At 44.5% G+C, this 71,648-nt stretch overlaps 4 protein-coding genes and 3 pseudogenes across 5 annotated transcripts; 4 read left to right on the forward strand and 3 right to left on the reverse strand.

Annotated features, from left to right (window-relative positions):
• The first annotated feature begins 3,013 nt into the window (after positions 1-3,013).
• Positions 3,014-4,364, forward strand: LOC136551593 (uncharacterized). The gene has a single exon (XM_066543141.1). The coding sequence runs from the start codon at positions 3,127-3,129 to the stop codon at positions 3,820-3,822; it is 696 nt and encodes a 231-aa protein (XP_066399238.1). The 5' UTR covers positions 3,014-3,126; the 3' UTR covers positions 3,823-4,364.
• Positions 4,365-29,815: 25,451 nt separating this feature from the next.
• LOC136548577 (uncharacterized) lies at positions 29,816-31,857 on the forward strand. Its single transcript, XM_066540055.1, has 4 exons — positions 29,816-30,972; positions 31,136-31,308; positions 31,405-31,421; positions 31,738-31,857. Exons 1-4 carry the CDS (start codon positions 29,816-29,818, stop codon positions 31,855-31,857), a joined length of 1,467 nt encoding a protein of 488 aa, XP_066396152.1.
• A 3,155-nt stretch (positions 31,858-35,012) lies between these two features.
• On the forward strand, positions 35,013-36,299 carry LOC136551594 (uncharacterized; annotated as a pseudogene).
• A 12-nt stretch (positions 36,300-36,311) lies between these two features.
• Positions 36,312-38,779, reverse strand: LOC136548578 (L10-interacting MYB domain-containing protein-like). Its single transcript, XM_066540056.1, has 3 exons — positions 38,610-38,779; positions 37,257-37,642; positions 36,312-37,164 (listed from the first exon to the last, which is right to left on the reverse strand). Exons 1-3 carry the CDS (start codon positions 38,777-38,779, stop codon positions 36,566-36,568), a joined length of 1,155 nt encoding a protein of 384 aa, XP_066396153.1. The 3' UTR covers positions 36,312-36,565.
• Positions 38,780-58,056: 19,277 nt separating this feature from the next.
• Positions 58,057-58,612, forward strand: LOC136551595 (uncharacterized; annotated as a pseudogene).
• A 725-nt stretch (positions 58,613-59,337) lies between these two features.
• Positions 59,338-62,529, reverse strand: LOC136551596 (uncharacterized; annotated as a pseudogene).
• A 3,696-nt stretch (positions 62,530-66,225) lies between these two features.
• LOC136551597 (pathogenesis-related genes transcriptional activator PTI6-like) lies at positions 66,226-69,399 on the reverse strand. Of its 2 annotated transcripts, XM_066543143.1 has the most exons (5): positions 69,137-69,399; positions 68,617-68,795; positions 67,924-68,037; positions 67,569-67,770; positions 66,226-67,451 (listed from the first exon to the last, which is right to left on the reverse strand). In XM_066543143.1, the coding sequence occupies exon 5, from the start codon at positions 67,412-67,414 to the stop codon at positions 66,566-66,568; it is 849 nt and encodes a 282-aa protein (XP_066399240.1). In that variant the 5' UTR covers positions 67,415-67,451; positions 67,569-67,770; positions 67,924-68,037; positions 68,617-68,795; positions 69,137-69,399; the 3' UTR covers positions 66,226-66,565. The 2 variants fall into 2 exon arrangements, with proteins under 2 accessions (XP_066399240.1, XP_066399241.1); XM_066543144.1 differs by lacking the exon at positions 67,924-68,037.
• Between the last annotated feature and the right edge of the window lie 2,249 nt (positions 69,400-71,648).

Here is a 71,648-nt window from a genome sequence, read left to right on the forward strand (position 1 = left end):
CAGGGGTTGGGCGCCCACAACTTAGGCTTAAGACCCGACACGATACATGGCCAAGTTGGCCCAAATAGGTGATGCAGCACCTTGCCGTGGTCACACAGAATGATCCACGGACCTTCTGGAGCTGGGACCAGATCCAAAACGACGGCATCGTCGTCCCCTTTCCAACGCATCCAAGAACGGCCCGTTTCGATGTCGTATGAGGAAGTTATGACCGAAACAGTAACGACGTGTCTGCTGAATCCGAGGACGACGTGGCAGCTGAGTTGGAAACGAATTGCAACTTGGGGAAGACCATGGCGTCGGTGTGTCCAGCGTGGCGATGTCCTCATCATCCTCCCCTTCTCGAATTGGAGTCGTCCTCGACTCCATCTTGGCGATGTCCTCATCAATATATGTTAAATATACTATTAGTCATTCATATAAAACGATCACCTTTATTTAAGATTTCAAGCTTAAATTCCAACTCACTACCTAAAAATGAGCCTAAGTCTCTTAGTCTTTCACGAGAGCACGAAGAAAACATTACATCCATAATGTCCCACACAAATGCGCTGAAACACATCGACATCCTTCACAAAAGTAGGTATAACCGTACTTCTTCGGGGGTGTTTGGGACTGCTCCACAAACTCCACTGTGGAGCAGCTCCACAAAAAGCTAAAGTTTATGGAGCACCTCTTTAGGTGCTCTCACAACTCCACATTTTTTCCTTGAACAGAGTGTGTGGAGCTGAAACCATTTGGCTAAAAAACGTAGAGCGGAGTTGAAAAACGCGGAGCGAAGCAGTCCCAAACACCCCCTTATTATTCATTCCATTAAGAATTACTATACATATATACAATGAATAGACATTTGTCATGTTCGGTTTACTCTATATTCGGCTTGTTTGGCTTGTTTTTTCAGCCGAAACAGTATTTTTCTCTCACTTAGTCAGAATAGTGTTTTTCAGCCAGTTTCAGCTAAAAGTCAGACCAGCGAACGGGGCCATTCTTATTAGTTCCATTTGATACACATCCCGTGGTCAGAAAAGTTGAGTTACAGCTTACACTTCAAGAGGCAAAAGCAGTAAGAGAACCATGGATGCAAATTTTATGGTGTCCATTGTTCATTTCCCTCCCTTTATAACATCTTCTTGTGATTTTGTGAATAAAAACACCTGACAATGAGCTGAGGCTTGCTTTACGCGACAAGCAATCTTGACTTTCATGGTTTTGTACAAACAGAGAAGGAAAGAAATGGAGAGGCATAGCAATGTCTCAGCTTTCCCTATATATTTATGTATGGCCACAACTTGTTTTTTGGATTTGCTTGCATGATATGATCATACAGTTAATATGCAGGCAAGATAGTCAATCATAACTCCGCAAGCAATAACACATATTTCTTCATGCTGAACTAAAATTTAACGGTACAATATTAAATTAGAAAAAAAAATATAAATGTACATTGTGCCTACGACACAAGGACGGATTTAATGGAGCAACAAGGGGCTCAAGCTCCTCCGACGATCTGTAGTCTATCACTCCGTTCGCTTGTTGGTTTCAGTCAGATTAATTCAATCAATCAATAGTATTTCCTCTCACAACAAACCAGCACCAGCCAACCTAGAAACCAACCAGCGAACACGTCGTATAAAGCCCCCTTGAGCCCCATGGAACTTTGATAAATGAAAGAGAGGAAGAAAAGACTAGAGGTGCTACTTGGAAACTTAAACTACCGTGAGACCCAGGACCTTTTTCTAGGGTCTAGAGTCCATGGAAATGTCATTTGAATAAGCCACGTAATTCTAGGATCAAGAGTCCAAATTAGACATGAAGGTTGAAGATGAATCCTCCCCTCTTCCACCCACCTACGGGCCGTGTTCGTTTGTGTCAAAACCAAGGCGATTGAGGGGATTAAATCCCCTACAAGTCAAAATCATCTCCAATCCCCTCCAACGCTCTCGATCCCCGTGGTTTAGAGATGAAACAAACAAGGCTTAAATTTTCTGTGTCTGCCACTAGTACAGCACATAGGCTTTGCTGTCACCAAGCTCTTGCATTGCTACCACACAATCAATTAGTTTGCCCAGATCATTTTGGAGATATTGTGAAAATTAAAGAACAAATTCAAAGCTTCTCCTTATATCTCAATGGATCACATTTGTCTAGAGGTCGTGTAATCAATCTAGAGGACTCGGTTGAAACAAAACACGTTTAACTTCACATCCACGTCGAACGCAAAAGCAAAATAAAAGTCGTTCTTTTTGTGGAAGCAGAAGAAGCAGTACTCCTTCCATCCGATGCTATCTAACCAACGTGGCTGTTGTTCGGATAAAGCCACTCTACTAACAAGAGGAAATCAAACGAAAATCGACCGCAAAACACAGGCCCTCGACCCATTGCAGAGAGACGTGATGAGGCGACAAGGGATCCGCTGAGCACCGGTCGCGGACGCCCGGTGCGTCTCCACCGCAGGATCCCCCACGGCCGGCCGTCCCCACGCGACGCTGACTCACCCGCGTACTGTAGCTCCAAGGCTCCTTCCAACCTCCGCCGGGCGGGGCCCACGCGGCGGCGTAACCGCCGGGCAAGCGCCAGTGCGCCTCCGGGTCCCACCCGTCAGCCTCACGTGCCCTCGGGGCTGCTGCTGAGTCACCGCGCCCAGCGCGTCGCTTGCCCCGAGAAACGCCATCTCTGTCGCCGTCCGGGCCCAGCGCACCAGCTCCGTTTCATACCCAAACAGGCATGCGTGGGCCCAAGTGTTTCCTCGGACCCACATGCCATGCACCTCCAACGCGCGCTTTCTCGTGCCCGCCGGCCCACGCTGTCACCGTGGGTACGCTGCGGCTGATGGCGAAACGACGCTGCCGTTCCGTCCCACCCGCGCCTACTGGCTCCGCCGCCTGCGACTTTTTCTTCTGGAACCCCGAGCCTTGGGTCACTGACACCGTGCCCCCACGGTGGGCATAACGGGAATTTTGAAACGCCCGCCTAGCCCTTAAAGCGACGCCGCCGCCTCGCTCGCTTCCTTCCCCATTTCCTCGCATCGCATCCGTCCTCTTGCTTCACACGAGCGACGCGATTGTTCTTTTTTTTTAAAAAAAAATCTTTCGGGGGGTTGTTTGTTGGTCTGGTCTCGGCGAAGGGATGGAGACGGCGGCCGCGGCGATGCTGGAGGCCGGGGTGGGGCGGTTCTCGCGGGCGCCGGCGATGGCCGCGGCGCTGCTGGCGGAGATGTGGGCGCCGCTGGCCGTGGCGCTGGCGGCGCTGGCCACGCTGCCCAGCCTGCTGCGCCGCCTGCAGGTCATCGTGCTGCGCCTCCGCTCCCGCGGGAAGGAGGTCATCCAGTCGCACATCGGGACCTACTACTCGTCCTGCGACGAAGACGACGACGACGAGGATGGCGACCAAGACGAGAGCTCCGACGACGAGGCGGACGCCAGCTCCTCCGGCGACGAGGAGGAGGATCTGAAGCGGATCGGGTTCTACGAGGGCGCCGCGGACGGCGTTTTCCCCTGGGGCGGCGCCGTGGTCCGGACCTGGCAGGGCCTGCCGCGCCGCATCTCCGGCTGCGCCTCGGGTATCGGAGGTGTCGGCGGCGCCACCGCAAGCGGAGGAGCGTTCCCCGCCGCTGTCAGGCTGTGGGGCGCCAGCACGGCCAGCGGCGGCGAGCCGTGGTGGGCCGCCGCCTGCAGCGCCGATGAAGGCGGCTGCCGCCGCGACGGCGCGGCCGCGGAGGCGGAGGTGGACCATGTCGTCGTCGGGTGGCGGCGCGAGCACGCGTCGCAGCGGCAGCGGCAGTGGCACCGGCGGCGTGCCGTTCCCCTCGCTCACACGGGCTAGTGGAACGGAACGGAACGGCAACGGCCAACGACGGGGTGGGTGTCCGATGTGAATATGCCATAGGGCCACCAGCTGGAGATGCCGATTCCGTGGTGGGGGCCCACCTGTAAGCGAGGGGGGGGGGGGGGAAGGACAGGCCGATGAATAAGGCGAAGGATTTATTAGCGTGGGGGACTTGGTTAGGCGCCGCGCCGGATTGGTTGGGGACAACATTATTTTTTTAGTAGGAAAAAAAGAAGAAGAAAAATGGGAGGAGGCACTGCATGTCGTTGTACTACTACGGATCTGGGGCGGGTGTTCTCACGCATGATGCAGCTGCACATCTTTTTACCTGTGGTGAACTGGTGATGATGTTTGCACATTGCAAGCATGCAATTTGTCAGCCCGTTCGTTTCATCATAAACAATCGTGGATTATTTATAGGCTGGTTTGATATAAAAGAAAAATATTGTTTTAGCTTATAATCTATGATCGTATATGAACGAGCGAACGGGCTCTGTACCGCCATTCTTTGATCAATAAACAGAAGGAAAATGGTGAAATCGGCGAGCTCCGTTCGTTTCGTAGAAATTTAGCATATGCTAAAATACTACGAGATAAAAACATTTGAAGTGCAGTGCAGCAGAACAGGTCTAGCCGCTCCAGGTTGGGGTATCGGAAATCCTATGAAAATCTCTGCAGTCATTATTGTCTATCAACGAGACTAGTACGATTGACATGCTTGTGGGTCTGTCTCTGTTGCTGTTGGTGATTGATACCAGAAACAAGCGGTGCGTGTGCGCGCGAACACGTAGCCGCGGTTGCCGATTGACAGTCAGCCCCAAATAGTACTCCGTACCTCGGATGCAGGCAGCAGCACATTGTGTCGACTAATAAACAACGGCGACACCTCGGGGTCGTGTCTCGTGTCGCACGACGGCGTGCGCGTGCGCGCGTTTTCATTTTACCAAGATCCACACGTTACGTTCCCGGGACATCGTCTGTCTACACACGTTTCTCATTGCTTCCGGTCGTACGCGCGCGAGAACAGGAAGATTTCAGCACGCAGGTGCAGGTCCGTGTCGGAGCTCACGTCCAGCAAACCATTCTTCCCTCTCCCGACGTCCTTTCTTTCCTCGCCTAAGCTGACTCGAGGGAGTAATTCCACTCGATCTCGTAGGGTCTCGATTAGCCTGAATACATAAACACATATGGCTTAGCGACGACATGATTGAAATTAATGATTACAGATGAAGCTGCCTTAGAGCTTAAGATGTCCTCGAGCCAGCCGCAGCTGCAAACTGGCATATGCTTTCGTCAATATTACGGTGACGATGAGAAGACGATGCCTGCAGCTGCGGAAAATGCATGGACATCCCAAACGGTTCAGGTCCACGAACGACACGCACGGGATAAGGTTGAGGGTTCGTCGACACATCTCAATCAAATCACCGATTACGTGTGTGTTTTATTTGTCTTATGATGACAGAAATTATACACTTTCTTATTTTGGTTCTCACTTAAGGAACTAGTACTAGGGTACCGTTTAATTCCCTCCCAAAATACCAAATTTTTTAAGATTTTCCGTCACATCGAGTCAACCGAATCTTTAGACGCATGCATGAAGTATTAAATATAAATAAAAAATAAAACTAATTACACGGTTTAGACGAAATCCACGAGACGAATCTTTTAAGCCTAATTAGACTATGATTGGACACTAATTGTCAAATAACAACGAAAACTGCTACAGTGTCATTTTGCCAAATTTTTCGGCATCTAAACAGACCCTAGGATACTAATTTCAGTTGGGTTGGGACAATTTTCTATCAATAATGATTAGATCGGAGGGTCCGGCCGGACAAACCGACAAACCTGCTCGTGCCGCTCGCACGGCAACACTCACGCCACTCGCCCACATCACAAAAAAAAACATCGACCCGCACTGAGCACCGTACCTGCCGCCGTAGCCTCAGGCGACACCGTCACTCCCACCCCCCGCCAGTCGACGCCGCTGGCTCCGCACCGCCCGCGTCTCCGCCCCAGACTCCCCTTCCCCCCTCTCTCCCTCTCCCGACATGGCCCAACGTGCACTGCACATGCTCGCCCTGGCAGTGCCCCAGCCGTGCAGTGCAGCCCCTCGGCAGGGTGGCCGCTCGCCCGCATCATGCGCCGCGTGCCTCCACCCCACTCTACCTTGCTGCTGCTTCCACCAGATCCACCGCACGATGAGAGATTCGATGGTGGTGAGGAGTGCGACGCTGGCTGTAAGGGCTGCGTGTCGAGCCCACAATACCAGCAGCCAGGAAGGGGTCCCCGCTAGCCTTGTAGTAAGCGGAGTTCATCTGGTCGATGGTGGCGACGGCGCAGCTGCCTCCGGTGAACTCCACACGCCGTCAAGTCTCCATTTCGTAAGCAGCAAGGAGGATGTTGCGATGTGCTGAAAAGCGCGTGTTGCAAGCGTATGTTTCAAGTGTTTTGGATGTTTGAATGTTTCAGAGATATGTTGCAATTGTTTCACATGAATGTTGCAAAAGTATATGAGAATGTTACAATTGTTGTACACGTATATTGCAAAGGTCTGTTCTCAACATTTCATTTGTGTATTGGACGTATTGTTACAAATGTGTTTATCTGGATGTTGCATACGTTTCACACATATGCTGCAAGTGTTTTATCTGGATATTGCTTTATGTTTGTAATGATTTTCAAGTGTTTTTCATATGTTTTTGGAAGTATTTTAGAAGCATGTTTCATTGTCCTTAGATGTATTGTGCAAGTGTTGCATCTGAAAGTTCTAAAAATAAATCGCTTGTTGCACATATTGCAATCCATGTGAGAAGTGAAAGGGACGTGAGCGGTCCTCGTCTAGGCGCAGGGCGGGGCATGCTATTTTTTTTATGTGAGCATAGACGTTCAGACACGAGCCTCGGGCTAGACGTACAGACGCTAGTCGCCCTAGTTTTTTACAGGAGAGCACCGCGGAAAACTTAAAGGCCCATGGCGTGTCTACTAGTAGGGATGAAAACGGATCGGATACGAACGGATATCACCGATATTATATTTGTTTTTATATTTCTGTCCGGATTCGGATTCGAATACGGATAGTGTCAACTATGTCGGATAGGATACGATTGGATATTGACATCATAAATATGCGATTTGAGTATTCGGATACAGATACGGTATCGGATGTTGGATATCCGGACTCGGATACGGACAGATCTCAACCCCTCTAAACAGTTTCGGTTTCGAATACGGTCGGAAAATATCCGTACCATTTTTATCCCTAGTCTTTAGTAGCGAAACTGGCACAACAATCCTGACAGGACGGCGACCTCTCCACTTCCGCGGAAGGAAGATGCCTAAACTAATAAGCTACTGCAATAATCATCATGTACATACTAATACATACAGCTAATTTAAGCACGCTGTTCATCGTCTCTGACTGCTGGTAGCCTAGCACGCGGTGTTAGCGGTTTTAGACATCTGCAAACACAAGCTTATTCTGCGTAACACATGCATCCTATCTCACTCGCGCTGGTGAGGTCGGCCTGACCTCCTGCACTCTAACCGGATCTTCATCCTTTGCACTCTAACATGCATCCTATACTGAACAATCCAGACCACTCAAAGCGGGGAAGGTAGAACCATGCATCCCCTATCTCACTCGCACTGGTGAGGTCGGCGCGGATCCCACCAATAATATTTTTTTATGGAAAAAATTTCACCTCTTACCCATATTTGGAAAGTAATCATCAACGCAACAGCCATAGCATGCAAGCACCGCCTGGGTGACATCAGCGGTGACCTAGTCTTAAAAAAATAAAATATTTATTTTAAAATACTATAACTTCTGAATGGTGTATCCATTTTAAATTCCGTTTATACCGGTGTGTTCTACGCGATGAGACGAACAAAACTAGACCTCAGTTACATATGATTTGAAGAATTTCATTCTAGTATAACATATAGCTTAGAACAACGACAACAGCAAAGTCTTTAAGTCCCAAACAAATTGAGATAGGCTAGAGTTGAAACCCAGCAAAAGCCATCAAGGTTCAGGCACATAAATAGCTATTTTTCATGCACTCCTATCTAAGGCTAAGTCATTGGGTATAACATATAACTTAGAACATATAACTTATATCTATAACTTATGCAGAAAACTTAAAAACACAAGAGTTATGAAACACAACTTATTTACAAAAAAAAAATATTAAACACAAATAAATGAATTAACTTATAACTTATGCCAAAACTTACAAACACAAAAGTTATTAACACACAAATGAACGAATTAACTTATAAACAAAAAAAAGTTATGAAATACAACTTATGTACAGAAGTTATCAAACACAACTTATATACACAAGTTATTCTAGACAATTTATGTACATAAGTTATTATGACAAGTTATTCTATATAACTTGTACATACATTATATATAAGTTATAAGTTAGGACATATAATTTGCTATTAGAAAAAAAAATACTTTGAAACATATACAACTGGGGGGTTTGCATCGTCACGTAGAATACATCGGTGCAGATGGAATTAAAAACAGATACACCATTCAGAAATTATAACTAAGTTAAAGTAAATGTTTTGCTTTTTTACTAGGTAGCGTGCTCGTGCGTTGCTATGGGATAACTAACAGTTTATACTAAAAACATACGGATCGCACGATAAGATAACAATACTGTTAAATTAAATACCAACGTTAAAGTGACATTTAATTCAAAAGGCAAAGTTTATGAATTTAACACAGTCACGGAGTGCGCGGCGTCATAGGCTCACAAACTCTAGAGCTTTCAGAGATTGGGTCGAATCCAACCTAGAGCCTTGGAACCCTACATCTTTTCTTGGACGGGCTTCACTTCAGATGCGCCAGTAGCAATATCAATGATCTCCAGTCGATGGACTAAGTCGTATGGATCCCCATACAATGGCCCAGACATGTAGATTTTGTTCTCCTTGTACTTGGATACACTTGTTCCACAGAAGCTTTTATTAAAATGTTTAGACACGAACAGTGTCTGATCACCGATGTCCCTCACCCTGGACCACTCCGGCGAACGGTCGTGGAGGTTGCACTTATAGATTGCGCTGCTGTAGGTGAAGCTCTGTGTCTCGTGGAACGTGCTCACCATGGCACCCACGAATGTGCAACTCACTGTTTGATTCTAGGTAGCTGCGGTGGTAGAGCCCCGCAGGTGGCGATAGCGATGGCAGCAGTGTCGCGGTTAGAGTAGCGCTGACGGCGTTGCTGCTGCAGACGAAGATTTCTCCAGTATAGTCGATCGCCAAGAACTTATCTTGACAGTGAACGATGGACCCCACAGAGAACTCCAGTTTGGTGTCGAGCAGCGTCGATGCGCTGTCGACTCCAACTAGGTAGAACGCGACCTCCGTGGAGCATCCAGGCATGGCTATGGCCACGCACGCACGGCCGGCGGCGTTAGGCGGCGCCGAGAGCACGATCTCACGGAAGAACATGTCCCTCATGCCTTCTAGCTTGATGGCTCTGTCTGCGGCATCCGTGTCCCCATAGCCGTTGGTGGGATGGAGGACCCACCGACCGTGTACCCTAGACATGCGTTCCGATGAGGACGTCGCCGCGACGTGTTCGCCTACTAGCGGGAGCTCAACGCGGGGGGCACGGGCACCGGCGAATGGATTCAGCAGCGTCACGGACATCGCCTCGTCCATGAGCGCCAGTCACCCACACGAGGAGCCTCACGCCACCTTGCCGTGCACGTCAGGCAGCGTCTTGGACAATACCTTCTTCTCCGGGACGCAGTAGAAGCCGACGTGGTCTGAGTCGGTGTCGAACGGGAGCAGCAAGAGCGGCCCGAAGGTCGCGAACGGGACGGCGGGGCGCCATGGGGAGCAAGCGGATCGGAAGGACGCCGCGTCGTGGCCTGACACGAGACGCTTCCTGATGGACTCGAGAAGATCCTCTGGCAGGCCGGATCTCCAGTCCGAGAGAGGTAGGGACCTTCTCTTGGGATTAGGAGGCTGAGCCATGGAAGACAGATAACATCAACTATGGTTCACGCAAGAAACAACAAGCGAGGACGATGGAACACGTGAGCGTGAAACCAAATGAAAAGAAGGAAAAAGCTGTCCCTTTTGCAAATGCAAAGAGGAGAAATAATTAAATATGTTCTCAAAAATGCAAAAATATTCCTTTTGTCTTAATTCCTTTTCATTCTGTGTTAATTCTCTTTCATTTTGCTTATTGCCATGTATGTTGGTGCATGCAAACATGCAATGTGTATATGGATAGCATAATAATTTTCTACTTCCTATTTTGCCGTAATTCCTTTATCACATAACAGGCAATATTCAATCAAGGAGATGTCGTGGGATTGTAGACGTGGACAGACGGACGAACCAAAACAAATGTCGTACCAAAAAAATATCTACACTTTATTATTTTTAGTTGTAGGAGATAATGCGTCAGGCGTCAGCGGAAAAGGTAAACTTTCCAAAAGAAAAGAAACTTGCAGAATTTTTTTATACTAAAAATAGGAAATCACGTAAAGCTCAATCGTTCGCTGGGATAGGATAACGTCAGAATGGAACTGGGGGTCGGCGCTGGGTGGACCGTGGAACCATGCATCCTATCTCACCACATGGAAAACCAGCGCGCGGCTGCAGGCTGCTGGCACATCACGCAGGGCCGCCTGGCACTTGGAAAAAAAAATACGACAAGGACTCATTAAATTAATGTTTGTAATACAATGAAATGATTAAAATATATAGTACTTTCTCCGTAGTGGCATACAAGCGATTTTCAACAAAATAAAAAGTGTCGCAAAAAACCACCTTACTACTCCCTCCGTCCTAAAATAATATTGATATATATGTTTTTTTTTGTCAGTCAAACTTTCTTAAATTTGACTAGATTTATAGAAAATATTAGCAATATTTCTAACTCCAAATAAATGTGTTATGAAAATAGATTCAAAGATCTATAAATACTAATATCTTTTGTATATTTAGTCAAAATTAAAAAGGTTTGACTACTCGAGAAATGAGAATGACACATATTTTTGGACAGAGGGAGTACTCACTAATTAGGATACTCGTGGCACTTTTAGTTCAAAGAAAACAATCCTCTAACTCAACATCAAACCTGTTGTCAACTTGTCGTGCGAAAAAGATCCTACAAAAGGCGTGAGATGTCGGGCGATGAGGTTTCTGGTGATGGGGTGAGAAAGATGAAACCACATCGACTGGGGGAATAGAAAGTGACAATGGCCCTCGAAGCTTCATTTTATACTCATGGGTTCTTGCACCAAATATATAGGCCTTCAACACTTCATTCCAAATAGTTTTAAAAAAACTTCATTCTAATAGACGGTTATTGTATATATATTTTGGCTGAAAGCAGTGCTGTTCCGGCTGGCAGAAATATAAAAGAATTGCTTAAAAAACAATGCAACCATCGATTTCTCTATCCGAGGAAGTAAACCAAAGCTTCTAAATATTGGCCCCGTTTGGTAAGTAGAATTTTGGCTGAAACTAGCTGAAAACACTATTCTGACTGAATTATTGTGATAGAAAAATAATGTTCTGACTGAAAAAAGAAGTCGAACAAGTCGAATATGGAGTAAGCTGAACGGAGCCATTATAGCCAGCAGAAAGCATATAGGCCCCTAGTTGGGTTCCGGTGATTAATGACAATACGTGATTACTATGACTAACGTGTGTTTTGCAGAGGCAATTAAGTTAGGTCATGGTAATGGAGATCGATTGGGCTATTATGGTGGTCATGCCCCTATGATGAAAATCGTTTCGGTTTTCAAAGAATGGACTAGTTCTAAGTGTTGATTGGAGTGGAAGAGACACTTAGAGTAGTTTAGGACTTTATTTTTCCTTTGACCGTACTATTAAAGGGGGTATGGACGGGTAGCTTGACCTAGGTGAGTCTAGTGAGTTAGGTGTTGTGCACACTTGCTAAATCTAGCACTACGTAGCTCCTAAAAAGCTTTTAGATCCATTGGAGCAAACTTCATTGACATATGATCAAGAGTTGGAAGTGAATGGAGGGTCAAATACTGACTGGACGCTGACTCTGGGTGACCGGACACTGGCGTAGAGTCCGATCAGTTCATTTGATCAAGGTGAAATCGTCTGGTGTGACCGGACACTGAGAGGAGAAGTGACCGGATGCTGAGTTTCAGCGTTCGGTCGACTCCAGTAAGGTTTCAGAGAGGGAAAATCACGACCGGACGTGTCCGGTCATATTTTAAACACTGGAGTTCGAGAAGAACTGACCAGAGTGTCCGGTCACCCCGCAGAAGTACATAACGGTTCGTTTTTCAGCCATGGTTATAAATACTTCCTCCATTCGTGTGTGGGGTACTTTTGCTCATTTCAATAGTTGAGAAACACCTTTGAGAATGTCAAGAAGAGCAAGGTCCTAGTGAGGTGATTGAGATTTGAGAATTCCGAAGAGAGCCCTTATTAGTGAGATCAGAGTAGCAAAGTGTGCATCCACCCTTCTCATTAGGTTTGTCATGGTCAAATGAGAGTTCGTGCTTGTTACTCTTGGTGATCGCCATCACCTAGATGGCTTGGTGGTGATTGGGAGTTTGGTGATCATCCGACGGAGTTTGTGGATGACCCAACTTAAATTATGAGCGGTTGTGGGTGATTCACCGTGACGGAGTATTAAAGAATCAACCCATAGAGAGCACTTGATCCTTGCACGAATCAAGGGGAAGCTACACCCTTGCGTGGGTGCTCCAACGAGGCCTAGTAGGGAGTGGCGACTCTCTGATACCTTGGCAAAATATCGCTGTGTTCCTCCTTCTTTTTTTACTTTGAGCATTTACTTTGAGCAATTTAATTCTTGTCATTTATATTCATATAATTGCCATGCTAGAGTAGGATTGAAATATAGGTTGCTAAACTTTTATACGGTAGATAAATAGAAACACTTTCTAGGCACAAGGGGTTAATTAGGCTAACCATAGGACTTAATTATTGCAAAAAAATTTAGAATTAGCCCAATTCACCCCCCTCTTGGGCATCTTGATCCTTTCAATTGGTATTGAAGCCTCGTGCTCACGTATTTAGGCTTAACCGTCTAGAGAAAGATGTCTCACGGGGATGGACCTCCTCCTATCTTTGAGGGGGATAATTTTTTATATTGAAAAATCTGTATGGAGGCGTATCTAGAAGCTCTAGATGTTGGAATACTTAGAGCCGCCTCACAAGGCTTTCCAAAACCTCGGGATGCTATACACCTACAAGGCAATGATGTGAATTATGAAAAATAGAATGCAAAGGCTCGAAACACCATCTTTAGAGGCCTTTACAAAGATGTGTTCAACCGGGTGAGGAACCACAAAGACACCCATGCACTATGGTTGGACATTTGTGCGCTCCATGAGGGAACAAAGAGTGAGCATGAGGAACGCTATCATCTTGTCATGAAAAAACTTAACTCTTTTGAGATGTTTCCTAAAGAATGTGCTAATAAAATATATTCACGCTCGAATGCTTTTGTAGAGGAAGTCAATAGGCTTGGACTCACTCAAATGCAACCATCCGATGTTGTAAGAAAGATCTTGAGTGTCCTCCTCATTGACAAATATAGGCATATTATGACCGTGCTTCATCAAGGTGATCTTTCCACCGCTATAAATCTTGGGAAAGATAAATGCTCATGAGATGTATATGCATATCACATCTCAAGATGGCTCATCCTCTACAAAGAAGAAAGAAAAAAAATTTAGCATTCAAAGCTAGCCAAGAGAAGGGCAAAGCAAGGCTTGAGTATGAGAGCTCAAGTGATGATGAAATTGATGATGCAAGTCTTGCTCTCATGGTGAAAAGAACCACCAAGATGCTAAAGAAGCTCAACAAGAGTAGCATCAAGTTCGATGGCAAGAAGAAGTTCTTCACAAGCTCTAGAAGGAAGCCAATCTCAGAGATGGATTGCTACAATTGTGGAGAACTTGGTTATCTAGCATATCAATGTACAAAGCCCAAGAAAGACAAGTACAAGAACAAGTACAAGGGCAAGAAAGATGACTCAAGCAATGAAGAAGAAGATGAGAAGAAGAAAAACAAGCCATACAAGAAGAGGGATGGCAAGAAGGACTTCCACAAGAAGAAGAAGAGTGGAAAGGCATACATCGTCAGTGATTGGCTCATAGACATTGATTCATCAAGTTGCTCATCCAATGATGATAGTAATAATAAGAAAGTGGCCATCATTGTTATCGACTCTTCATCATCTTCACCGCCACCACCGCCATCGTCCCCTACACACCTATGCCTTATGGCCAAGGGTGATCGCAAGGTATCAAATGATGATAGTAGTGGTGATGAACATGCTAGCAATGATGATAGCGATAGTGATGATGATGAATATGAATCACCTTCTTATGATGATCTTGTTAAATTGCTAAATCAATACACTAAGATCATTAGAAATAGTAGAGCTAAGAATGAAAAACTAGAGGTTAAGAATGATTCACTTTTAGCAAAATGTGATATAGCCAAAAATGCTATCATCCAAACTCAAGGAGCTCAAATCTTCTAAGAAAGAGCTTAAAGATAAACATGATAAACTTGAGAGGATGCACAAAGAGCTCATCACTAGCCACAACAAGCTAAAAAAAGAATATACCACTCTTAAGATTAATCATGATAATCTTGTCATTGCTCAAGAATTTCTATCCAATGAGCCACATGATGCTACTAACAATGTTGTTAAGATTGATATAGCTACATCATGTGATGATTTGATCATTGAGAGCATTGAGCAAAGTTCTAGTAGCAAGGGCAAGCAAGTGGTTGAGGCTGATGATTATGATGAGTTTGTCAAGCTCAAGAATGACAATGAAAAGCTCAAGAAAGATCTTGAAGAGCTCAATACCACCAACACCATAGTGTTTGAAACTAGTGATCATGATGGTGACTTGATTCTTGAGAATGAGAAGCTCAAAGAAGAGAACAAGAAGCTCAAGCAAGAGAAAAATAATGATGCTCTCAAGGAAGAGAACAAGAAGCTCAAGTTGAAGAAAGAGCATCTCAAAATTGGATTGAGCAAGTTCACAAAAGGCAAGCATCTTCAAAGTGAGCTACTAATAAACTCCATCATGAAGATGGATAGAAGTAGCATTGGGTACATGGCAAACAAAGAGAAGAAGGCTCAAGCTCAACAACAACAAAAGCCAAAGCCAAAGAAGTGTTTTGAGTGTGGATAAGAAGGCCACTTTGCCCATGAGTGCCAAACTCCACCACCACAACCCTTGCCCAAGTATGCTAGACCTTTTGCCTTCAATGCACATTATATGCTTAGAAAGGATTCTAGTGGAAAGATGAAAGTCATGTTCTTAGAACCTCTAAACAAGAATAGGCCTAAAAAAATTTGGGTTGCAAAGTCACTTGTTGAGAAGGTGAAGGGCCCTCAACAAGTTTGGGTTTCTAAAGCTTGATCTCTTATGTGTAGGTAAACTACAAGACCAGTGAAAGTCATTGGGTTATTGATAGTGGTTGCACACAACATATGACCGGTGATCCTCGTATGTTCATCGCACTAGATGAAGAAGTAGATGGACAAGAAAGAATCACATTTAGAGATAATTCTAAGGGCAATATCAAAGGATTAGGCAAAGTGGCAATATCAAATGATCATTCAATCTCAAATGTGATCTATGTTGCTTCATTGAGCTTCAACTTGCTATCCGTTGGACAATTGTGTGATCTTGGCTTCCAATGCTTGTTCACCAAGAAGGAAGTTGTTGTATCTAAGAAGGATGATGATCAAGTGATATTCAAAGGATTTAGATACAACAACCTATACTTAGTGGATTTCACCTCCGAAGATGCTAACTTGAAAATATGCATATTCACCAAAATAACACTTGGATGGCTATGGCATAGAAGACTTGCTCATGTTGGGATGAGCTCACTCAAGAAGCTAATGAAGAATGATTTGGTGAGAGGGTTGAAGGATGTGAAGTTTGAAAAGGACAAGCTTTGTAGTGCATGTCAAACCGGCAAGCAAGTTGCAAATACTCATCCAACAAAAGCTTTCATGTCAACCATAAGAGTGCTAGAACTTCTTCACATGGACTTATTTGGACCAACAACATATAAGAGTTTGGGAGGAAATATTTATTGTCTTGTGATTGTTGATGACTATTCAAGATACACATGGGTATTCTTCCTTCATGACAAATCTAAAGTTGTATCTTGCTTTAAGAAGTTTGCTAAGAGAGCACAAAATGAATTTGAAGTGAAGCTCAAGAAGATTAGAAGTGACAACGGCAAAGAATTTGATAACACAAATATAAAAGCCTATCGTGATGAAGTTGGGATCAAGCATGAGGTCTCCGCAACATATACTCCTCAACAAAATGGTGTAGTTAAGAGAAAGAACCGAACATTGATCACTCTTGCAAGAACAATGCTAGATGAGTACAACACCCCCAAAACTCTATGGGTGGAAGCTATCAACACCACATGCTATGCATCCAATAGTCTATTCCTTCAAAAGTTCCTTGGCAAGAAACCTTATGAGTTGCTCAATGGGAAGAAGCCGGACGTCTCATTCTTTAGGGTGTTTGGTTGTAAATGCTACATCTATAAGAAGCGACAACACCTAGGGAAGTTTCAAAGATGTCGTGATATTGGTTTTCTTGTTGGTTACTCATCAAATCCAAAGCATATAGAGTATTTAATCATGCCACCAGCTTGATTGAAGAAACATATAATGTGGAATTTGATGAATCTAACAGCTCCCAAGGAGCACATGAGAATCTTGATGATGTAGGTGATGAACCATTGAGGGAGGCTATGAAGAATATTCTGGTTGCAGATATCAAGCCTAAAGATGATGAAGATGATGTACAAGTAATTGATCCACCTTCTTCATCAAATGTGCCACAAGATGATGATAAAGATGGGAGAGTAGAAAATGAAGACACTCATGTCTCCCATAATCAAATGGTGGTATAAGCACAAGATATTGATGCTCCACAACCTTCTCCTCAAGTGGTCAATAGAAGAAACACACCTCTACTACAAGACCATCCACAAGATCTTATCATAGGGAGTCCATCAAAGGGTGTAATGACTCGCTCATAAAAACTTGCTTTATTTATTGCACATCACACTTTTGTCTCTTGTTTTGAGCCTACTAAGGTAGAAGAAGCTCTTCAAGATCCAGATTGAATAAATACTATGCATGAAGAGTTGAACAACTTCACCCGCAATGAAGTTTAGACTCTTGAAGAGCGACCAAAAGTGCAAGAGTCATTGGAACAAAGTGGGTGTTTCGCAACAAGCAAGATGATCAAGGTGTTGTTGTGAGGAATAAGGCAAGACTAGTTGCAAAGGGATTTTCTCAAGTTGAAGGTTTGGATTTTAGAGAAACCTTTGCACCGGTTGCAAGACTAAAAGCCATTCGTATCCTCCTTACATATGCATCACATCATGACATCAAACTATATCAAATGGATGTGAAAAGTGTATTTTTAAATGGCTTTATTAATGAACTAGTCTATGTTGATCAACCTCTCGGGTTTGAAGACCCTAGATATCCTAATCATGTTTATAGGTTGTCCAAGGTGCTATATGGGTTCAAGCAAGCCCCAAGAGCTTGGTATGAGCATCTTTGGGATTTTCTCATTGAGAAGGGTTTCACTATTGGGAACGTCGACACCACACTATTCACCAAGAAGCTTGATGGGCACATCTTCATTTGTCAAGTGTATGTTGACGATATCATCTTTGAATTATCAAATGAAGATTTTTGCAAAGAGTTTGGTGAATTGATGTCGAAGGAGTTTGAGATGTCAATGATTGGAGAGCTTATATTCTTTCTTGGTTTTCAAGTCAAGCAAATAAGAGAAGGAATTTTCATCTCTCAAGAGAAATATACAAATGATCTTCTCAAGAGATTCAAGATAGATGAATGTAAGCCAATCAAGACACCAATGCCAACTAATGGACATCTCGACCTAGATGAGGGAGGTAACACAGTTGATCAAACTCTCTACTGCTCTATAATTGGTAGCTAGTTATATTTAACCGCATCTAGGCCCGACATCATATTTAGTGTGTGTATGTGTGCTAGATTTCAAGTTAATCCTAAGGAAACTCATTTAATTGCTGTTAAAAGAATCCTTAGGTATCTTAAACACACACCAAGCATTGGCCTTTGGTATCCCAAAGGAGCTATATTTGAATTAGTTGGCTATTCCGATTCGGATTATGTCGTTTGCAAAGTGGATAGAAAAGGCACATCCGGAGGGTGCCATTTGCTTGGTAGATCACTTGTGTCTTGGTCCTCCAAAAAACAAAATAGTGTGGCCTTATCCACCGTCGAAGCGAAATACATTGCCGCGGGTGCTTGCTGTGCACAAATTCTTTATATGAAACAAACTTTGCTAGATTATGGTGCAGTTCTAGAAAAATACCTCTTTTGTGCGATAATGAAAGTGCGGTAAAACTTGTAAATAATCCGATTCAACACTCACGCACCAAGCACATTGATATCCATCATTACTTTCTTAGAGGTCATGTTGCAAAGAATGATATTTCATTAGAAGGTGTAAGGACTGAGGATTAATTGGCGGATATCTTCACTAAACAACTAAATGAGGCGACTTTTTGTCGATTGCGAAGTGAGCTCAATGTTCTTGATTTTAGTAACTTCACTAAAAAATAAGCTTGTGTTGTCCCTTGCATTGCATTGTAATATACAACATGTTTACTCTTTATGGTAATGCATATAGGGCTTGTCTAACATGGTTAAGATAACCACCGAAAAGCGTGTGAAGAAGCTTAACCTTGGATCAAACTTGACAAGCAACTAGATTTACTTTCAAGTATTGCATTGCATATGCATGAATGTTGCTTTGTCGTTTATCTTAAATTGCCCTCTTATTGCTTATTTTCTTAAAAAGAATTATAGCCTAAGGCAAAATATTTTGAAAATTTTGAGGGTTTGAGAGAGGTCACTTACATCAGTCCCAATTGGTGTTTATTTGGATCTTACTGAAGTTGGGACTTGATTGGGAACAGGCAACACGAAGGACTTTGAAGATTTGCTGGAAAATGGGTGACCGGACGCTGTACTGGACTCTGATGTCCAGCGTCCAGTCAGTTTATAGGAGGTGAACTACTACCGAGAAGGAGTGACCAGACGCTGAAACAGTGCTTTCCCAGCGTCCGGTCGATCGAAGATGAAGAAGACTGCTTGCACCGAACTCTGGCTGCGTTCGGTCAGGAGTCGCCGGACACGTCCGGTCAGTAGGAAACATGCGGTTTCAAGACTTCTTCTTCGTTTCCTTTTCTGTCTCATCAGGGGCCACACATATAATCCAACCGCCGTGACCTAAGGCCGCATCCGTGACGTCTTCGCCGTCCTGAGCCACCACACCACGCCCTAGCCATCACATCTTCTCCAGCACCCTACTCCCATGCCAGTGCTGCCCGTGCACGCGCCTCCCCACGTCAGCACCGCCGCACCCTACCAATGCCACCGAATAGCATGCCAACGTAGCTCCTATGTCATCGCCGCGCCTGTGCCCTAGCACTGCCCGCTGCCACCCACAACAATCTCGTGCCACCATGTTCTGCTCCAGCGCCGCCACCGCGCCAATCGCCACCAAGCTCGTGCCCTAGCGCCGCCACTAGTGCCTCACCAGAATCCCTATCATCTTCACAAGCATCTCCAGTGCCCACTTTGGATCTCCATGGCCGATCCACGCCGACCAGCGTACCCTAACCCTAGGATTCCTGATGGTTCCCCGCGTGTCATTCCTCTGCTTTATGGTTCACCGGTTCGTCAGGTAGCAAGCCCTCATTTCCAATTTTGTATCCATTTCTTGCTTTCTTAGGGTTTCGTATCTCTAGATATATTGTATTTATTTGTATATCCTATCTATTCTATTGTGCAGCGAGTCGGTGCCGTTGTGGTCCCATTGGCAGTTGTCAGTTAACTCGAGGGCCAAGCTCGCGAGTATGGATCGAGGCCAAGCCTCAGAAGTGACAGTTGGTTGTTGATCTTTGTCAGCGATAGTTATTCTTTTTAGATCCATCAGATAGCTCATGTCAAGAATGTTGGAGGTGGTCTCGGTGATGAGGATCTAAGGCCTCCACCTCACTAGCCTATAGATGCAAAAGGCAAGGCGACAAAGAAGCTAGCATCGAGGAAGCGCAAGTACCCTAATATAGATACAGCGAGAGCAGCCGCAGAGTGCGCAGAGATAGGAGGTGCTTGGAGTGGTGTTGTCATTGCAGATCAACTCTATCCATCTACGAGGGCTGCACTTGAGCAGGTTGAGCGCCGTCATGGTGGTCCAGCTAGGACTATCATGGTTGGAGGATGGCGTGTTTCTATTGATGAGAGTTAGTCTCAGGGGAAGTCACAGTAGCAGCCACAGCCAGCAGAGCAGACTCAAGAGGGAGAGCAAGCTGAGGAGATAGAGCAGACACCTTAGCCATAGCTTCACCACTCTGTTTGTACCTGTGCTCTAGTCACACCGAGATCAGAGACAGAGTAGAGGGGTTCTCGCCCACCGCCTAGACCACAGGGTCCGCCTCCAGTGACTCACTTGCATTTGAGGGCTGCCACGGCCAAGTAGGTTTAGCAGCTCATATTTGTGGACTTTGAGCAGTGGTTCCCGCTGAGGCAGGATGAGCGTGCTTCAGAGGGTTTCTACACACCTCTGTAGGAAGATTTTTATAATGCATATCTTAACAGTGGGGTAGTATTTAGATCTTAGAGGGTGTGCAACATTGAGACCATTGTAGCAGCAGCTGGAGAGCATATTCGCCCTTACCTAGCTTACCTGCCAAGGCTGACAGATCTACTTGGATGGATAGGCTTATATGTTCCATCTTAGGTCCGTCAGTTTTATGCTACACTCTGGATTAACCCGTAGCACAGATTTATACACTTTGCATTTAGAGGCAGAGATTACAGGCTGACGAGCACTAGGGTCAGAGAGATACTCAAACTTTAGGAGCAGCCCATCCGGCTACATGAGGTTTGCTATGGATAGACAATGCCTCCCAAACGCCCTCACGGTGGTCTTGTGCCCTCTACAGATCTAGTCCATCATTGCTTTATAGAGTCATTCAGTGAGGGGTCGACTAGGATGCCTAGTGATCTCACTCCTACAGCCATAGTGTTGGATGCTATTATGAGGAGGACACTACTTCCAAGGATGGGGTATCGCGAGGGCTTGACTCGCATATAGTTATGGTTGCTGAACTCTCTGATGCAGTAGACAGTGTTTGACATTTGGGATCTCCTTCTATCAGAGATAGAGGATACCATTGCAGAAGGGTTTAGGGGTCATAGGCAGCTGTCATATGCTCACCGGATTACATTCCTAATCCATAGGACAGTTACTATGAGGCCACCAGAGATGCTGGCAGAGTATAGTGGTGCTACTACAGAGTTCCCTGCATACAACATGACTCAGATAATCTATCATATTGCAGTGAGGACACCCAGCCAGTCGAGCCGATTTCCAGAGGTGCCAGAGACTGTAGCTCAGCAGGATGAGACCATTAGGAGCATAGCAGCTATAGAGGAGGAGGAGCTTGATGCTCAGTAGGAGGGGATTGTCGTGAGTGACCCCAGTGATGGCTTAGATGATGACTACTAGCCTATTCCTCATATGCCTCCACGTCGACATGACCATGAGGCCGGTAGTTCTAGTTCAGCTCCACCTACACCGCAGATAGACCCCGCTCTACTTGCCATACTTGAGCGGATGAGACAGGATCAGGCTCGCCAAGCTTAGGAGACAGCTACCATATTTGCACAGTTTTAGACTAGGCAGGATGAGTTCCAGCGACAGCAGCAGGCAATCCAGCAGCAGCAACAGGCTATACAGCAGCAGCAGCAGGCCATGCATCAGTAGTAGCTCCTCATGCAGCAGTAGCTCCTTGGATTTATGCAGCAAGTAGTGATAGCTATTAGGGCTCCACCGCCACAGCCTTCGCTCCAGCTAGGTCAGCCTGCCACCACTTCTATGACTTTAGCTTTATAGCCTAGTGGGCTTTAGAGTCAGGGACAACCACCAGCACAGTTTGCTTCACTTACAGAGCAGGTGTCCTAGTGGTTTACCTCGCCCATGCTAGCTCCGCAGTTCACACCTCTTTAGACGGGCTTCACACTGGCTCAGACTTCCTCGCTGCTAGTGCGAGATACCTTAGTCTCCAAGAGCCTTGGAGTGACTTTTAGTGAGTTGACAGGGTAGCCTACTCCACCATATTTGCATGTCCCTGGTCCTTCTATAGTTGCACCTATTACTAGGACTACCGAGATGCTCCCTTCTTCTGTTGCATCATCAGAGCCACCTGCTTCAGTGATACCTTCACAATCTACGGCCACTCTAGTTCCTGATCTGACCCAGACTGCTTCAGCATTGCTTCTAGCTACATAGGGTCAGACAGCTTAGAGCTCAGGGTCAGATGATGATGGCACATAGTTCTAGATCGCTCCTCGTACCTCAGCGCCCGACTCATCCGCTGCAGCCCCACCGACAGACCCTTAGATTTTGGTGTTTGATGCCAAAGGGGAGAGAGATCGAGTATGTTAGACTTAGGGGGAGTGACTTAGGGGAGCTTAGTTTATCTATTATATTTGGTTTTTATGTGTGATACACTATTATGCATTCATGTGTGTTTACTTTCATGCATCAAACTATACTTATGTGATAGTGATATCTACGTGATCGTGATATTTGACATGTGTGCTCTCTACTTTGAATCTTTTATATGTCATATCACTAGTGTTATGCTCATTTGCTTTGCTTCCGCATTTTACTCCGATGCAAATGAGCTTTATTACTTGTACTCATGCTTATTTCATATTTTTTGAGTACATCATGTTGGCTTGGGTCATATAAGCTTGCCTAACTCTTTTGTTCTTATTGTCAAAAGCTTATATGAACCAAGCATGTTAAAAACCTCAACTCTTTCACATACTCAAGGTGGTATTGTCATCCATCACCAAAAAGGGGAGATTGAAAGCATCTAGGCCCCTCGTTGGGTTTTAGTGATTAATGACAATACATGATTACTATGACTAACATGTGTTTTGTAGAGGCAAATAAGTTAGGTCATGGTAATGGAGATCGATTGGGCTATCATGGTGGTCATGCCCCTACGATGGAAATCGTTTTGGTTTTCAAAGAATGAACGACAAGGTTAAGGATGGACTAGTTCTAAGTGTCGATTGGAGTGGAAGAGACACTTAAAGTAGTTTAGGACTTTGTTTTTCCTTTGGTCGTACTATTAAGGGGGTATGGATGAGTAGCTTGACCTAGGTGAGTCTAGTGAGTTAGGTGTGGTGCACACTTGCTAAATCTAGCACTACGTAGCTCCTAAAAAGCCCTTAGATCTATTGGAGCAAACTTAATTCACATATGATCGAGAGTTGGAAGTGAATGGAGGGTCAAATACTGACCGGACGCTGGCGCAGAGTCCAGTCAGTTCATTTGATCAAGGTGAAATCGTCTGGTGCGACCGGACGCTGAGAGGTGAAGTGACCGGACGCTGAGTCCCAGTGTTCGGTCGACTCCAGTAAGATTCCAGAGAGGGAAAATCACGACCGGACGCGTTCGGTCAGTGTTGACTAGACGTTGTCCAGCGTCCGGTCACATTTTAAACACTGGAGTTCAGGGAGAACTGACCGGAGCATCTGGTCAACATGACCGGAGAGTCCGGTCGATATGATCGGAGCGTCCGGTCACCCCACAGAAGCACATAATGGTTCGTTTTTCAGCCATTGTTATAAATATTTCCTCCATTTGTGTCTGGGGTACTTTTGCTCATTCCAACAGCTGAGAAACACCTTTGAGAGTGTTAAGAAGAGCAAAGTCCTAGTGAGGTGATTGAGATTTGATAATCCCAAAGAGAGCCCTCATTAGTGAGATCAAGAGTAGCAAAGTGTGCATCCACCCTTCTCATTAGGCTTGTCATGGTCAAGTGAGAGTTCATGCTTATTACTCTTGGTGATCGCCATCACCTAGATGGCTTGGTGGTGATTGGGTGTTTGGTGATCATCCAACGGAGCTTGTGGATGACCCAACTCAAGTTGTGAGCGGATGTGGGTGATTCACCATGACGGAGTATCAAAGAATCAACCCATAGAGTGCACTTGATCCTTGCGTAGATCAAGGGGGAGCTACACCCTTGCGCAGGTGCTCCAATGAGGACTAATGGGGAGTGGCAACTCTCCGATACCTCGGTAAAACATCACTGTGTTTCTCCTTCTCTCTTTACTTTGAGCATTTACTTTGAGCAATTCAATTCTTGTCATTTACAAAAAGTCTAGACGAGGACTGGGTAGAATTTAAAGAAAAGGCAGGGGTCCTTTTGAAAGAAACCAGGGATGATAGGTTGAGATCCAAATAATTATAAGGGCCTTTTTACAAAAATGTCAGGCGAAAGGGTGCGGGCTAACTCGGGCCGTTGAATCGAAGATGGATGATCCAAATTAAAAGAGAGGAGGGAGAGAGGAGAACCGGCCGGTCAAAACATTACTAGATGCGGCAGACTCCATTACCGGCGGTGAGTAACTCACCGATGAGCATAGGAAACGGCCTATAGGCCACAAGAGAACAAACTGGAAGCACGGGGAGAAAGAGAAGGAGATGGCGAACTCACCTAGGGGGTTATCTTTAGCGTTGGAGACTCGAAAGGAGCGTGGTGCATGGCTCGGCGGTTGGTAATGGCGGTGGCACTAGGGTTACGGTGAAGTGGTGTCTTGGTGAGGCGGCTGCAGCTCTCGAGCAGGATAGGGAGGCGGCGCACGGTGCGGCTCGATATTTATGGCCAGGAGAATGCGTGGGAGGCAAGGCAATGCAAAGGAGGAGGAGGCACGGACACGGACTCACCGACGACACGGCGGAGTCCGGGCTGCATACGCAAGGTAGAGGAAACAGCTGATAGGTCGGGTCCACCTGTCGGCGCGAGAGGGAGCGGATCTCGGACGTCAGACACACAGAGGAGAGAGAAGGCGTGCGTCCACGCGGATTGCGGCTAAGCTGGGTCGAGCCACGGCTTGGGCCGCCTGGAGCAAGAGCAGGCGACACGGCCTGCGCGACTGCTAGGCTGCGAGGAGGGAGAGGAGCAGGCCTGGGCCTTCGGGCCAAAAGAGAGGGAGAGAGTGTTTTCCTATTTCAAAACCAATTTCAAATATAAACCAAATCGAATTTGAATATGTTTTAAAATACACTTTTTAATTCAAATAAAAATGAGCAATTTTGGTAAGTTTTTTAAAGATAAATTTTTATAACTTTTTAAATACTTTTACTTTCTAATTTTCTTTTCTTTTATTTCAAAGCCATTTTCAAATTTATTTTCAAAAGCGATTTGAATTCATTTTGATTTTTTGATTCACCCACTCATTGCAATACATCAAATGCACCGGCATGTATGCACATCCATGTTGCTACTTCATGATAAATTTTAAATTAATAAAATTTTTTATTTTCCTATGTTTTCATGAGCACATAAATTCTAAATTAAACCATTTTAGCTCTATTTTCAAAAATTTAAATTTTAGCTGCTACACCTAGCACATCACCTAGGCACCAACAGGTCCTGACGGTGACATCTCCACGGATGGAAGATGCTTAAACTAATTGCACGGCAATTAACTATTCGATCAGTCATGCTGTTCATTTATGTACGCCAGTAGCGCAACACGATAATCAATCTCCTTCTTTTTTTCCGATTCTTATGATAACATCAGAAAACGTATCCAAATAAGTACTCCCCTGTAATATAGTATATTCTAGGAATTGTAAAACAAATTAAAACAGAACATAAAAGACGTATGTACCCTCAGACGTTATCATCAACACGATTAATGGTGATTTGTTGATAAATAAAAAATATCTAATGTAAAATTGGTTTTTCTCTTCTAAAATGCATTATAGTTGATGATAAATTATGAAATCTAGAATGCACTATATTACAGGGACGAAGTACACTTGAAACTCCTTAGTATGTCTCCATTCTCATGAAATGAAAAGAAAAAAAAAAGAAGTGTCATGATCATACAAAGGGCGGCTCAACTGAAGTCTGGAATCATAGTAGCAGTTTACCAGATATATAGTCACAACAATTTATTTTATTTTAGGCACAATAACTATTTTGGTCCCTCAACTATTACTCGAGTCTCAATTTCGTCCATAAACTTTTAAAACAGCCGTTTAGGTCCTCAAACTTTAATTTTAAACCCAATTTTATCCTACAACTATGAAAATGATCGTTTCAGTCCTCAAATTTTGCACTTTGAGCTCAATTTCATCCATAAACTATCAAAGTGCATTTAACTTTTATTTTCAACTCAATTTTGTCTATTCAAAAAGAAAACTTTATATTTTAGACACAATTTCATCCATAAATTATCAAAATTATAGATCTGCTATTGTTTCAATATATCCAAAAATAAATAGTGTTCGATGCAAGTGTAATTACTCCCACAAATATCATTTATATATAAATGGTACCATTACAAGGTAACACTAAAAATAATATCTTGAAATTATTAATGACCACGAAAGTGTTTTTGGATGAATATTATTTTTCTATCTCCAATCGCCGGTGGTGTTGAAACTAACCAGGTGCAACAATGCAGCTTTTCACGTAGAACATAGACAAAGGTGGGTTGAAAATAAAAGCTTAAAGCACAAAATACACTTTAATAGTTTTTAAATGAAATTGAGGCCAAAATGCAAAGCTTGAGGACTAAAACGATCATCTTCACTGTTCTAGGATGAGATTGAGCCTAAAAGTATCCAGGTACTAAACTAAGTCTCGAATAATAGTTGAGGGACCAAAATAGTTATTCTGCCTTTATTTTATCTTCGCTTCATGCGTAAAGAAACGAAGAAAACAAGGTACATATTTCGCGTCCAATAGATTTCCAGCTGCAACGGCCATTTGTGTTCCTAAGAAGAAGAAAGTGGTCTTTATGGAATGAACAATGAAGTGCAGCAGCAGATGGCCTCAGCTTGCAAGACAAACATATTCCCATTGCAGAGCGACTCATCGTCGTCAGATCTGCTTGCTTAGTCTTGTCACGGAATTAACAAAAGGCCGACTTAACTGAGCAGGGAAGGTGGGGCTGACATGTGGGCCAGCTCAAGCTTCAGAGGGACCCGCTAGTATTAGGCTTTATTTAGTTTCTCCTCCTAAAATTTACTACTTATCCCATCAAATATTTGGACATATATATAAAGTATTAAATATAGACTAAAAAAATAATTAATTGCACACATTTGCGACTAATTTACGAATCTTTAAGCATAATTACTCCAAAATTTGACAATGTGGTGCTACAGTAACATATTTGCTAATAATGGATTAATTAGGCTTAATAAATTCGTCTCGTGGACGAATTCTGTAATTTATTTTTTTTATTAATATCCGAATACCCTGTACGACACATCCACATGACACTCGATGGGACACCCCAAAACTTTATACCATAGATTTAAACAAGACCTTAGTAGTTATTGACAGACTGACAGGCAGCTGCTGCTGTTTGGTCTGTGTAGTGTAGGAAAAGGAAGGGTATTGTCAATAATGTAAAAAGGTTGAATAGTCGGGCGGGTACCTGAAAAATCAGCAATTTTATTTTTATATGATACCTAAATTTCTAGTCGCTAATCAAATCTAAATAGCAGCACAACCTATTTCATGCATTTATTTCGTTTTGGGGGCATATACCTAAATTTGTAGTCGCTATTCAAATCTAAACAGCAGTGTTTCATGCATTTATTTCGTTTTTGGGGCATACCTAAATTTGTAGTCGCTGTTCAAATCTAAATAGCAGCATAATCTGTTTCATACATTTATTTCATTTTGGGGGCATCCACTTGTGCAAAGCTTTTTCGTATAAACGCAACTGGACATGCTGGGTGTCATTCCCACAGAGCTCGGTTTCCTCCATTCCAATCCAAGTGCTGCACGGAGATGTAGGTGACATTCTTACAACGAAAAGGCATGGCAGCGTCACGCCTTACCCCCAACAATTTTAGGTCTCGTTAGAGTGCAGAATTTTTTTTCCTATTTTTTTTACTGAAAATTGGTTTCTGTAAAATTCCTACTTCACATCCTGAAAGATCCTCGTACGCATTACGGACACAGAAGAGCAGCTGATCCATCCAGTAGAAGTAGATAATCTTGGGTGCATCATACTAGCACAAAACATGCCTTGATGCAGCGGATCGGAGCAGAAAAAAGAAATAGCGACAGGGACAATAACTAGCACAGATTGCTTAAGCACTACGGTCTCTTCATTTAGCTCTTTTTTAATAATTTAATAAAAAAGCAGTGCTGTTTAGTTGAAAACCAGCAGCTTTTAGTTGAGTCGGTTTTGTATATACTCCAAGGCCAGACAGGGCATGCAGAGCCAGACAGGGCATGCAGGGAAAACAAAAGAAGAAAAAAGTGCACGGTGGGCCCCATTCCGTGTCAGCAACTGGTTGCCTAGCGCCACAACAGGTCCTGACGGGTGACGGCAACATCTCCAAGGATGGAAGATGCTTGAACACCACCACTATTCGATCAATCATGATGTTCATTTAGTTATTGTACTCTACACCAATAGCGCAACACTATAATCAAGGGTTAATTCGAATGCTGCCATTGTAACTCTTCGAGTTTAGAAATATACCATTGCAATTCGTGATATTGTAAATATGTCATTGTAATTCCCGTGAAACGTGATTCATGCCATTAAGTACGTTTGCAACGACCTGTGGCCCACCTTGCAGGCGTACGTATACGGAAACATTTTTCATATGGCCGCCTCATCCGACTTACATGAGGAGTTAAGGTCGCTCGCGGCTCGCTTTGCTTTCTTTCTCGGTCTTTCTCTCGTCTCTTCTCTCCCCGTCCCCGAACCCTAACCTAGCAACCAGAGTCGGCGGCGGCGCAGGCAAGTCGGCTCGACGGCGGCGGCGGCGTAGGCTGTGCAGGCTCGACGGAGGCTGTGCAACCTGTGCAAGCGGCGATTCGTGCCTGGAGCAGGTGGTGGTGGTGAAGGAGATTTGATTCCCCAAGTCTGCACATCGATTTGAGCAAGATGATAGACTTCCCCGCGATCGGCGAGCCGTGTGGGAGCAGTTCGTCGGCCATGGCTGGCAACAAGGTCAGGTAATCTCTTAACTCTTGCAAAATCTTCCCTCAGTATGACTAGAGTAGTTGGGGATCAGGGGCGGATCTACCAATCTCTGTATTTGTAAGTACATGAACATACGAAGAAGACGAGGGCCGTGCGAGGTACCGCTGCTAGGCTATTGGGTAGCATCTACGCTTTGCGAGATGAGAGAGGCAGCTAGTAGCTGATGTTTTAAGCTTTGATTTACACCATTTAAAAATGTTAGTTGTAGACTTGAAGAGATATTGTGTTTATAATCTTTCTGCAATAAACATCTTTTATGACTCATTGCTTTTTGTTTGACATGATTTTTATAAACATCTTTGATTTACCAAAGAAAGCTTTCAAGATATTTTGCTAAAAAAAGCTTTCAAGATATTTCAGCATAAGCTATTTACCTGTATAGGTTGTTAGTGTTGTGGCTCATGCATATATGATGCCATTGTCAGGGAAGTTCCTAGCGACGAAAGCTTCTAGAGCCTGCTGGTACTTTCTAGCTAGCAGTACCCTTCCCCCATGGCCAGCACCCAGCGTCTCATGGATGTTCTACACGTCTACCTTGACCCCATCGATCCCAGCAGATGCAAGATACGAGTGGAGTTCATTGTAGAAACTAAATACTTTCTTAGGGTTCACAAGGCCCAGTCCATTGGTCGTTATGCTGTCCAAAGCATTGCAGGGCTCGTTTTTCTGAACCCCTGGTGATGACACAGGCTGCTGCATCTTTGATTCGTAGTGCTCCATTCTAAGGCATGGGCAGGTATGAAGCTAGCTCTTCAACACATACATGGTAAATATGAGGAAAGTTTTCAATTGTTGGTGAACTGGAAAGCACAAATGGAGCTTAGTTCACCAGAAAGCATTGTAGAAATAGAGGTAGAAGGGAATAAGAAGAAGAGGTTCAAAAGGATTTTTGTAGCCTTAAAGACCTGTGTAGATGGATTTTTGGCAGGTTGCAGACTATTTGTAGGGGTAGATGCCACATGCTTAAATGGTAAATACACTAGGCAGTTGGCTTTAGCTACTGCTGTAGATGGGCACAACTGGAAATGGTTTATGGAGCAGTTGCATAAAGCTATAGGATCACCTGAAGGCCTAGTGATCTGTACAGATGCTTGTAAAGGTTTAAGAAGTGCAGTGGGAGTAGTGTTCCCACAAGCTGAGTGCAGAGAATGCATGAGGCACTTGTATTCAAATTTCATGAAGCACTATCAGGGAGATGTCTTCACTGATCATTTGTATCCAGCAGCAAGAAGCTACACAGAGGGGCTGTTCAAGTGGCACATGCAGAAGATATTTGATGTTGCACCAGATGCCATAGAATTCCTGGAGCAGCATCACAACAGACTGTGGTACAGATGTGGGTTTTCAAAGAAGAGTAAATGTGACTACTTGACCAACAATGTATCTGAGAGCTTTAATGCTCAGATCAGGCACATGAAAGGACTGCTGCTGCACGAATTGGTTGATGGCCTGAGAGAGCTCATCATGGAGAAGAGGTTTTTGAGGAGGAAGATTGCTAGGGAAATGCGTGATGGTATACTCCCTAATGTCATGAAGGAGTTGAATGCTATCAACAATAATCTCAAAGTGGTTAAGATATCAAGTAGTGATGAAGACGTGGCTGAAGTGACACTTCTGGACAATTGGAACAATCAGAGGAGACACATAGTTGATCTCCAACATCATTCATGTTCATGTAGAGAGTGGCAGCTCACAGGCAAGCCCTGCAAGCATGCATTAGCTTGGATACTGTCCAATAGAGGAATGAAAATAGAAGACTATGTGCATGAATATTATTCTGTACCAAGATTTAGGGCTGCTTATGAAGGAAGAGTAGAGCCTTTTCCAGACAGAACACAGTGGCCTGTGGTGGATCTTGGGTTCACAATATTTCCACCCTTGCTAGGAAGACCACCAGGCAGACCAAGAGTACAGAGAATTAGGGGCTACCTTGAAGGGAAAGCGAACAAGAAAAAGGTGAAGTGCAAAAGGTGTGGTGACTTCGGTCACTTTGCCAAGACTTACAAATTTGCTGAGGTTGACTCCGATGGAGAAATTGGGGGCAAATCATAGAACAAGAGGTTAGTGACTCATTCTCAAAGCATTTCTTGTGCATTCTGTACTGAACCTAGTGCTAACCACTATACTCTGCAGGAAACGGCAACAAGATGATGACACTGCTGGGCCGTCAGAGGTGAAGAAGAAGAAGACAGCACAAAAGAAGAAAAAGAGTCTCAAAAGGAAGAAGACGCCCAAGAAAAAGAAGACTCCAGTGAAGAAAAAGCAACAGAAGGCTGCCACCGCACCACAACCTAGAGTTGTCATGAGTTTGTCACAGTTCCTTAATACCCAACTCACTGCTCAAGTCACTGATTCCTGAATCTTAATGTCGAGTGCTTTTGATGGTTGCTGTGTGTAATCAGGCTGTGATTGTGAACCTGTAATCAGGCCGTGCTTTTGAACTAGAAATCAGGTCGTGCTTTTGAATTTTATTAATCAGGCCGTGCTTTGTTCAGTTAAAGTCCTGTGAACTTGTATCCATTTAAAGTCATGTGAACTTTGTATTCGGTTAAAGTCCTGTGAACTTGTAGTCAGTTAAAGTCCAGGCACTAGTCTGTGTACTTGTTATCAACTTATCTATGATCTTTTATGGCATATGCTTTGTTCAGTGTGTTCAACTTGTTATCAAATTATCAGAAATTTTCAACTTGTTATCAAATTATCTGTGACCTTTTTATGGCATATGCTTTGTTCAGAAGGGTCAGCTGGGCAATCCAATGCAACATACAGGTCAGCTGGACAGCTGGGCACGGTACCGCCCAAGGAGCGGATGCTGCAGGCAATGCGACGTGTGGCGGAGGTGCTGTGGCGACTAGACAGGGGCAATACAGGCCATACTAAACATGTTGTCGTATACGAACGCCTGAAAGCCTACTTAATGGCATGAATCACGTTTCACGGGAATTAAAATGGCATATTTACAATATCACGAATTACAATGGTATATTTCTAAACTCGAAGAGTTAGGGCTGTTTGGTAGAGCTCCGGCTCCAGCGAAAACTGCTCTAGCTGTGGCTTCATCTAAGGAGCAGATTCACTTGAAGTCGAATCTGTTTTTTTTTACCGTTTGGCAAAACAGCTTCTCTTTCCGATGGAATGAGATGAAAGGTCCAAAATACCCTTTTTTCTTTTTTCTCTCCTTTTATTTCTTTTTATTTATTTTATTCTTTCTCTCCCTGTATCACCGATGCACGCAGAGCCACACAAAGATGAAATGTCTGTATTACCTTTTTTTTCTTTTTTTTCTATTTTTCTATTCTCTTTTCTCTTCTTTTCTTTTCTTTTTTTTTCTTTCCCAACCTTATCTACTCACGTGGCCGCGTACGCACCCCCATCTCCTTCAACCTCTGGTCTGTGCCTCTGTGGACGCCTCGCAAGTTCGCCACTGCGCCATCAGTGCCGCACTTCCACCCCGCCCTCCCAGCCACTCCGTCGCTTGCACGCCCAGCAGCCCGGTAGCCCCGCGTCAGCCTGGCAGCCCGCCTCCCAGCCACTCTGACGGACCCGTGCACAGAGCTCCGGCGACTTTGCGCTCATGCGGCGGCGACGGGGGCCGCGCGCGCCCGCACGGCTCGGTGGGGGCAAATCCGCCCATGCCCCGCGTTGGGCCCACGGCAACAGGGGCGGAGCCGGGCGAAGCTCGTTTTTCCGGCTCCCGTTCTCTCTCTCCTCTCCTCTTAGCGGGTTTCCCGCGGCTCCCGACGCGGAGCGGATCCATTTTCTAGCGTTTGGTTGGTGAAGCTGCGGAAGTGCTCCCGGAGCTGGTCGAGGAGCCATACCAAACGGTCCCTTACAATGGTAGCGTTCGAATTAACCCTGTAATCAATCTTTTTTCCTCTTTGATTTGAATCCTATCATAATTGAGAAAATTCCTTCGTTGCCACTTAAAACTATAACCATCCCTTCATTACCATCCAAAAATATATTATCCCTTGATTGCCATCCATTTAGATTTTTTCTTCCCTTGGTTGCCATTCCCGTCCATTCATACGTAACGACGTCAACTACCCAGTCAATCGGCTGTAGGCACCACCGTTAGTCCCCGACCCCTCACGAATCGGAGCCGACAGCAGGGAAATCTGCGCCCGCGGCATCACGTTCGGTGCCGCGCGGAGGCTCCTGACAACGAGGGCGGCAAAGGGCTCACCGGACTCCCGCACACGCATCGGGATCTGCCCACAGCTGCGGCGAGCCAGCATGGCAATGCGCTAGAAAAGCCCCTTGGCCGCAGTAAGTCCGCCTAGGCTGCTCCGAGCCACCACAGTCACCGCCGGCGACGTCGCGGCCGCCGCCGCCCGTGTCCTCACCCGCGTCCGACGCCCTGCGGTTGCAGGGGCCTTGGCCGCCGTCGTCGACGCCGCGGCCACCACCATCTGCGTCCTCATCGTGGGTCCGTAGATGCTCGCTCGTGGGAAGATGCATGTTGCCTCGCCGTCGACCACAGGAGCTCCCAGCACCGCCTTTGCTGGCCGCGAGCACAGCGTAGCCACCCCTCGTGCTGTCTCGGCCGAGCCCGCCGTCTCCCTTCTGCAGCTTGTACCTCCCCTCGGGCGTCGTCTCCGCGCGTCCTTGCGTGCCGCCGCGCTGGCCACCGTGGCCTGTCGCCTCCGCGCCAGCTTGCGCGATCTTGCGCCTGTACGCGCGATCCGGCGCCTGCAGCCGCGTCCGTGCGGCCAACTCCCGCTATCCCCACACGCCCTACTGCAGCCACCCGCGCCGAAGAATCGTGCGCCGCAGCCGCGGCCCTGGGCTCTGCGCGCCTCCGCGTCTCCACGCGAGCCACCGCACCGGCCGCCGCGGCCCCACCGGCTCCGTGCCCTTCTGCGCGGCCCCGCAGCCCCACGCCTCGCGCCGCCCTACGCCGGCCACTTGCCTGACTCCCACCGGCGGCGGCGGCTCCCTGGTGTTGGGCGTGGGGGAGAAGAGGAGTTGGCGAGGCAGACCCGCGGCCGCGCCTCGCCGTCGACCACAGGAGCTCCCAGCGCCATCGGTGCCGCCCGGCCTTCACCCGCGTAGATCATGCTCTGGGCTACGGCTGGCCGGCTGGGCCATCCCTGCCCTCACCGGTGAACGCGGCAAGGAGCGCAGCACGATCTCCACTCCAGTCGCTTTGAGCCGCCACGGCCGCGCGCCGGGGCGAGCTCAGCCTCCGCTGCAGCGGGCACATAGCCACCACACAAGGAGGGGAAGGTGAGAGGATGGTGGGAGGAAGGGGATGATCGTGTGGGCCCGCATGTCATTGAGTGGGGGAGAGGGAATTTGACACCGTGATCCAGAAATTTGACAGAATGGCAACCAGGGGAAGCAGAAACGTAAACGAATGGCAATGAAGGAAAGAGGTATTTTTGGATGGCAATTAAAGGATTGCTATAAGTTACGGCGGCAACCAAGGAATTTTCTCATCATAATTAACCTGCAAACACCGACCCTTCTGATAGAATAAAAAAATCATATCTAAACAAGTAGTACACCTGAACTCCTACAGGTGTCTCCGTTCTCCTGGTGGGGGGAAAATGTGGATTTGAGGGGGCTAAGTTCCTCTAATTCTATAGGAATTCAATCCACGGCAAAATATCCAGGACATCCTTTGGCCACTCAGGTAAAACATAGGAATCTGAACTAGCCGTTTGAGCATTGAAAGCAAGAAGCTAGACGTTGCAAGTGTTGATGTGCATATATATATATACACACACACACACATGAATACACACACGGCTGTACAAACCACAGCACCTGTTCATCTCCAAGCACACAGTTCGTCTCAAAACACAAGCTCATCTCCAAGCCCACACAGTTCGGTCTCCAAACACTTCAAGAGCTCTGACCAGACACTTCATACGGTGAGTCATGAATCTCATAGTTTTGTTTTTCTCCTGTATACGTAAGTCTTGGTAGTGAAATTTATTTGTTTTTGCACATCTCCAAAACCAGGTTGTAGTACTGGGACAAGAAACATATAATACATTTGGAAATGGATGCAAACTATCGACGTCATTCCCAAAATGATGATGAGTTCATGTTATTTATTCTCCCTAGCATAGCAGATTCATCACAACCATCATCTAGTAAGCATCTCATACATACATCAAAACTATCAGGGGCTACCGTGTCAATGAAATCTTAACCGACCATGAGAGCCTTAGCAAAAAGAACTTCCGTATGGAAGTTCAAGTCTTCCAAGCTCTGGTCCACATTTTGCGTGACAAACAATTACTTGCTGATTCAAGAGCTATCTCAGTAGAAGAGAAAGTTGCTATATTCATGTATGCCTTAGCAAAAAATGCAAGTAACGAGACTTTGCAATATGAGTTTCAACACAGTGGAGAAACGATAAGTCGGCATTTTGGAGCGGTGCTTGATGCAGTTACACAACTTACATGCACATATATACGTCCACCGTCCCTACATCCTCACCAGATCTTGAGAAGACCAAAATTTCACCCCTTCTTTCAGGTTTGAAGTAATGCACTATTCGATTCTTCAAATTTATAGAAAGTTAAACAGATCACTTATAATACAAGAATATTTCTTCCTATTGTAGGATTGTATCGGTTGTATTGTTGGGACTCACATACCAATGATACTTCCATTAGATCAACAAGAACCATATCAGAACAGGAAGCAAACACTATCTCAGAATGTAATGCTAGCTTGTGACTTTGACCTAAAATTTGTACATGTACATGCTGGCTGGGAGGGATCAGCTTCAGATGCAAGGGTTCTACAAGATGCACTCAATCATGGTTTTGAAGTACCTCCTGGTAATTTTTTTCTTGTAGATGCCGGTTATGCAAACACAACACAGTTTCTTGCCCCATATCGTGGGACAAGATATCATCTGCAGGAACAAGGCAGAGCTAGACAAAAGCCACGTGATTACAAGGAGTTGTACAACCTTCGACATGCACAGCTGCGAAACCATATTGAGAGAGCAATTGAAATATTAAAAAAGAGATTTCCTATTCTGAGGACCGGCTCACACTACCCAGTTAATAAACAAGTTGACATATCAGTTGCTTGTTGTGTTTTGCACAATTTCATACGCCTACACAATGGTGATATGTTGTGGCCAAATAATTCCAATGCAGAGATTGATCCAGACCAGATTGTTGATGTGCCAAATGGAGACCAGAACTACATTGGTGATATACAGGCATTTAACAACTCCAGAGAAGCTGGAAACCGCAAGCGAGATGACATAGCACGGCGGATGTGGGATCATTACATAGCACGAAGGACTTAATATAATATATTTCACTGATATGATCTTCAAGGTCAACTACGACCATTGTACTCCTAATTTGCTACCCTTGTACTCCTAATATAAAATATTCTAATTAATATAATATTCTACTTCAAGTTACTACCTGCATGTTTCATTTTTTTTTTACCAAAATAAAATGTATCTAGCTAGAACCATGCTTCCCAGCTAGCAACCTAGAAGGCAAATAAAAGAACATGCCATCTGGTTGACAAAAGTAATTCCTGTAACCCAAAAGTGCATCTAGCAGCAAATGAAAACTCCTAATCCCAAAGGTCTAGGTGGTCACGCCCAATCTCCCTTATAATCCAAGCCAACCTTAATGCATCAGAAGAGAATGACAAGAAAACTTCTCTGTTCTTCTTATTTTTGAAGATATCTGCTGCCTCCAGTATATCTGCCATTTGTAGACCATTCAAACCTTCAAGCACTGTGATGCACTTGTTGATGTTGTATGGATCCTCCAATTTCTTCTCTTCAATAGAAGCAAATCGATCTATTTCTTCCCTCTTCAGCTTCAGATATCTCTCATGAAATCCATCATCAGGGCTAGTGGACTTGGTCTTCTGTTTCTTTCCACGTCGACATTCAGGAACCTCTGATGGTAGTTGTGTGGAGTTAGGTGGGACTTGCATGTGCTGTACAGGAGTTGATGAATGTTGCGAAATATCCAAATTGGCCTCCTGAAAATCTTCATCGAAACAAAACTGCAAACTTGATTGGCCAGGAAGATTAAACTTAGGAGATGGTGACTGATATGTGTTAGCCACATGTGCTGCTTGTGTGGGAGGAACTGATGCATTCTTTGACTTGCTTGCATAATGGTCCATGCCATGCCGAGTTCTCCCTTCTGCGTGACGACCTGGAAAATGATGTTGAATTCAAAACTTGATTACCATATTTTCGAAGAAAAAAACAATGAATCACTGATACTTAAAACTATGTGAGTCTCACCGTCATAGAGTTGAGCCAAAGCATCATAATAAGGGAATGACCGGTCTTGCCAATGGAGGGCATCCTTGCTGTTCTTGCGAGCAGCAAAACTGGCCCAAACACTTGGAGGTGCATGCAACATCATTCTCTCTTTATCCCATCCGAAACCACTTTCAGCCACCAAATCTTTAACACTGCGATATGCTTTCTTCAAATCTTGCTCCTTCTGCTTGACTTGGCCAAGTGAAAAAGATGTGTTGAATTTTGTATTCAGGCGATTAACAATGTTTGTCCATGCGTCCTTACTCCACGCATTATGTGTCCGAAATACTGGCACATCATGTTCTTTGAGAAGATCAATAAGGAACAACTGCGTCTGGTGATTCCATTTGGCCCTCTTTGGGATCCTTAATGTTGTACAGGTTTGGTTTCAGAATCAACATGTAGCTAAAAACTTACGAAATTTACAGGCACAACTGAGTAAGAAGCGTTACCTGTATATTGACTAGCATCTGAAGTCCAATGGTCATCATCAAAATGTACATTCGTCTGAAAAGTTAGTAGGAGATGGACAAGAAACTTACGGATTACTTGCAATCCTGCTGGCCGTGGTTGAGGTGGTCACGCCCATTCTCATCGTCGCAACGCCGGAGATGAGGAGGCTCGCGTCAGGTAAGCGGCGGCGGACATGGCGCGGTCGGCCGTGGGCAGATAGACGCCGGCAAGGGATGAGGGCGACCTCGTGTAGCTCGCGGCGGGCGGACGGACCTGCCGCCGATGAGAGCACTGTCGCAGCCGCCACCAGCGAGTATGGCCCCAAAACTACTGGAGCTGCGCACCGATGCCAACTCCGATCGTCGGATCTGGTGCCGGGACCCGGGATGCCACGCCGGGTGGTGGGGGCGGGCCGCCGCTGTTGCCCCAAGCGTGGCAGCGGCTATGGGGAGAGGAGGGCCTCCTCCCTCTTTTTTCTGGATGGTTTGGATTTGGATGAGTGCGGCCCAAAGTGCAAGATGCATGGCGGCCGTGAAAAGCAGTGCAAGCAGGCGCGAGCGTTGCGCGGCAAGGATTTCGTTTCGCGCCAGAATCCTTAGGAATCCTACAAAAATCCTATCCCAATCCTCCAATCCACAGAGGCCCTTTTGAGGGGCATGATGGTAGTAGTAACACCGTAGGCTCCATTTGATTGGGTGACCAACTTCAGGATATCACCTTCAGGCTGTCTGGTTGTCTGTTTGGAGCCTAAAGCCAGGCTTCAAGAAACCACCCACCACCTCTTAGCCTGGCTCCAGAAAAACCCAGGGGATGGTCGTTCCTTGGAAGCCAGGTTTGGCTAAGCTCGTGTGGGAAGTTCTATCACTGCTCGGCACTCACCTCTTACCGGTCACCGCTCGCCTCTCCTCCTCCGCTCCTGACGCGCCTGGCCACCAGAGGCCCTTGTTCTTCTTCCACGCCGGAGATCCACTGTGCCTCCACGTCGGAGATCCCTTCTCCTCCGCGCGCCCAATGAGCCTGTTCGCCGAGTCCGAGGTGAGGTCCTCCATCCTCGATGTCCATGTCGTACTGGGCGGTGATGAAGGGGACGGCGTCGCCGAGGCGGTACCACAACTCACGGCCATGGAGGCAATCTGTCTCCTTGACAACCTCGTCTTTCTCTCTCCACTAGTTTCTTCTTCTTCCCTTGCGTCACCCTCCTCTCTCGCGTGTGCGGCACGGCGACCGCCCGGCACGCCCCCTGGTGAGGGGGTGCCCCCTCCCCCTCGATGCGGCCCCCTGCCCCCTGGCACGGTGGCCCCCCAGCGTGGACACGCTCCGACAGTGGCCACTCGCGGCCATGGAGGCACAAGCAGGGAAGGCGCCGTCACCCTCACCGGACTAGGCACCGTCGAGATCACCGGATTAGTGAAAGAATCCAACAAGTGGCCTAGAGGGGGTGAATAGGCCTTTTTCTGAAATTTAATCAACTTATGAAAACAGTCAGAACGCGGAACCTCCGGGTTTAAGCGTGGAGGTTTCGGGGAGCGGAGGTTCCAGGACTGAGCGTGGAACCTCTGGGATCAGGGTATGAAATCGATCTACTGCGGAATTTAACGAATGAAAAATAGATTGAATGTAATGCCAGCCTTCCTGAGAGTATGTTGAGCTATCCAAACAGTCGGTTGCACCTAGAAGATGAGGAATTCGTAGATCAGATTCATACCATAAAAATCAATCCAAATCACAAGTAATAGCAACAACAACAGCCATCACAGTGAATACAAGGATTTATTTTGTGGTTCAACTCGCCATAAAGGTCTGTCTACGTCCATGTTGTTGAGGTTAGCCACAAAGGCTATGGAGTCTCTTTCAACTCGCTCCTCTTCTCCAACCTATCAACAAGACAATAGGTTAGAGGGTTCCACTAAGTCACAAGGGTACTACAAACTTCGCGGTACTCAACCATAGTGGATTGGAAGCTAACGGGCGACGGCTAGCCGTCTAGGAGCCAAGCTCCAAGAGTAACGAACACACCAAGAGGCTAGGGCTTCACCAAGTGCACAAGAATGGAGGAGAAGGATCTTCTCGAGCTTTCTCACTCTCTAGAGCCAAATACCTCAAGGAATCACAAAGGTTTGAGCAACAGACTTAGGAGCACTAAGCTTTGAGAGAGAGCTTATGTTCGTCAGGAATGAAGGAATGGAGAAGATGACCATTGGGGGGCAAAGGGGTATGGTATAAATACCACCCATGTCACCCACAAAATGGTCGGGTCAGACAGACCCGCGTCAGGACATGGAGATTCCGCGCCTGAGCGCGGAGGTTCCGTGCAGGCTAGAGCAGATAAGAATTTAGCTCGACTGACTTTTTGTGGCTAGGATTATTTGAGTTGAAGATGGAGTTTTAAGCACTTGGTTCCACCCAGACCACTATTAGTATCCCCTTGATAGTACAACTTGTCATATAACTCAATTTCAAAATATAAAATGAATTAAACTAGCTCTTGGAGCCGTTGCAAGCCATCGATTCGAGTTTGGGGGTCTCCTCCTTTGTTTCTTTGCACCCACGACTAAAGATATGTTCTCAAACACTTGTAAAAGACATTAGTCCTTTAATTATGTGGTCAACATCACCAAATCCTACTTAGAGCTTGATTGGACTTACAATCTCCCCATTTTTGGTAAATGTTGACAACACAGTTAAAGCTAACATTTAATTGAAAGATTGAGCTTTTTATAGCATGAATACAAGAGCTCTCCCTTAATATATGCAATATTAATTTGAATTTAAATAAATGTCTTCTCAAGTCAACTTTGCATACATTAAGAGCAAATGTGAAAGATACATTGTATTGATGCCATCATAGGGTGCTAAAAAAGTGTGTCAAATAATAATCCGTGATGCGTATGACAGTTTATGCACAAAATAAAAAAGTTTTTGGTCTATAGACCGCGGAGCCTTCGGGCCACGGAGCCTCCGCGTTCTACACACATAGAACTTTTTCAACAGCAACAGAAGCATCTCAGAGATATAAACAAATAGCACACAGATCTAATATGCTAGTAACATATGAATATAAAGAGGTTCTACCACAGTTCTAGCATTCCATTACACATAAAGTTCACATATCCATGTCCATGACCCCTAATTGCCACACAAAAAGCGAAACAAAGTATTATTACAGACCACTAAGATAGAAAGAGAGTTCGAAAATGACCTTGACTCTCACAACTCACAACGTCCACTATCACTACTTCAACCATGACGAAAGACGACGACAACACAAAAGAAACATCTCAATCTTGCCTCCCCCCTTTGTCAATAGGTGCCAGAAAGGGAAAGAACAAGAGAGGTAAGGCATGGTCGTCTCACTGCTCCCTACTCCAGTCACCGCCAATGTCACTGTCATCATCATCTGCTAGGTTGGTCTGCTATCTGCTGCCTAAAACAGTCCTCTCATCGGACTCCTCATCACTGTCACTCGCAACAGCCCTGCCGGCCCTGTGTGTAGTAGTTGTGTGCCTCTGTGGCCTAGACTGTCATCTCTCACGTCTGAGGATGTTCATCCTCTCACCAAGCATCCCCTGATCACGAGGATACTCCATCTCTTCATCATCCTCACTACTGTCCTCATAGGGTGGAAACACTAGAGGAGGAGGGATCTCTCTGATCTCAAGTCCTAGCTACCTCTTCATGTCATTTATGTCATTTCTTCCTTCATAGGCAGCATCCACAGCATACTAACACATGCAAAATATGTTCTTGAGCAACTCCTTGAGCTTGCTCCCCCTAGACCTATGATGGGAGGAAGAAGGCCTGCTGCTACTAGCTCTGTGAGTGTGTCTACCCTCTGCTACAGTTGATGTGCCTACTGCCCCAACAAGTGTCTCACATCCTATATGCTGCCACTAAGTCAACTTGTAGGGCATGTGTTCCACATCCTTCTTGAACTCAATGCCAGACACCCTCTCAATGATATACATGATATAAGGAGCATATGGGAGATCATTCCTAACATCATCTAGTGAGTCACTCAACTTAGCCCAAATAAACCTACTAACAAAGAAAGCATCACTCCTTGGAGCCATCCTTGCAAGCAAGTTCTTAGCATACTTCCTCAGTGAAGTTGAGTCACCACCTTTTGGGTTGATTGTCTCTCTAAAAAGTTTGTTCATGGCATAGTAGAAAGACTTCAGTCCTATTGTCTTCCCATCAGCTAGATCTCTCCTCTCATATACAAATACAATATCCTCAGCTTTCATGACATTCTCTGTCTGAATGGTGTCTGTATATCTATCTCCACTCCCAAACCCTAGAAGACGAGCAAAAGTATTGAAATCTACCTTGTAGTGAACTCCTTCCGTCATCCAATGAGTGGTCTCATTTGCCACATCATAGAAGAAAGTGGCATGAAACTGAGCTAGGATATCTCAATTCTAATCATACTGTAAACCCATGATGTCCTTCAGCCCATGCTCAGTCACTATATCTATCACTCTCTTGGAATCTAGGGTGTTCATGTTCTTAATGTGATCCCAGTCAATGTACTTCATCTGCACTATCTTCTTTTCCTTGGCAAGAATCACAATCTTGTAGAAGTCAAACTAAAATAGAGACCAAAACCTGTAGTATATCCCTCTGTCATTCAGCCACACATAAGGATTTTCTATCCTAGCTCTCTTGACTTGCATGCCCAAGTTATGGTAGTTATTGTGCTGCCTCTGGACTGCATGATCATAAATGATAGGCTCTCTCCTCACTGGGGCACCCTAATGCTGAACTATATGGGACTAATCAAACTCCAGGAACTGAGGGGGTGTGTTTGGAGCACCAATAGTAGGAATGGTCTTCCCTTCTCTCCTCCATCATCAGTGGGTCCTTCTCTATGTCTAGCGGCACCTCACCCACCACCACGACCAGCACCATTATCGTTGCCTTGTCCTCCACCTCTCATAGATGGAGGCTTGCGGTTGCCTCTGCCACAGGCCTACTACTCACGGTTGTGTCCTTGCTGCTCACTACCACTCTGCAGCTCTCGAACCATAAGACCTCTGATCTCCTGGTCTACTGGATCATGATTCCCTTTTGATCTTTTCTCCCTTTGCCAACTCGGATCACCTTCCATCTAAGGAAAAGTGCGTAGAAATAGATAAGAAACCAATGCCAAATATAATAGCAGCATTACACAAGATTGGAGTAGAGTTTTAAATCAAACTGAGGTTGTCGATCCTTCTAGACCGTGGAGCTTCCGCGCTTTGGCGTAGAGCCTCCGGGGCATGGAGCCTCCGGGTAGAGGCCTAGAGCCTTCGTGATCTAGTGAATTAGATCCTAAGTTTGATTTAACCTTGTACTCAAATCTTACTGCAATGTACTACTAGATCTAGCACTAGAAGGCAAAACACAAACTCATCTATGCAGGAAATTGACAGAAAAGAAGACCCAAAAATTGAATCCACGATGAAAATAGGATTTCACCTTGGATACGAGAACTTAGAGTAGAAAAGGAAGACGACAATCATGGATGGCCTCAAGGACTGCTCTTCTATGGCGGTTGCAATCAGGGAGCCAAGGATTTGGTCGGTGGCATGGATTCCTTGGATGGCGACGAAGACGGCTTCTTCTTCCTCCTCCGTGGACTCCCCCTGAGTCCCAACCTCTAGCACCACCACCATAAAATGCCCATGCAACACAGGGGAGCAGGGCGACGTCGCGGCGGCGGTGGGAGCGGTGGTGCGATAATGGTGACGGCGAAGGCGAGCATGCACACGAGAGAGAGCGAGAGCGAGCGGGGGGCGCAATGCGGTGAATGAGAAGCCTAGTAACTCAGGATAGTTACTAGGAGGGGTAAAAAGGGAAAGATGAAAAATGTTTTTAATTTTACCCAAACCCTAGGGAAACCATCAGGGCGCGGAGCCTCCACGCCAGGCCGTGGAGCCTCCGCGTAGAAACGCGGAGCCTCCACAATCTAACATTGAGCAGAAACTAGGTCTGTATTCCAAGGAATTTCTAAGTGTTTTAATTAATGGTCATGGCCTTCTTGTCTCTTATAGCTAGCCAGCAAATCAATCAATACATAACAATTGCCACTAGAGACAAGATAGGACATAAGAACCTACATTTATAAACACAAGAAAATTTTGCAAGCCTAACTAGTTTGAATAAGAAAACAACAATTAGAGGCATGCAAGATTTCAAACCATGTTACGAGAGTCAAGTATATTTAGTTCACTCCTCAAGCCACAGAACCTTGACTTATTGAGAGGCTTTGTGAAGATATCGGCTAGTTGTTTTTCGATGCTCACATGGTGAATTGCGATATCTTCTTTGGTTTCGTGGTCTCTCAAGAAATGATGATGGATGTCTATGTGCTTAGTTCTTGAGTGGCTTACGGGATTGTTTGCAAGTTTTATGGCACTTTCATTATCACACATAAGTGGGATCTTGGTAAAGCGACATCTGTAATCATTGAGGGTTTGCTTTATCCAAAGTAGCTGGGCACAACAAGCACCGGCCACCACATACTCAGCTTCAGCAGTGGAAAGGACTATAGAATTTTGCTTCTTAGAGCTCCAAGACACTAGGGACCATACAAGGAATTGACATGTCCCTGATGTACTTTTTCTTTCTACTTTGCAAATGGCGTAATTGAAATCCGAATACCCAAGTAGATTGAAATTCGAGCCCTTAGGATACCACAAGCCAAAGTTAGGAGTGTGTACTAAATATCTCAAGATTCTCTTAATGGCCATAAGATGGCATTCTTTCGGGTTAGCTTGAAATCTAGCACACATGCACACGCTAAGCATAATATCCGCCCAAGATGCGCATAAGTAAAGTAGGGAGCTGATCATGGAACGATATACATTTTGGTCAGCAGCTTTCCCATCTTTATCCATGTCTAAGTGCCCATTTGTTGGTAGAAGTGTCTTGATGGGCTTGGCATTTGCCATGTCAAACTTCTTGAGTATATCCCTTGTGTCCTTTGTTTGACATATGAATGTCCCTTCCTTCAATTACTTGAGTTGAAACCCAAGGAAGAACATCAATTCACCCATTATAGACATCTCAAACCTCTTTGTCATAATCCTACTAAATTCTTCACAAAAAGTTTGATTAGTACTACCAAATATTATGTCATCGACATATATTTGGCGCACAAATATATCATTCTTAATCTTTCTTGTGAAGAGAGTAGTGTTGGCTTTGCCTATTTCAAAGCCTTGCTTGAGCAAGAAATCCTTAAGGCATTCATACCATGCCCTTAGTGCTTGCTTAAGCCTATAGAACGCCTTATGGAGTTTGTAGACATGGTGAGGATGCTTAGGATCTTCAAATCCTGGTGGTTGCTCCACATAGACTAGCTCAGAGAGTGGACCATTGAGAAAGGCACTCTTCATATCCATTTGATATAGCTCGAAATCATGATGGACAGCAAAGGCTAGAAGCATTCGAATTGCTTCAAGTCTTGCCACTGGTGCAAATGTTCTTTGAAGTTTAGCCCTTCAACTTGAGTGAACCCTTGAGCAACCAATCTTGCCTTATTCCTTGTCACTACACCATGTTCATCTTGCTTGTTTTGGAAGACCCACTTGGTGCCAATCACATTAGTCTTGGGTCTTTCCACCAACTCTCATACTTGATTTTTCTCAAAGTTGTTCAACTCTTCTTGCATAGCCATCACCCAATCCGAATCCTTAAGAGCTTCATCTACCTTAAGTGGTTCCAAGGAGGAAACAAACGAGTAAAATTGGTAAAAATTTGCTAGACGAGATCGCGTTGTTACGCCCTTTCTTATGCTCCCAAGGATGTTATCAATGGGATGGTCTCGTTGTATACTTTTATGCACTCTTAGATGAGATGGCCTATCTGAAGGTTGATGTAGGGGTTGGTTGTCAACATCAACATCAGCTTGAGGATCATTATCTTGAATATGTTCATCCTTTTGCTGATTGTTGTCTCGTACCTTGGAGCCTCCGCGCTCAGGCGTAGAACCTCTAGCCCCTGGAGCCTCCACATCCAGGTGCGGAGCCTCTATGTCCTGCATGTTCATAGGACCTAGGACAACAGTTGGCCCTTGGAGTGGTGTTGAAGCTTGGAGTGGAGGATCTTCTTCTTCAGTAGCTTCAACTGGTCTCACGTCACCTATGGCCATATGCTTGATTGCTTCACAAGGCGGCTCTTCTTTTCCTACAACATCTAGATCAACTTGCTCCACTTGAGAGCCATTAGATTCATCAAACATCACGTCTACAATGATTTCAGTTCTTTCGATAGAAAGATTGAAAACCCGATAGGCGTGCTCGTTTAGACCATAACCAAGAAGTAAGCCTTCATCAATCTTAGGTGCAAATTTAGAGCTTCAAGGCTTCTTGTTAAGAATGAAACATTTGCACCCAAATATTCTAAAGTATGACACCTTAGGTTTGTTACCGGTTAGGAGCTCATATGAAGTCTTCTTGTAGTACTTGTGAAGATAGAGACAATTGATAGCATGACAAGAGGTGTTGATTGCTTCGGCCCAATAATTATTCGGAGTCTTGTACTCATCAAGCATTGTTCTTGCCATGTCAATGAGAGTGTGGTTTTTCCTCTCAACCATCCCATTTTGTTGAGGGGTATATGGAGTAGAGAATTCATGCTTTATGCCCTCCTCATCAAGAAACTCTTCAACATTGGTGTTGCGGAATTCGATGCCATTGTCACTTCACACCCTTTTTATAGGTAGCCCGAACTCCCTTTGTGCTCTTTTAATGAAGGTATTCACCTTCCCTTGCACTTCACTCTTGTCATACACAAAGAACACCCACGTGAAGCGAGAATAATCATCAACAACAACAAGACCATATTTGTTACAGTCAATACTAACGTAGGCAACCGGTCTAAAGAGATCCATGTGAATGAGCTCCAATGGGCTTGAGGTAGTGACGATGCTCTTTGATGGGTGTGGTACGCATACTTGCTTTCCGGCTTGGCATTCTTTGCATATCCTATCTTTTTCAAATTGAACATTCGTTAGTCTAAGGATGTGTTCCTCCTTTAGAAGTTTAGCCAAGTTCCTCATCCCAACATGAGCTAGTCGGCGATGATATAACTAACTCATGCTAGATTTTGCCACTAAACAAGTCTCAAGCATTGCTTTACTTTTGTTGAAATCAACTAGGTAAAACTTGCCCTTCAAGCGACCCGTAAAAGCAATAGAGGAATCCTCCCTTCTAATGGTGGTCACACCCTCATCCGTAAAGTGACAATCATATCCCATCTAACATAATTGTGATACGGACAATAAATTGTAACTTAATGAATCAACATGTAAAACATTGGAAATTGAATGATCATGAGTTATAGAGATTTTACCGACACCAAGCACTTCTCCTTTTGAATATCCACAAATACTATGTTTTCACTTGGACCTTCCATTTGGGCATAAGATGAGAACATACTCTTCTCTCTGGTCATATGATTTGTGCATCCACTATCAAGCACCCAACTTGATCCACCGAAAGAGTATGCCTACAAAACAAGTTTAGTTCCTTCTCTTAGGTCCCCAATTAGCATTGGGGCCTTGAGTGTTAGCCACTAGAATCTTAGGAACCCATAGAGATCTTTTCACATATATGTTGGGCTCATTTTCAACATATGTGGCAATAACTTTACCAAGGTTGTTGCATCTCAACACATAGCTAGAGGACATGCTCTCATGGGGTGCATGGGTCTTAGGCTTGTAAGCATACTTGTTCCTCTTTGGTATGATTGGGTTCTCCTTGACCCGTAGATGAGCGTTAGATGCTTTAGGAGCTTGTTGTCTTAGTTGAGGTGGTGCCTTGGTTCTATTGGTGCCACAGTTCTGCCAGACCCCAGAACCTCCATGTTTTGGCATGGAGCCTCCAAGGCGCGGAACCTCCATGTTTCTGCATGGAGCCTCCACGTTTTACACAGGCTGCACCTCACCAATGGTCTCCTTCTTGAACTTGATGCAAGATACTCCATTCACCATCTTCCTTTCACCGGTTTTGCCACTCTTCTTGTGGTCAAGGCCATCTTTGTTGAAAGGATGTCTTCCTTAAATGAACTTGGGCTTCTTGCTTGCATTATACATGCACCCACTAGCTATGATATTATTGAGTCTTGTAATTTCCTTCTTCATAGCTTCCATATTAGCAAGGTTAGTAGCACAAGCTTCTAAATCAACATTGTAGCATCTATCACAACCCTTGCTATTAGATGTATTAGAGATCTCACTTGACTTCATAGGATGTGAGGTTTTATCCCAAGGATGCTAAATTGCTCTTCAAGCTCCTCATTTCTTGCCTTGAGAGCATTGTTCTTTTCTTGAAGAGTACTTAGATTATCCTTTAGGGTAACTATGACACTTTCTGCTTGGTCAACTTCCAAACATAAAGTTTCAACCTCACTTCTTTCTGATGCAAGAGCTTTATTGCAAGTAATATAGAGTTTCTCTTGTTTGGCAAGAGTAGTTTGAGTTCTCTCTAATTCATCTACCACCTTGGCTATGAAGTTCTTAGATTTTTTATCCATTTTACTTACCAAGTTGTTTACTTCATCATCACTAGATTCATCACTAAAGTCTATGTCAGATTCATCACTAGATGGAGGAGAGGGTTTAGGCTTGGATTTAGGTTTTATATTTTCTCCTTTGCCCATGAGACAAAAGAGTGTAGACCTCTCCTCATCATCAGTCAAGTTGGTGAAGAAGAATGCTTCTTGATAGCAATTGTTGCAACTTTCTTTGTTTCTTCTTCACTTGAGCTATCATCATTTGAATCCCATTCATGGCCAATATGAGCTTGACCCAAATAGTTCTTCTTGTGTTGGGTCTTATTATCTTTCTTGTAGTGGTTCTTCTTCTTGTCTTTCTTGTCCTCTTTGTTCTCATAAGGACAATCGGCAATGAAATGCTCTGTGCTTCCACAATTATAGCATTTCCTCTTTTGCTTGTTGGGAAATCTCCTCTTCACAAACTTGTACCCTTCTCTTTTCAACCTCTTCTTGTACTTCCTCATGAACAAAGCAACATCACCAATCTCACCAGAAGACACTTCATCATCTTCATCATCACTTGAGTCACTGATGAATCAACTATCTCAACCTTGCTTGATCTTGATCTTGGCGGCTTGCTTGAGGTGAAGGCCTTGTTTGATTTGTTTGCCTTGAGAACTACCTCCTTGACTTTCAAGTTCTCCATCTTTGCTTCTAGTTCTCCAAACTTCTTCCTTTTTTATCTCCATCTTCATGACCTCATGAGTGAGTATTCTTCCAAGGACATCACTAGGGGTGAACTCTTCAAATCTCTTCTTCTCTCTAATCAATGTTACAAGAGTTGGATTTCTTGGTGCAAATGCTTCTAACATCACTTTTACAACATGATGATCATCCAAGTCATCCCCACCCAAGCCTCTAATCTTGCCAACTATCATCATCAATCTATCAAACATCTCTTGAGGGCCTTCTCCATCCTTGATGACAAACCTATTGAGTTGAGCCATCAATAGATCGATCTTGGACTTCTTTACCTTACTAACCCCTTCATGTGCAAGGTGAAGAGTGTCCCCAATCTCCTTAGCAATCTCCAAACCAATCACTTTGTTGTACTCTTCCAAGCTCAATGCACTTAGAAGAGCACTAGTAGCTTGAGCATTACGATGTATCATGTGAATCTCTATTGGTGTGGGATTTTTGGGATCAATGGGATCTTCAAAACCTACACACACAATATTCCACATCTCCAGATGGAGTCCAATAAGATAAGCCTTCATCATATGCTTCCACTTGGCAAAGTTAGTCCCATCAAATTGGGGTAATTTGCCCACGGGTATGTTGATGTGAGTGTTAGTAGGCAAATTTATGGAATCGTAATTAAAGGATACACTCGAATATGATCTCTTGGTGTTGGACTTGAGTATCCTCCTTGGTAGCCTTTGAGCATAGTACTCATAATCATGATCTCCATTCTCCAACTCGCTGCTTGGTTGTGGGCTTGATTGCACCTTACTTCTTACTTTGTGTTTCTTCTTCTCCTTATTCTTGTTCTTGTCCCTTTGCTTGTCTCCCTTGGAGGATCCCTTAGCACCAAGCTTGAGCTTTGAAAGTCACTCAAGCGCTGTTGTGGGATCATCTTCAAGAGCTTTGGGTTCCTCTCCACTAGGAACATCCTCAAAGCGGTCCTCTCCATCTTCATGCGATACCCTTTCTCTAGGACTTGCCATTTCCTCACATGGTTAAGTGCTATCATGAGGAAACCAGCTCTAATACCATTGAAAGGATCTAGCAAGTGGCCTAGAGGGAGGTGAATAGCCCTTTTTCTAAAATTTAATAAACTTCACAAAACCAGTCAAAATGTGGAACCTTCGGGTTTGATCGTGGAGCTTCTAGGACTGAGCGTGGAACCACCAGGATCAAAGTATGGAATCGATCTACTATGGAATTTAATGAATGAAGAATAGATCAAATATAATACCAGCCTTCTTGGGGAGTGTGTTGAGCTATCCAAACAGTCAGTTGCACCTAGAGGATGAGGAATTCATAGATCGGATGCAAACCCTAAAATCAATCCAAATCACAAGTAATAGCAACAACAACAACAATCATAGAGGACACGAGGATTTATCCCGTGGTTCAACTCGCCACAAAGGCTTATCTATGTCCATGTTGTTGAGGTTAGCCACAAAGGCTATTGAGTCTCTTTCAACTCACTCCTCTTCTCCAACCTATCACCGAGGCAATAGATTGAAGGGTTCCACTAAGTCACAAAGGGTAATACAAACATCCCAGTTCTCAACCATAGCGGATTGGGAGCCACCGAGTGACCGCTAGCCGTCTAGGAGCCAAGCTCCAAGAGTAACGAACACACCAAGCGGCAAGGGCTTCACCAAGTGCACAAGAATGGAGAAGGATCTTCTCAAGCTTTCTCACACTCTCTAGAGCCAAATCCCTAAAGGAATCACAAAGATTTAAGCAAGGGAGTTGGGAGCACCAAGCTTGGGAGAGAGAGAGCTTCTGTTTGTCAGGAATCAAGGAATGGAGAAGATTACTGCTGGGGACGAAGGGATATGGTATAAATACCACCCACATCACCCACAAAATGGTCGGGTCTGGCAGACCCCGGAGCCTCCGCATTTGAGCGCGGAGGTTCCACGTCGTGGAGGTTCCACACAGGCAAGAGCAGATAAGAATTCAGCTCAGCTGGCTTTTTGTGGTTGGGATTATTTGAGATGTAGATGGAGTTTTGAGCACTTGGTTCTATCTGGCACACCATTGATAGTATGGCTTGTCCTATGACTCAATTTCAAAATATAAAATGAATTAAACTAGCTCTTGGAGTCATTGCAAGCCATCCATTCGAGTTAGGGGGTCTCCTCCTTTGTTTCTTTGCATCCATGATTAAAGATATGCTGTCAAACACTTGTCAAAGCCATTAGTCCTTTAATTATGTGGTCAACATCACCAAAACCCACTTAGAGCTTGATTGCACTTACAAGAAGGATAACCCTTGCATGCATGCTAGAGTAATAGTTGATAGCGTAGATGTGGTGTCTAGGCTAGAAGCTATCTTTGTTTGCTTCGTTCCCCACGGTTAAGGGGTAGGCGGTAGGTGGTGACAGCCATGTCCGTCCCTCGTACTCCCCCATGTCCAGGTACAATGTAGAGCAAAGGCTGGTATCACTTGGCAGACCATGTGTAAGCTGACGCCCGAAGTGAGCAAGTAGGAGTCGTGTTTATCTATCCTTAGACCATAAAACCATAGGAATCCATTTCAATCTCTACTAATTCTACCCTTGTGTTGTCCTTGGACGAACTAGCTAGAAGAGTACCTCCATTCCCTATGGAAAATATGATACCCTGAATACTTCTGGGTGAAGTGTTACAACGGTAATTCCATGCGCTTGCAGATTATTTTTGTATGCATTAAGAAATACCAACAAGCATTTCTAGCGCCGTTGCCGAGGAATAGTTGCCGTATTTTCTTTGAACCTAGTTCGTCCTCGTATCTGTATCTTTTCTTTTTATATAAAAAACACAAAAATACTTTTACTATGAAGCCTACACCAAATCCAACCCTTTCCGCTTCAAAGGGCAAGTTCCCTAAGCGACCTTCTAAACTAAAGATTTCATCTGGCTGTGAACTCTGCCCTGGCTTTATAGCCATGGTTCAGGCACAACCCTTCTCTGGGCTTGAAAATGAAAACCCTTGCAATCACCTGCTAGAGTTCGAGGAAATGTGTTCGTGACTAAGCATCTCAGGTATGACACAAGAAACACTTAGGTGGAAATTGTTTCCCTTCTTACTTTCAGGGAAGGCGAAGCAATGGTACACACATGCCATAGAAAGTACGAATGGGGATTGGGATGAACTTAAGGACAAGTTTTATCTTGCATTCTTCCCTACGTCCCGTATTGACTCTCTACCAAGGGCAATCCTTGACTTTGAGCAGTATGAGAATGAGTCTGTAGGTGCATCCTAGGCTAGATTTTTAGATATAATACACGTTGGCCCAGACTTGTCTTTACCCGACAGCATATTGCTGCGACTCTTTTGTTTGGGTATCAACATGCATGCTGACCTATGCCTAGACACGACTACCGGAGGCCGGTTTACACACAAACCCATGATGGAACAAGTGAAAGTCCTTGAAAACTTCCTAGAAAGTTACAGTTCCCCCGTCATGAGAAATAGAATCCTCCAGGAAAAAGTCATGTTGAGCGTTGAGGAGGCCTCATCCGTCGAATCTAGACTCGTACCATCCCTAGATTCGACTAATGAGCCCTCAGCCGAACCACGAACATCGAAGGAAAGAGTGATTTATCCTTTGGAGTTCCCTATCGAATTTGTGGATATTGGCAATACCTCAAAATATTTTGGGCATGAAAAACTTACACGTCCTTCTAAGGAAGTTTTCCCTAAAATAGAGCCATCAAAGGAATGGTTGTTGGAAGTAAAACGTTCTTCCAAAGCAATTCAAATTCTTTCATCTTCCACGACCATGCCTTATTCATTAAGGGGAACAAACATAGAAGCCCTGCACAACCCCATAGTCGGGACTATCATCATGTCAGAATTTCTAGCGAAAAATCTTTTGGGCAACATGCCACTAATCCCAACCAACAAACTTTTAAAAACTCCCTCAGGACTCATCTTTGAGTGTAGTGGGATTGTCAGGGACGTACCAATTGAAATTGACGAAACTGAGGTTCATCTAGATTTTCCACATCTTTGTCATCCTTGGGTTTGATCTTCTCATAGGCTACCCTTTAGACAAACTTTTCAAAGAAAAACCTTCCCATGAGAGCCTTGATGAGAAGTTTAGGAAAACTGCTTTCGCCACCCACACAAAAGCCCCACAATGGAGCATTATCCCAACCATAACCCGTCCAAGGAGGTAAAGTTTGTAACCCCATTCGTTTCGCTGTCACCCTCGCTCGAACACAAACCATGTCCCTCTGGCCATCAAAATGTTGTTCTCAATGGTGGTCGAGATTCAACGTTGATCCTTAACATTATATCTCTTGAGTGTCCTCTTTGGTAGCCTTTGAGCATAGTACTCATCATCATCATCTCCATTCTTTGACTCGCTACTTGGTTGTGCACTTGATTGCACCTTTCTTCTTGCTTTGTGTTTCTTCTTCTTCTTGTTGTTCTTGTCCCTTTGTTTGTCTCCCTTGGAGGATCCCTTAGCACCAAGCTTGAGCTTTGAAAGTCGCTCAAGCGCTGCTGTGGGATCATCTTCAAGAGCTTTGGGTTCCTCTTCACTAGGAACATCCTCAAAGTGGTCCTCTCTATCTTCCTCTGGTACCCTATCTCTAGGACTTGCCATTTCCTCACACAGTTAAGTGCTATCACGAGAAAACCCTGCTTTGATACCAATTGAAAGAATCTAGCAAGTGGCCTAAAGGGAGAGTGAATAGGCTTTTTCTGAAATTTAATCAACTTATGAAAACAATCAGAATGCGGAACCTCCGAGTTTGAGCGTGGAGGTTCTGGGGCGCGGAGGTTCTGGGACTGAGTGTGGAACCTTCGGGGATCAGAGTATGAAATCGATCTACTATGGAATTTAACAAATGAAAAATAGATCGAATGTAATACCAGCATTCTTGGGGAGTATGTTGAGCTATCCAAATAGTCAGTTGCACCTAGAAGATGAGGAATTCATAGATCGGATGCAAACCCTAAAAATCATTCCAAATCACAAGTAATAGCAACAACAACAGCAATCACAGTGAACACAAAGATTTATTTCGTGGTTCAACTTGCCACAAAGGCCTGTCTACGTCCACGTTGTTGAAGTTAGCAACAAAGGCTAGGTAGTCTCTTTCAACTCGCTCCTCTTCTCCAACCTACACCAAGGCAATAGGTTAGAGGGTTCCACTAAATCACAAAGGGTAATACAAACTTTTCGGTGCTCAACCACAGCGAATTGGGAGCTACCAGGCGACCACTAGCCGTCTAGGAGCCAAGCTCCAAGAGTAACGAACACACCAAAGGGCTAGGGCTTCACCAAATGCACAAGAACGGAGGAGAAGGATCTTCTCAAGCTTTCTCACACTCTCTAGAGCCAAATCCCTCAATGAATCACAAAGATTTGAACAAGGGAGTTGGGAGCGCTGAGCTTTGAGAGAGCTTCTGTTCATCAGGAATGAAGGAATGGAGAAGATGACCATTGGGGGCGAAGGGGTATAGTATAAATACCACCCACGTCACCCACAAAACGGTCGAGTCAGATAGACCCCGAAGCCTCCGCGTCAGGACGTGGAGGTTCCGCGCCTGAGCACGGAGGTTCCGCGCAGTCCAGAGCAGATAAGAATTTAGCTCAGCTGACTTTTTGTGGCTGGGATTATTTGAGTTGAAGATGGAGTTTCGAGCACTTGGTTCTACCCAAACCACTATTAGTATCCCCCTTGATAGTATGTTTTGTCTTATAACTCAATTTCAAAATATAAAATAAATTAAACTAGCTCTTGGAGCCGTTGCAAGCCATCGATTCGAGTTGGGGGTCTCCTCCTTTGTTTCTTTGCACCCACGATTAAAGATGTGTTGTCAAACACTTGTCAAAGCCAATAGTCCTTTGATTATGTGGTCAACATCACCAAACCCACTTAGAGCTTGATTGCACTTACAATTAGCCATTGTCGTCCTCACCCTCCTCATACCCGTGGGCAGCGAGATGTCCGTCTCCTTGCTCGGCCTCGTCCTCGAGTCGCCTACGTGCTCATCGTGCTCCTCCTGCGGCTGCCACCGAGGATGCCCACCACCCATTCGACCAAATACCGCAAAGGGGTACACTTACCGATTTGAAGAAGAGGTGACTCCATGCAAAGCAAATCAGGCAACCAAACACACCCTGTGTCAAGTATTGGTTTGGTGGGGGTAGGGCAGAAGGCTAAGCCTGCCCGAGCTTAGAAGCTAGCCAGGCTAGAAACTGGGCAGGAAACCAGTAAAAGTAGATAATCTTGGGTGCATTCTAGTGGCATCAGTCTACTCTACTCTGGCTTTTTATTGGCGCCTCCACCCTGTCACAGTCATGTCCACAACCTATCAACCATCATCGTTTCGCTTTCTGACGTGGAATATCACTCTCCTTCCTTTCTTTCTTTCTCTCTCAAGGCCTTGTTCAGGCCTGGTTTAGTTTCTCCCCTAAAGTTTAGTCCATATCTCATCGGATGTTTGGACACATGCATAGAGTATTAAATATAGACTAAAAAATAACTAATTGCATATATTACGACTAATTTGCGAGACGAATTTTTTAAGCCTAATTAGTCAATGATTTGTCAATATGGTGCTACAGTAAACTGCAGTAAACATGTGCTGATGCCAGATTAGTTAGTCTTAATAAATTCGTATCGCGGAGTACTGAGAACTTCTATAATTTATTTTATTATTACTATCAAACACTCACATATGACACCTAATATGACACCCATAAATTTTAGCATCGGATTTAAACAGGCCCAAGTTTCTTGCTTCTCTTTCTGTTGTGTCGCGGAGAATCCGCTAGGCGCATCACATCACATTCATGATTCCTTCATGTTGCTTGTGTTTGTTGGCTGCAGAATTCTGTTGAAAGTGCATTTCCTGTCCTGCTTCCCAAGCGTGCACTGCACATCTTGTGCAAACGGCCATGCTGCTACTGCTCTCACGTTTCTGATGCCAACTGCCAACCCAAACATTTCAAAGAGTAGCTTGCTAACAAATCTTGCTACTCTTTTCGGTTTATTTGCTGAAAAGATTTCAGCGAAAATTAATGAACTCTGATTGGCCAGACGACCACATCGATCTTGAAGAGAGATAATTTTGCCACCAACAGAAAATGGGTTAAAGCAGTAACAATATGCCGATGATTCTCTGACAGTGCATGCCAAAAAGACGCCGTATGAGTATGATCCCGGCACGCACAAGCAATCGAAATCGCAGAGCCAACTGCATCATCATTCATCAAAATCTCCCAGCTCCTAGTCGTAGGTCAAGCCCAAAGATCTGCTTGCATGACAGAACCAAACAAAGATTATATGCACACACACACACACACACAAAAGGACCTACAAGGCTACAGAGACAACACAACTGCAGAACGACAATGAAAAGAAGAACTAGAACCCCCACAAACACACAGTGATATGATCTTTGTATACTATGTAAACCCCTGGATCATGCTATTGCTAGGCAAGTAGGCATAGTCTTATGAGAACAAATAAGGTGATGTTGTTGTCTGAAGAAAGTGCATGTTTAATTTAGTGTTACTCCTAAAGGAACAGCTATCAGTTGTGACAGATTTTTATAGGTCATATATAGTTATAAAGACGTACTAGGGCAATTTAAATTTCACCTGTGAAGCCCATGGAATGTCAGCAACCAGGGTCTGTCTACCACACCATCATCTTTGCATAATCTTCACAGCAACCCTCTCCACACGCAATCTGTATTAAGTCGCAATTACACAGGATTACTCATGGTGTTCATCTCTGTCTTTCCAGAGGACCAGTGCACTGCAACCATTTCTAGTGGTTTCAAACAAAATGGTGAGCACAGTAAATTCTTAGGTATCTTAATGTATCCAGCAATCATGTCAGGAGGTAATGCTTTGCCTCAAGAAAACAAACTGGAATAATATTACTCAGTATGTGTTCTACTTCTACTGCTTTAAGCCTGCCAGGTCTGTACACTTGTGGCATCTTGATTCCGAAAAGAAAAAAGAAACCACTAATAGGAAAAAGGAAAATTTTCCTTTAAAGAAAAGAACAAAAGGAACTGAAGACAGGACTAATATAGCTACAGAATTTGATCCTTAATTGTCACATTTTCTGATCCCTCAAGTTATTTTGTCTGCTTAAGTAGTTATGCTAAAATGATGCAGCTACTATTACTTCTCAACTTCTGATTGACAATTTGATTCAAATATTCAGAAATACCTCGCACCGCAGAAGTTTGAAAGAATATATACTTCCCTATGTGACTCCAGCACTCTGCTTGCCCATGAACTGCAATATTTTATGATCGCATCTATGTGTAAGCAATAGAAATTCAGGAAATGAGTTGCACCTGGCAATTGCTCAGCTTGCAAGGCAATATCCCCTGATCAACCTGCCAAACTGGCTCTACACTGATCTACTTTGATTAACTCGCCATTCGAAAGAGAAACTACTGCGAAGGAGGAAGGACACACAAGAATGCCATCAAAATTGAATTCTGCAAACTGGTAGCAGTAGGCAATCTTTTGCCTCGGGAAAAGAATTTGGGATCCACTTAGTGTTCTCTGTTCTAAAGATTTAGGCCTACAAGCTTCCCACACTTACCTCATGTTGATTTTTTTTTTCAAGGACAAGTTTACTGAACAAACAATCATTCTGGAATTTCTTTAGTAGTAAAAAAAATATGGCATTGAAGAAAGACCAAACTGAGCTCTGGAAATGTTCGTCCAACTGACCCACCACAATAGTCCATGGGCGTGCTTCCTGCATCCAAGTTCGAGTTAAAGAAGACTTGTTGAACATTGTTAAACCTCAAAGCTTCCAATTTATTACCTTCAGTTACATCTCAAAGTGACTTTGCAATAAGTTCAGCGCATCGTCACAGAAAGGAGTTTTTTTTTTTTTTTTTTTTGCGAAGTCAAGATCGAGGTCAAACTTGTCAACAGTCACAGCTTTAAGCATGAGCAACACCTGAAAAGCATGAGCAACCGATTCACCCTGCAAATGTAAAACCCCTGACAATCTCATTCTCATCTGATTCTCCCTCCTAACTTCCACCAGAAAAACAATGCAGGACCAAAAACCACCGGATTCCCTCCTAAACTAGCTTCGAATTCTCACTACTTAAACCCCTGAAATCGAAATGGCACAGGAACCATCCCCTGATCAAGAAACCAACACCTCCTGCAGCTCTGTCGATCAGCATGGACATCAAGAAGAGATGGTCACCACCAATGCCTTCTCTTGTGCTCCTTCTCGTCGTCCTCATTGCAGCAGACAGCCGCGCCGCGGCGCAGGTGTTCTGCCGCTCGCAGTTCAACCTGGCCAACGAGGCCTGCAGCCTGCGCCCCTTCTCCGGGCCCAACCCGGCGCAGCCGCTGCAGCTGCACAGCAACGGCTCATCGGCTTCAGCAGCGTCCTACGAGACGCAGGCGGACCACCACGAGCACGGGCACGAGCACAGCCACGAGCACGAGCACGAGCGCGAGCACACCCACAGCCGGCGGCATGGCTTCGGGCACGGCGGCCGCGACCCCTACGACACCGCTTGCTGCCGCCGCCTCATGGGCATCGACAACGCCTGCATCTGCCAGGCCATGTCCTTCCTCCCCGTCTTCATGAGCAAGGTCAAGCATGCCATCAAGCTCAGCCCCGTCCCGGGCTGCGACGTCTCCTTCGAGTGCGGCGCCGTCTACTGAACTGACGCCGGCGACCTTCACTTGGAAGGAGCCATTTTTCGCTTCTTGCTGCCCAAAACTTTTGAAAGAAAAATAAACTGTTGGGTACATTACATGGAAAATTATAGTATATGCTTCTTCAGCCTTTTTGCATTAGAATTTTCTTAGCGTTACGTATATGTATCTCCAGAGAGCTCCCGCTCTGTGCGGGGTCTGGGAAGGGTGTCAGTGGCAAGCCTTACCCTCGCCTGTACAATGCGAGGAGACCGCGACTCGAACCTGGGACCTTCTGGTCACAAACGGTAAGACTGTACCGCTTGCACCAGGCCCGCCCTTCATATCTCCTATACACTATCTACACATATTGCGTTGGGAACAAATCATGCATAATATTTTCATTAGAGTTTTGGAGCTCAAATTGTTCTGAAGAATGTGGATCTCAATCTTGAATATTTAAGAGCAATGCTGACTGTGAAATTTTGGCCTTAAAAACAACAGAGTTGTTTCAGAGCGGATGTGCCCTGTGCATACCACCAGTTCAGGATATACCTTTACCAATTTATTGCGATATTGCTTTAGATTCTACATACACTTTCAGTGCATGGTGTTGCAGATGCACAAGTCTAGAAACATTTCAGCGTGTCTGTGTCAAGACACGTAGAAAATGAACCACTATTTGGAACCCAAATGCAGAAAGCAGTTCTAAGTTCAAAAGACTAAAAATGTCACATAAGTGCGGATAGATAACTCCTCTTGGAAAGGAAACTGCACTGATTCTGTTCGATTTAGATAATACAAACAAAAAGGAAAAATAAATATTATCAAACCTATTCAGATGGAGTAACATTCTAGATTTATTTATCCATCTTTCTAAAACTAACTACTACTTCCTCAGCATGATTAACTGCATGTAATTAATCCAATATATCCATTCGCTCAAGCCAGGCTGCTCCATACAGTTAGCAATGAAATCTTACAGGTACATGCATATATTACAGGCAGAAACATATCACTAACAGATGTAGTTAGAAATACATGCCAAAATATGCACAAACAGAACCAACAGGCTGCTGGCATGCACAGGTGATTCATCAACATCAGCTCTGAAGTTAGAACTAGTTAGATACTAGCATACACAGGCAAGTTACTCTAGGACAGTTCCAGACAAAATTCATAGGTTGACTTCTCGCCACATCCCACCAACATGCACCCAACAAACTGAAATCTCAACCTCAAGTAAGAATCAAGAGCAAGTTCCTGCATAATAAACACCACCAAAAGCAGGTTTCTGCAGAAGATAACAGCATCATCAGCAGATTTTGGCAGAATTGAACACTGTGAAGAGCAGGTTTCATCGGAACCATCTCTGATGCAACCTCACAGTAACACGAATTCATTTTCCATTGAAAAGAAGTCGCATCCAAGGTTTCAGTAGGAGGCATTTCTGATGCAACCTCATAGTAACTCGAGTTCACTTTCCATTGAAACAAAGTCGAACCCACTCCAATCAAGCTCTGCATCCAGATCGAACTCTGGGTCCTTGAATTGAAGAGGCAGGTGACTAATGTCAGCCAGGCCAATATATTCATCATCCAGAGGCTCGTATGTAGCATCAATAAAATCACTGACAGGTAACATAGCTTCCAGTCTGGTGAGATCGTCGAGTCGGGGTTCATCAGTTGGGCTGACAGAGTCACTGAAAGGAAGCTCATCTTTCCAGTTTAGCATGACATCCCCTGAAGTCTCCATAGGGGTGGAGAAGTTCAGTAAGCTTTCATCCATAGGATCATGGTGGAGAAGTTCATCCTCTGATACTCCCTCCATTCTACTGCGCTTCTTGTATGCTCTGTTTGCATAACACAGATGAAGAGGCACAGGAAACCAAGGATGAGCTGGACAAAGCTTAATGTTTTGACACAGGCTCGTGAGCTTTTATTGCCAGCATCTCTGCATGGAACTGGAACCATTTTGCCTGATATGTTGCAGTAGCAGCCTCCTCAGTGTCATGTAAACTGTACTCTCGTCTCTTTGTGAAATGTTTGCGAATCTCTGCTTGCCACCGACCTGAGTCCCGCAGGCGCACACCACGGTACCTGCTCAATGATACCTTCCTCTCTGGACTCTTTTCAGATCCTTTATTCGACATGCCATGATGGCTTTTAGAGGTCTCGAGGTCTTATATTTCCTTACTGGAACTAGAACCTCTCTTATAATTTTCTTTTCTTTCTTGGAGGTCTGATCATCCTCATCATCCGAGGAGTCAGTTGCATCAGGATCGCAGCAGAAAATGCGGACCTTCTTGTAGCGCAACATCCAGATCCCACACAATAGCAATCTGCGCATACGGACACTGATTTCATCAAATCTGTTAATACAAGGTTTACTATCATCACACATATATGAAAAGAGAAGATGCCTCCACGTACCAAGTGCCTACAACTTGAGCAACGAATTTACCAAATCTGAAAGATGGTTCTCTTTTAACTTCTGAAGAGAGTTGGAGAAAGGGAGATAAGTTTTCTTTGCCAAAGATGTCTCAGAAATTAAAATTCAGGCCAACTGTTGAACTTAGAGGAGGGGTGCCAAACACAATCCACCCAAACCAAAACCTGGTAGCGTTTAAATCAGACAAGATTGTAAGACAAGGGCTCACCCAAGTTAAGAGAAGGGAAATAGCAGATACTCTGTTCACTCTTAATTTGTATGAAAGTATAGTTCCATATAGTTTTAACACTTACCAAGATTGCTTGTTATTTGGGGGATTCTTCAACTCGTATGCAGGAACCCAGAGTACTTGACCACAAATCCAAATCTGAAACCAATGTAAACTACTAAAGAAAACTTAAACTGAAATGCAAACATTACTTGAATATATGAGCTGATGTAAACCTCCATTCTTTGCATGCCAAACTAATGAGGTAATATTATTATGTTCATATAGAATGAATGTACAGATCAGTTATCATCCAGCTCCAAACTGAAACCAGACCAGCATTGCAACATGGTTATCTTCAAATTGGTACATGAGCAAATCTTATCTGAGTAGACTGAACAAGCAGACAGTTATTGCACTAACATGTGAACAACAGATCAGTTTTCATGGCAACAGAAAAAAAAAACTTTGATTGTTTGCTACTACAAACAAGCAAGCATCCCTGACAGCTGAATTGGGGAAAGGAAAAACACAACAGCGACAACTGAAGAAGGAAGTACCGTCGGACAGATAGGCAACAGAAATCTTTGGATAACATAATCTGATTGTCTGATTCATATGGGAGACTATAAGCACGGTAACAGGGTTGGAGACTACAACAGAAAAAAGAAATCTTCGCACCAACTTGGCCGTAATGTAGCTCAATCAGGCATGCGGAAAGTTACCTGGAGATCCTGAAGCGAAACCAACAGGCTCTGGCGCCCCTCTGCCAAGGCTGGAGGAGAAGAGAGCAAGAAGCGGCTGGCGACGGGAGCTCAGAACCATGAAGCTGGAGCAGTGCAGGCGACATAAATCAACAGCGCGCGCGTGCCGTGCGGCGGCGGCGAGGGATACTCCACCCCTTGTTCTCTGCTGCTTGTCGCACAAACAACAAAGAACTTGTGTCAAATTCTACCAAAAAGGAGGAACTGGAGAAATTTAGATATAAGAAGAAAGAAAGATTCCATTTTTTTTCGCTTACAATTAGAGAAAGGGACAGCAGCTTCGGTATTGGAGCAATGCCCACTTAAAATCGCCGGAAAAAGTAAAGGAAGGTAAAAAAAAGAAAGAGAAGAACAGCTCGAGATCGTACGGAACTCCAATAACCCTACCGGATTGCCCGCCCAAATTTCTTCTCAAGAACGAGAAGTCCCGAGAAAATAAACAGGGCAGGCGGAGAGAAAAGAGATCATCCGAATTAGGAAACCCCACGCGCAGTGTCCCGCGAACGAAGAAAGGCAATTCGACTAGACAAGCCACTTACACGAGCGCGGGTGCGACGGCGACCTGCGGAGCCCGGGCCGGGGACTGATTGGGGCCGTGAAGCCGACGGGATTGGAGGGAATCAGGGGGCAGCAGAAGCAGATCGGGGCTTGATCCGGACTCCGGAGGGCGTGGCAGATGGGTTCGGAAGGAACGGATTTGGATGCTTTTGGTTTCTCCGGCAGGGAAGGAGGGTGGCGGCGAGGGGTTTTAATGGCTTCCTGTTGGAAGAGGCGGAGGTCGACGGCGGTGCGAAACTTGCGTGCCCGCAGGCGCAACGGTACTCAACGGCTAGCAGTGGTGTCGTGTGTGTGTGTGTGTGGGGTGGGGTGGGGGGGGGGGGGGGGGGGGGGGGGGGGGGGGGGGGGGGGGGGGGGGGGGGGTGGGGGGGGGGTTGGGGGCGGCGGCGGCGGGGAACAAAATTGAAATGTTGTGATTACATATATTAGGCCTTTAGTTGCCTGGAATCGGCGTCGCCGAAATCATCACTTTAGGTGACTGTATTACACTGTAGCATTCGTTTATATTTGGTAATAATTGTCCCATCGTTGACTAATTAGGCTCAAAACGTTCGTCTCGCAAAGTACAACCAAACTGTACAATTAGTTTTTGATTTCGTCAACATTTAATACTCCATGCATGTACCATAAATTTAATGTAACGGAGAATCTTCTTTTTACATAGCGCCGAAGTTTGGATTCATAACTAAACACACCCTTATCAAAAAAAAAGTAGCCTTAGCGCCTTGGGCATGGGCCCTGTGCTGCTTTGGCCTGGTTGGTTCTCGGCGAGCCTGGCCGGCCGAGCCAGGTTCACCGTGTGCAAGCTTAGTATGTTTGATTGTTTATTTATTATATGAAATCCAGCCAGACTAGAGATACTCCATTACCCACATGAGGATATATGCATCGAGAAAAAAATATTAAAAACAAGGGTTATTATATTGTTTATTTCACGTAAGTACATTTTAACAGATTTTAGTTTTCCTCGTTAAACCCTAATCATCTTTTCAAAATACTAAAATAACTTAATCTCTTGTTTAATATTATCATTAGTGAGAGAGCACCTGCGTCTAGCGAGCAAGGCCCGCTAGCAACGACCTCTCCTCACGTTTCTGTGGAGTCTGGCTGCAAGGGAATCTTGCATGACGCGAGCTTGGTCCGACAGCCGAACAACCGCCTGTTCTCGCATGCCGAGAGCCTGGCTGAGGGCAGGAACAGGCAAGCAAATATGCCCTTTGAAGACCGGAGAAACTGCTTGGTCCGTTTAGGCTTGAATGAAAGTTTCGTTTGAGTTTTAACCACATTTAATAGTTTGCTACATAAATATTTTTAATAAATAATGTATCAATGTTTTTAAAAAAATTTGAGTTTCATATGGATAAAATTTTGGCCTCGTTCGCTTCGCTGAAAAAACAAGCCGAAACACTATTTCAGCTGATTTGTTATGAGAGAAAAACATTATTCCGGCTGAAAAACAAGCTGATAAAGACGGATTTTAAGAGAAGCGAATATGGCCTTTATTGGCTCGGTTTTGAACTTTAGTGGAATTAGATACCTATGAAACAAAGAATGAAACATGTATCGAGAGCAGTTGTTTCATCCATGTTTTATTATATTCCGAGTTACATGTGAATCTAACATGTACTGAGAGTACTTGTTTCATCCATGTTTCGCATCTTACCCTAGTTTAAGTATTTTTGCCTTCGTCACATAGTCTAACGCCATATTCGTTTTCTTGTACTATAACATTTTGTGTCATAACATTTGCATATTTCAGTTTCAGAGCCTATATGTTGAGTTTGTGTCCTAGGTCAAGATCTTGTTGCTAGTTTTAGATCGTGTTTGGGTCTCGTTTGTGTGATCGCTCCGTTGTTTTCCATCAACCCTTGTCCTTACCATAAAAAATCTACATCTTGTGTCCACACAAAACCCTAATTTGAATTGCCTTCCTTAAAATAGTTATAACTTTTGCATCCGGACTCGAAATAGGGTCCGTTATGCCACTAACACTTCTTGCAAGCCTCCACTCCTGTTCAAGATCTATCTAACTACTCAGGGATTCACGGTATCTCACAATCCAATTGAATAATCCCGTTGTTTCGATAGCAACATCACAATAAATTCATTGCATCTCACAATCCAAAGCAAGCAAGATATGCGTGCAGAAAAAGAAAGTGAGCCAACCAACCTTCCACACGTCGGAATGATGAACGCATAAGGACTTGGTGGCAGAGAAGGCGTTGATGGCGATTCAGAGGAGCGCAGTGGCGGTCGTGACGCCGTTGAAGCAGCCACAAGCGATGAGGAGCGAGTCAGAGCCGGTGCATGGGGATCGGCCTACCGCAACTACGACCGGTGCGCGTCCCCGCCTCCACCTTCATTGCCCTGCGTCAAGGATCGAGGAGGGCCCGGCCCCCAATAACAATGCAAAGGAGGCACTTCGAACGGAGCACCACCGGTGGTTGCCGGAATAAGGGTGGCGACGTTAGGTTTTCATGGCGGAGGGGGCGCCCGCGGAACAGAAGCCCCGCGCAGAATAGAAAGCATCGGGCGAAAAGAATAGATGGAAACCGATACGTAGAGGTAATGTGTAATTAGTGTGGAAACCGATACGTAGATGTAATGTGTAATTAGTGGCAGCGGTGGGTAATTTCTCTCTAACTCTATGAGGAAGTACAAAAATCCAAATCCTAGAGTACCCCTTGAGGTGCTACACAAAAAACATGGAGTTAGCCTTCAACTCCACATTTTTCTTGGAGTGGAGTTTTAGGAGCTGGAGGTATTTGGCAAGGCAAAGCTGAAGTGGAGTTGCAAAACTTGGAGCAGAGCGGTCCCAAACACCCCCTATAAAAAGAGAGAGATTACTTGGCTAATATGGTTATCTAGTGTCGTGTCATGGGTGAGAATAACAATGCATATGTGTTAGGTATAATGGCGTGACAAGGAAGCAAGAGAAAAAACTTTTGAATGTGGCCTCCTTCGCAATGCAGGATTCTTGAAACAAAAGAATAGGAAAAACACAAGATTAGAGTTACACGAAACTTACAATTCTACAGGAATCTATAATGGAGTAAAATTTCTAATGTAACTTTTTGGATAGAACGCGGGGAAAATATAGGAACAAGAGAGAGAGAGGCACAAGGGAAAGTTTCCATGTTAGTTTTCCTCCAAAATTCCTATGTTTTCATGCATCTCATGGCAGTCCTAAGGAATTTCATAGGGTTCAATCTTTTGTTCCAAAGAGGTGTTTAGGAAACTTTCCTATAGATTGATAGCTTCTAAAATTCCTATGTTTTTTCTTTGTTCCAAAGGAGGCCTAACTGTGCTAAAGGTGATGTTGTTCCATGGGTCATTCTTTGGAGTTAGCAAATTTGAAAAAAAAAAATAGTGTGTTAGGAGCTCTCAGCTAAGTAGTTTTTTATAGGCTGATAAGGTGGTTGTTTTAAGTTTCAAGAGCTCCAATTCATCCCCTATTGGGCAATTCAATCCTTTCACACAACAAATACTAATAGATGACCTCTTTTTTGAAGAGAATAAGGGAACTGTTCTCATGTATCATCAGTTTTTATTAGGTGGTACTGAAAAGAATCTAATTAGGCGCAGTTATATATATTCTAAAAAATTGTTTTACCCAGCTTTCTAAAACCAACTACTTCCCAGGATGATTCTTTTTCTTTCTTTTGTTCAAAATTATGCACACCCAAAAGGGCTGCAACCTGCTAACAAGCTTGTCAGATTTGAAATTAAATTAGAACATGTACACATTACATGATGAAACTTGTTACATCATAGCACATACTGGCAAGTTACTCTAGGAACTGTACAATTCCTGACAAAATTTAGAGGTCAATTGCCTCCGGATCCCGGCCACACACAGCCAGGCAGCCATATAGATAGACTGAAACCTGAATCCATATTCATTGTTGCATTCTGACAAATATGAAAACATAGGAGCTTTCAGCTGAATACAACATAATAAAGTGCAGGTTTCAGTATAACACAATCTCTGATGCAGCCTCAAAGGACATCAAGTTCACGTTCAATTGCAGCAAAGTCGAACACACTCCAATCAAGCTCTGCATCCAGATTGAAAGCTGGGTCATTCATCGGAAGAGGCAGGTGGCTAATGTCTGCCAGACCAATATAGTGATCATACGGATGCTCATCTCTTGAACCGATAAAATCACTGATAGGGAATGCATCTTCCAGCCTCGTGAAATTGTCAAGTGGAAGTTCATCAGCTGGCCTGACAGAGTCACAGACAGGAATCTCATCTATCCGTCCGAGCAAATCGTCCATTGAAATCTCCTTAGGTGTGGGGGAGAAGTTCAGAAAGACTTCATCTACAGGTTCAGGATCTTTCTCCACGAGCACTCTATTCTGCGGTTCATGCGCTGTCTGCTCACACGGGGCAGATGAAGATACGCAGGAAACCGAGGACGAACTTGATAGAGGTGCACGTTCTGATACAGACTGTTGAGTCTTAATGGCTAACACCTCATCTCTGATCTGGTTTGCATATGCCTGATATGCCGCAGCAGCAGCCTCCTCAGAGTCATACGAGCCAATCCACTTACGGGTTTTTCTCACAGGATCACGAATCTCAGCTGCCCATCGACCCCAGGGTCGCTTGCGCACACCACGGAACCTGCTTGATTTCCCCTTCTTCTCTGAAACCTCCAGATCCTTTGTTCCACACGGCACAAGGGTCTTCAGACTATTTGAGGTCTTCGAGTTCGCCACTGGAACCAGTACCTCCCTGACCATTTTCTTTTCTGCGATGTTCTTATCATCTTCATCATCAGATGAGTCTGTAGCATCAGGATCAGCACAGAAAATGCGGACCTTCTGCACTGTGGGCAACATCTCGGCACACAGCTTCCAGATTCACCTCAATTGAGATCTGCAGACAGGTCAGGTTAATTAATCAAGTATGAAAATGTAAGGTTACAGTTTCACATATGTTGAATAGGATACATGTTTACGTTTCATCAAAAAAATAGGATACATGTTTACATACCGAGGAATTTTTTGTGGACAAAATTGGGGCAAAGACTCCTGATCTGCGCAAGAACTGCAGCGCAGATGGAATCTGGCAAATCAGAATGGGGTTCTCTCTAACTTCTGACCGAAACCGGAAAAGAGAAGATCGGGTTCCTTCAGACTCAATTCGGAAATCTGGCTGACTGTTTGAACTTGGAGGGAATCCACCCAAACCAGACCTGATAGAATATACAAATCGGACAAGATTGTAAGATGATGCACCTGCTAAAACTAAGTTCGGAAGAGGGAAATCTTTATATAACAGTAAAAATAGAAGATGATCATTGATTATTTATTGTTCGAGATATATGTCCATGTAATTTAACGCTTACCCAAGACTGACTGTGATTTGGGGGATTCTTGAACTCTTGCTTCCTCAGGTGCGGCAAAGTAGGAAGCAAGGGTCTAAATGCAGAAACCCAGAGTACTTCACCCCAAATCCAAATCTGAAACCATTGTGCATTACTAGAGGAAACTTTCCAAATTCATAAAAACGTACTGAAAGACCGAATACTACTTGAATAGGACTTGAACAGGAAATTGCCATCAAACAGATATGAACTTATGTAAACCTCCATGTTTGCATGCCAAACTAATAGGTGTGATTTTTATGGTCAATAGGAAACGGGAGATCAGTTTTAGTCCACCTCAGCTATGAAACCAGAGCAACGCACACACAGTGAGCTGTCTATTGCCAAATGTGGGGCACACGCAGAATTAACGTGGCTAGCAGATAATGCAACTCATGGCAATTTGCATACTATTATATTTGCAACTGTACCATGACCAAACTTTTTCAGGGGACCGGAAAAGATACATCATGCTGACAACAATTAACAAACTAGAAATGACTGCTCCAATACATTATCATTGACTATATTAGAAGAACAACGACAAGAGATATTATAAATAACCTCGCTGTAAACTGGCGCCTACATGGAATGGAGGAGAGTAACAACAGAGCAGATTGGATTCTTGGCGTGAACCAACCAATCAATCGAATCGAACAGGGAGAGATATATTACACTGAGATCCTGAAGCGAAAGCCGCAGTCTCTGGCGCCCCTCTGCCCAGGCTGGAGAAGGGAGCAAGAAGAGGGTGCTGACGTCGGGAGCTCAGAACCATGGAGCGGCAGCAGAGCAGGCGACATAAATCAACAGCTGGCGCGCTGCGTGCGGGCTACTCCACTCCTGATCCCCTGATCCTGATCACATCAGAGACACGGACGGCACCGGAAACGGGTGAGAGAAGAAATCAGAAATCGGCCAACGATGTGAACCAAACCAGAGGGGAAACAAAGATGCAATCTTTTTTATTCCCACGAGATTGATCGATTCCACGTATGGAAAGAACGAACAGAGAAGTATTAGGTTGGCAACTGATGTAATGCCCAACGCAAAACCGTATAAAAAAAAGGAAAAAAAAAGAGCCCGAAAAGAAATCGCACCAGATCGCAGGACCAAAAAGAATCAAAACGATCGGGGGCGCAATTCTCGCCGAAGAAGAGGCAACTGGAACGAGCACAGAGCACAGAGATATACTTACAAAAGCTTGGGTGCCACGGCTCTTGGGCGATCTACGGATGGCCGGAGCACTGCCCACTAGACGGAATGGGAACCACCCGGAATCCGAGGAAAAGCGGATCTGGAGGGGTCCCTGCGCGGGCAGGAGACTGTTGGAGTGGCCAGGTGGGATGGGGGAGAGCCGAAAGGAGAGGAGGGCGAGGAGGGGGTTTAATGGGGGTCTTGCTGCTTCGGGCGGAAGAGCAGGGGAGTCAGGTGGAAGTGGAAGATGAGGAGCGGTGCGGTGCAGGGAGACGAAACGTGTGAGGCGATGGCGCAGGCCGTGTAATTATAATTATAATGCGGCCTGGCCTTGGGCGTACCAAAAATCCCAGGGGGTACGCCATCCTGTGTACCCCGGATTTACCTGTCTATTTATTTAGTATCATCAACATATCAGCTGATACCAGTCTACCTAGAGCCGATTGTAGCATTGCTGGATTTCCAAATTTCTACTGAGTACGGATTCTCCTATATTTAAAAATACGTTACTACTGTATTTTTTAATTAAAAAATCACAGTTTTTTTCAAAGGTTAATACATTTTTTAGGGAAAAAAGCTTATTAGTACTATTATTTTTCAAACTAAATTGAAAAAACATGCGCAGCTTGTCGATACCATGCTTCCACATTTTTGGCGTCTGTAAATATTCAAGGTCTACTTGAAAGACGACCAGAAACAGCCGCACGAAGACAAGGCGAGCCACACGTTCCTCAACAGAAGCCTGTTTCGTGTCGCGACTCGACAAAGGTTAGGTGCACCCTCCGCTCCACGCCTGCATTTACGTTAACACTCCGCGGCACGCCTGCATTTACGTTCACACGTTGTCTCGCCAAAAGTTTGGTAGTTGTTTCGTCCGTTGCACGCGCAACACGACACGGCCCGTCATGCAACCAGCTGGAGTTGCCTTCCAAACATGGGCTCTTTTAACCGTTCATTTAAAAAAAAATCCTTATCAAATCTCAAGTTGGATTTGAGTAAAAATGTATAAACAAAAGTATGAGCATAAAATACATCGGCTCATTAGTAAAATCATAATACACTTATATCGGCAGTAAAGTCTAGCAATAGTACACGTTTACTTAACTTATTAATATTGTAAACATTATTATTTGATCAAAATTTGAACAATATGCTAAGGGCTCTATTTGGGTTGGGGATGGAGTAATCCACCATCGTCTCACTCCTCGCTATTTTGTTTTGGCTTGTGAAATAGAATGATTTGATCCATCATGGTCTTATTTCTCAGAAACTAAAATTAGTGCCAGCATGAGGATTAGAACCAATCTACCAAAATTATAGAATGAACTCATGATGTATCACCTCATCTTAAGATATATAATGTGAGCACATAACTAGAACACAAATCTAATAATAGGGTAGTACTAAATACTGTACTTGGCATGATGAAACGGGACAACCAAGAAGGAATTAGCAAAGTTGTATTGTATTGGAACAAAAGCCATATATATAGTAAGTATAATAGAGGCAAGGAAGGCCAAAGCAAAAAATACAATCCTATGATATAGTAAGTATAACAGAGGCAAGCAAGGCCAAAACAAAGGTACAATCCTACGATCAACACTATCCTCTTTCCCTTTCTAATACGGCTTTGCTAATTCCTTCTTGGTTGTCTTGTTTCATGGTGCCAAGTTGACGTCTGGCGTTGCATTTTGCAAGAACTTTATTTACTTAAATGACATTGGGTGTAATCAACTTTGTGCGATCTAGCAAGGTTCGAAGTACTTGCCAGAGAAAAAGACGTATCATGTCTATTCTTGGGCTGAGGTTGCATGTTGGTCCCATATGGTTGAGATTTGATGATATGATCGATACACATTGACCGTCGTGGGCGAAACTTGGGCTGTGTTTTGCTGGGCTTGTTCGCGATAAGTAGCAGAGCGCTGAAGGGCTACGGCCTACTCCCTCCGTCCCAATTTATCTGTCGTTTTTAGTGTCCGTACCACGACTTTGACTCAATTTATATAAAATATGTGCAATATTTATGTCTCCAAATAAATTTGTTAAAAAACTAGATTAAAAAATCTTTCCAATGATGCTAATTATGTATCATAAATAATAATATTTTTTAATATATATTTTGTTAAAGTTGTTTCTCGGGAAGCGAGAACGACAGATATTCTGGGACGGATGGAGTATAGCCTATTGGTTACGAGAGTCTCGGTATTACTTAAGGTTATGTGTTTGACTTTTTATAGGAGCGAATATTCTAAGATTTAACAACTTTATGTTTTCAATAATAGACGACGCTCGATAGGAGTGAGTGTGTGTGAGTTGTGAGCGTTTTCATTGGAATCGTACAGAAAAATAAGAAATCATCCATTCATTTTCACAAGAAAGATGCAAGAAACAGAAAAAGTCCACGTTCTAAAAGGGGCCTTAAGTTGTAGCTTATGATGAACTCGTCCCCATTTGTCTAAGCTAATTTATTTGGTCACAACTATAAAAATTTCATACATACATTGCTTTCATTT

This window comes from Miscanthus floridulus, chromosome 4 (genome assembly GCF_019320115.1).
Source record: "Miscanthus floridulus cultivar M001 chromosome 4, ASM1932011v1, whole genome shotgun sequence".
Classification (NCBI taxonomy): Eukaryota; Viridiplantae; Streptophyta; class Magnoliopsida; order Poales; family Poaceae; genus Miscanthus; species Miscanthus floridulus.

Coding starts and splice junctions, on each gene's coding strand:
- LOC136551593 (XM_066543141.1), top strand. CDS start 3,127: ATGGAGACGGCGGCCGCGGCGATGCTGGAGGCCGGGGTGGGGCGGTTC.
- LOC136548577 (XM_066540055.1), top strand. CDS start 29,816: ATGGAGCTTAGTTCACCAGAAAGCATTGTAGAAATAGAGGTAGAAGGG. Junction 30,973..31,135: donor AAAAAGGTGAAGTGCAAAAG/GTGTGGTGACTT, acceptor TATACTCTGCAG/GAAACGGCAACAAGATGATG.
- LOC136548578 (XM_066540056.1), bottom strand. CDS start 38,779: ATGGAGGACCTCACCTCGGACTCGGCGAACAGGCTCATTGGGCGCGCG. Junction 37,643..38,609: donor CGAGCGGTGACCGGTAAGAG/GTGAGTGCCGAG, acceptor TACAACATTAAG/GATCCCAAAGAGGGCCAAAT. Junction 37,165..37,256: donor TTTGGCTCAACTCTATGACG/GTGAGACTCACA, acceptor ATCATTTTCCAG/GTCGTCACGCAGAAGGGAGA.
- LOC136551597 (XM_066543144.1), bottom strand. CDS start 67,414: ATGTTGCCCACAGTGCAGAAGGTCCGCATTTTCTGTGCTGATCCTGAT.